At 40.2% G+C, this 71,389-nt stretch overlaps 10 protein-coding genes and 1 pseudogene across 10 annotated transcripts in view; 6 read left to right on the top strand and 5 right to left on the bottom strand.

Annotated features, from left to right (window-relative positions):
* Nucleotides 1-260, top strand: part of LOC136244057 (uncharacterized) — a 5,178-nt gene extending 4,918 nt beyond the window's left edge. Inside the window, exon 4 of the mRNA XM_066035580.1 lies at nt 197-260. Within this exon, the coding sequence (XP_065891652.1) occupies nt 197-260 (64 nt within the window). The remainder of the gene's footprint in view (nt 1-196) is intronic.
* Nucleotides 261-443: 183 nt separating this feature from the next.
* LOC136244058 (uncharacterized) lies at nt 444-2,290 on the bottom strand (annotated as a pseudogene).
* An 8,089-nt stretch (nt 2,291-10,379) lies between these two features.
* Nucleotides 10,380-11,489, top strand: LOC136244059 (uncharacterized). Its single transcript, XM_066035581.1, has one exon. The coding sequence runs from the start codon at nt 10,380-10,382 to the stop codon at nt 11,487-11,489; it is 1,110 nt and encodes a 369-aa protein (XP_065891653.1).
* Nucleotides 11,449-12,867, bottom strand: LOC136244570 (uncharacterized). Its single transcript, XM_066036135.1, has 5 exons — nt 12,520-12,867; nt 12,315-12,471; nt 12,121-12,270; nt 11,971-12,075; nt 11,449-11,923 (listed from the first exon to the last, which is right to left on the bottom strand). The coding sequence occupies exons 1-5, from the start codon at nt 12,730-12,732 to the stop codon at nt 11,553-11,555; spliced, it is 996 nt and encodes a 331-aa protein (XP_065892207.1). The 5' UTR covers nt 12,733-12,867; the 3' UTR covers nt 11,449-11,552.
* A 6,059-nt stretch (nt 12,868-18,926) lies between these two features.
* On the top strand, nt 18,927-20,885 carry LOC136244060 (52 kDa repressor of the inhibitor of the protein kinase-like). Its single transcript, XM_066035582.1, has one exon. It carries the CDS (start codon nt 18,927-18,929, stop codon nt 20,883-20,885), a length of 1,959 nt encoding a protein of 652 aa, XP_065891654.1.
* A 6,307-nt stretch (nt 20,886-27,192) lies between these two features.
* On the bottom strand, nt 27,193-32,667 carry LOC136244061 (uncharacterized). The gene has a single exon (XM_066035583.1). The coding sequence runs from the start codon at nt 32,665-32,667 to the stop codon at nt 27,193-27,195; it is 5,475 nt and encodes a 1,824-aa protein (XP_065891655.1).
* A 655-nt stretch (nt 32,668-33,322) lies between these two features.
* Nucleotides 33,323-34,300, top strand: LOC136244063 (uncharacterized). Its single transcript, XM_066035584.1, has one exon. It carries the CDS (start codon nt 33,323-33,325, stop codon nt 34,298-34,300), a length of 978 nt encoding a protein of 325 aa, XP_065891656.1.
* A 4,534-nt stretch (nt 34,301-38,834) lies between these two features.
* LOC136244064 (uncharacterized) lies at nt 38,835-39,395 on the top strand. The gene has a single exon (XM_066035585.1). The coding sequence runs from the start codon at nt 38,835-38,837 to the stop codon at nt 39,393-39,395; it is 561 nt and encodes a 186-aa protein (XP_065891657.1).
* Nucleotides 39,396-49,151: 9,756 nt separating this feature from the next.
* Nucleotides 49,152-49,991, top strand: LOC136244065 (uncharacterized). The gene has a single exon (XM_066035586.1). The coding sequence runs from the start codon at nt 49,152-49,154 to the stop codon at nt 49,989-49,991; it is 840 nt and encodes a 279-aa protein (XP_065891658.1).
* A 942-nt stretch (nt 49,992-50,933) lies between these two features.
* On the bottom strand, nt 50,934-53,251 carry LOC136244066 (piggyBac transposable element-derived protein 4-like). Its single transcript, XM_066035587.1, has 4 exons — nt 52,909-53,251; nt 52,607-52,849; nt 52,127-52,559; nt 50,934-51,006 (listed from the first exon to the last, which is right to left on the bottom strand). The coding sequence occupies exons 1-4, from the start codon at nt 53,249-53,251 to the stop codon at nt 50,934-50,936; spliced, it is 1,092 nt and encodes a 363-aa protein (XP_065891659.1).
* Nucleotides 53,252-60,922: 7,671 nt separating this feature from the next.
* On the bottom strand, nt 60,923-63,345 carry LOC136244067 (uncharacterized). The gene is made up of 2 exons (XM_066035588.1): nt 62,520-63,345; nt 60,923-62,427 (listed from the first exon to the last, which is right to left on the bottom strand). Exons 1-2 carry the CDS (start codon nt 63,343-63,345, stop codon nt 60,923-60,925), a joined length of 2,331 nt encoding a protein of 776 aa, XP_065891660.1.
* Nucleotides 63,346-71,389: the final 8,044 nt, after the last annotated feature.

The following is a 71,389-nucleotide window of genomic DNA, read 5'->3' on the forward strand; positions in this document are numbered from 1 at the left end:
AATGTTTGACTATCAATGTTGTTGTCATAACTAGCTTTGTATTTGTTCAATCATTACCAAACTTGGACTGATACTAGAACACACATGTGTGGCTTCACTGCCGGAAGTTGAAGCCATACTTTGACACAGATTTTGTGCAATGATGTATTTACCACAAAAGTCAATTATTTACATAACTCACTTTTTCTCCTTATAGGTGTACCCTCCAAGTTTGCTTTTCTGGTGCAATGGAGAAGACATCAAAGCACAACTTTTGGTAAAACGGATTTTTAAAATATGTTATGGTTGACCAGTTATATCAGTTTTTCATAATTTACAAATGTAACTTTTCTATGTACACACATTGCAGGATGCTTGTCAAACTTAGGATATCAGTACAACACATAAAACATAAAAAAATGGTAAGACAGTTTTTGGAAATTCACTTTAATTATCAAGATACACTAACTATTGTCTTCGTGTACTTTTCGATGGGACTTGTATTTCTTGATTATTTTCTCTAACTCTGGACCTGCAATTAATCCCTCTCTATAAGCTGCCATATAGTCCCTCATCTTTCTAAAGTACTTTCTGATGAAATCCAGTGGTACACTGTTGAGGGCAGGGTTAATTGTAGTTTCTAAACCATTAAACGAATAATCACAATGTGCTCTTGTATACTTCTTGCTTTCCGCCCAAACTCTCTCAATGGGATTTAATTCACAATGGAATTTAGGAATAAAAAAGCCTTCATAATCATGCCGTAACAGTAGTTTTTCTAATTTAGTTTTTTCATATTTAAAATCATGCATTTCCTGCAATACTTATTTCCTGCAATACTTTACGCATGTCGTCTGCCTTCATACTGGTAGTGTCATACTTTCTGTCTTTCAAAACAAGCTTCATTCCCTTTGGAGTACCATCCGACAGTACCATTGTATAGGAAACACCCATATAATTTGTATCATGCATGACAGGCTGTTTCCCACCTGGTTTAACATTCATTCTGCTTGCAACCAATGCATTGTCTGAAAAAGCAGTATGGCCAGAACTTTGATCAAAAAACCAATACACATTATATTCCTCTGGAGAATATTTAACTTTAGCTATTTTAATGGCATCCCGAACTTGAATCAAAAATTTATCGCTATTCCAATAGCCTTCATAATCAGAACCAAATCTCAATAATACCCTGGCTTCCTGTTTCAAATCAGGATACCTAATTTTTCCCTGAGCAAATTCTTCGGTCAGCCTTAAATATCCATTATGTTCTTCAATAAAGTCACTAACCATTATTCCCCGTCCCTGGCCTTTTGGTTTTATGACAATTTTGTTTTTTTCACCCCACATCCATCCTTGATCATCATTTGAATGAAATATGCTTTCATCATGGAAAATTAATACCAACTTCTTTTTATCAGAAGGCTGGGCAGGTGGTTCATCGATACACGGTGGTGGTAGTGCATGTGTGGAAGCCCATACCAGATGTTTCTTAAGGTAAATTTTCCTGTAGTCTACAACATCTTGTCGTTCGTGGCCATCAATATATATCCCCCTTTTAGAATCGACCTTTTGAAACCCTAAACAATGCAACCACCGAACCGCTGTACGTTGGGATACGCTGGATGGTGTGTTTGGATAGTGCTCAGCAACTTGTGGCAACAAGGTATTATTTAACCAATTGCAGAAGGTTGCTGCAGTCATGTTTGGCTCACCCTTGACATACGAATTAGCTCGTACACACTCTAATGCTAAATCACAATATTCTTCTTCATCTATTGCTTTACCTCCTGGTTGTTTACCCCTGCCATCAACAGTGAATTTACTAGAATCAGCAAGGAATTGTTTTCTCCATCTTCTCACAGTTTTATCTCCACATCCCAAACATAGGGCCACTTCCTTGGCAGCAAATGTTTTTAACAAACCGGTTTTGTTTTCTCCATCTTCTCACAGTTTTATCTCCACATCCCAAACATAGGGCCACTTCCTTGGCAGCAAATGTTTTTAACAAACCAAACCGGTTTCTATAGTTATCATACAGTAGCATTGATAACATCTTAATGTCTTCTAGCTCCAATTCACTTAACCAATCTTTGTAAATAGACGATCTTTCTTCATCTGACAGTTCTCCATAATAATCGTCATCTTCCGCCTCCTCTTCGCTGGATACATCGCTCAAATAATTTGAGAGCTCTGTTGGGGCAGGCAGAGCAAAAGAATCATCCAATGATGTAGAAGAGTCCATTTCCATAGTTGTTTCAATGGATTCATTAAGAGAAGACTCGCGTCTTTGTTGTTTGATATCGCGCATCACTTTTGGCTTGGTTTTCAATGCTTTTGTATGCTTTCTTGACACAGGTGTTCTGTGTTTCAACATTCCCTGTTTGATATTTCTTCTTACACAATGAACAGCGAGATCAATTAATCAATAAGTATACGTAATTAGGCGGACGAGTATACGGCATGCAAAATTATCACCTAGACAACGTAACCATATCAAACGAGCCGCACACAATTTGATTGGCTAGAATATATCACACCATATCTCCGTAACAAACAGCGCCATGAATCTCGTTGTTGGTGTCATAGTGCATCATAGTTGCGTCAGTATGGATCTCGATTATTAGCGAGTTTTAATACAATGTGCGTAAGTTATTTCACCGGAAGTTTTTGGTCATTTCTAATGTCTCGCACTATACTATCCAGTACAACTAGTCAGAGATCATATCTACCATTTTAAACCCAGTCAATAACAGTACACTAGAGAGTGAGTATAGCTGCACATGATTGGAGTACAAGAACAGATGGCCAGATGACTTCTACATGGGGCCAGCTCAGTCCAAATGGCCACAACCATAATTGCCACAAAAGAACAGATGGCCAGATATTAAGTTATGACCCCTACATGGGGCCAGCTCAGTCCAAATGGCACAACCCAGCTATAAACAAAGGATAAAGTCATGTGAAAAGTCATGCCAACAAAAAAGAGGCAGTCATGAAGCCACCAAATAACATAGACTCCTACATATATTGTATACATCCTTTCTCATATGAAATGACTTTTAATTTTGTTTGTTATGGCAGTAGCAATGCTACCCAAACACCACAAACTACATTAAACCTGTATGTATAAGCAAAAGTATGATATCATAATACATGCATGCTTACATGTACATCACCTTATTTTCCCCAGACTGATGATAGCTAGATGTACAGATAAATAAAAGGCTTATGCCAAACTGATGAACTGTCCTGAGAATGTTCCTTGGATGTCATACATAGCTAGCTACTTACAAAACTCAAGTAATGCATGAGCTAGCTGCTATTATGGTATGCAATACAAAACTCAATTATACATGTAGGCTAGTAGTTAGCCTTTACTGCTTGTACTGACAATGTTTCTGCAAGTGGCCTAGGTTTAGGTGTGTATGTACCATCTGGATTCATAATGAATCCATTTGGTGGGGACCTCTGTAAAGACAACCTTACCTTAAGGGGGAACACAATTTTATGTCCATAACGTGAGTCATCGCTGTTATCTTCTTTGCTAAATTGGTCCCCCTTGCTAGGGTCAAAATCGTGTGAATACAAATTCTTGTTATAATCCTTAAACAAAAACTTGAAAACATCAAATCTAAATGGAATTGTAAAATGTCTGTGCTTGGTGCAGTAAGCTTTTGACGACCTATCTAATTCAATACATAATAGAGCTACATACTCCCTAACTATGTCATCCTCAGGACTTGGATGATTGTAAGTCCAGCATGAGTATAATAAAAAAATATAGCCACAGTATATTGTCATAATTATTGCCAGTACCTGGTTCTATGTTTTTTTCTGGTTCCCATGTAGCTTCTTGTAAGAAACAATTTTCCAAAATACCAAGTACTCCATAGATCTCTGTGTGGAGAACATGATATCAAGACACACGATAGTGTGTCGTGCGGCCCAAGAAGCCGGCGCGCCACACCGTGAGTATATTAACAGGAAGAAAGAAAACGCAATTTTCACACCTATGTAGCTCTGTGATCCCTTATCCGATTGGAACCAAATTTGTTAGACGTGCCGCCCAGTTAGGGGAGTCTACATACCAAATTTAAAGAAAATCGCTCCAGCCATTTCCGAGATACGAGCAAACAAAATTTCGTTTTAATTTCTTCGTTTTTTTCTTCTTCATCTTCATTTCGCACACTTCGCCATAAAACACGAATGCATGCTCGGATTGGGCTGAAATTTGGCACATTTAAAGGGCTCATTAAGGCGGATCTCCATACCAACTTTGGTAGGAATCCAATGAACATTCATGGAGTTATTACCGATTATTTGCATAAAATAAGGTCGAAGGTCTGTCACGCCTACAGGGTAAACCCTTTGGAGGAATCAGTTGAAAATTGATATGTAGATGGAGCAGCCATCGTAGGAGTGCCTTTTTGTGGTTTGAAAAGAATCGGGATAAAGACCATGGAGATATGACACAAAACCCAACCTGTGTCAAAATTACGCGATCGATTTTTATGAATAAAAAAACTATTAGTTTTCGTGTCTACCAGGCAAACCGCTTAGAGCAACGCGCTGAAAATCAGTATGTAGCTGGAATAATCATCATAGAAAGTTCTTGCAGTAGTACAGAAGAATCGGATTACAAATCACTGAGTTATCATTCGAAAGGAAACTACGTGCAGCAAATGCGAGATCGAGATACTCTAATAGAACAGTCACCCTAATAAAGCATTCAGCTGCATGTATAATTTACACAGTTATATTACATTGCAAGTTATTCTGTAGGGAATTCAGCTACAAACAAGTCACCCTGTAGTCAGATCAGCTAGAAGAAGGTACCTAATAGAGAGTTCAGCTACAAAGAAGCCATCATGTAGAGAGTTCAGCTCAAATAAATCACCCTGTAGCGAATTCAGCTACAAACAAATTGCCCTGTAGAGAGATCAGCTAAAAGAAGTTACCTTGTAGAGAGTTCAGTTACAAAGAAACAATCATGCAAAGAGTTTAGCTGCAAACAAATCACCCAGTAGAAAGTTCCGCTATGAACAGATCACACTATAGAGAGTTCAGTTAGAAACAAGTCATCCTGTACAGAGATCAGCTAGAAGAAGTCACATTATAGAGAGTTCAGTTACAAAGAAACAATCATGCAAAGAGTTTAGCTGCAAACAAATCACCCAGTAGAAAGTTCCGCTATGAACAGATCACACTGTAGAGAGTTCAGTTAGAAACAAGTCATCCTGTAGAGAGATCAGCTAGAAGAAGTTACCTTGTAGAGAGTTCAGTTACAAAGAAACAATCATGCAAAGAGTTTAGCTGCAAACAAATCACCCAGTAGAAAGTTCCGCTATGAACAGATAACACTGTAGAGAGTTCAGTTAGAAACAAGTCATCTTGTAGATAGATCACCTAGAAGAAGTCACTTTGTAGAGAGTTCAGCTACAAAGAAACAACCATGTAAGAGAGTTCAGATGCAAACAAATCACCTGTAGAGAGTTCAGCTAGGAACAAGTCACCCTGTAGAGAGTTCAGCTAGAAGAATTTACATTGTAGAGGGTTCAGCTACAAAGAAACTACCAAGTAGAGAGTTCAGCTGCAAACAAATCGCCCTGTAGAGAATTCAGCTACAAACAAATCACCCTGTAGAAAGATCAGCTAGACGAAGTTACCTTGTAGAGAGTTCAGCTACAAACAAATCACCCTGTAGAGAGTTCAGCTAGAAACAAGTCACCCTGTAGAGAGATCAGCTAGAAGAAGTTACATTGTAGAGAGTTCAGCTACAAAGAAACTACCATGTAGAGAGTTCAGCAGCAAACAAATCGCCCTGTAGAGAATTCAGCTACAAACAAATCACCCTGTAGAAAGATCAGCTAGACGAAGTTACCTTGTAGAGAGTTCAGCTACAAACAAACCACCCTGTAGAGAGTTCAGCTAGAAACAAGTCACCCTGTAGAGTTCAGCTAGAAGAATTACATTGTAGAGAGTTCAGCTACAAAGAAACTACCATGTAGAGAGTTCAGCTGCAAACAAATTTCCTCGTAGAGAGTTCAGCTACAAACAAATCACCCTGTAGAGAGTTCAGCTAGAAACAAGTCACCCTGTAGAGAGTTCAGTTAGAAACAAATCACCCTGTAGAGAGTTCAGCTAGAAACAAGCCACCCGTAGAGAGTTCAGCTAGAAGAAGTTACATTGTAGAGAGTTCAGCAGTTTAGCTGCAAACAAATCGCCCTGTAGAAAGATCAGCTAGAAGAAATTACCTTGTAGAGAGTTCAGCTACAAACAAATCACCCTGTAGAAAGTTCAGCTACAAACAAGTCATCCGGTAGAGAGATCAGCTAGAAGGATCACCTTGCAGAGAGGTCAGCTACAAAGAAATCACCCTGCTTCATCTTTTTTTCTTCCTGTAGTAAAGAAAAAATGACAGGTTAAAAAGCCCTAAAGCCGGCCATAGGCCGGCTTTGGGGTATACAAATACAAAAAGAAGTGAGATCTAATCCAAAACAGCCAAGCTGTAAAAAACAGAGTGCGGCCCTGAGAAAGGCTATGGTGAAAAAAGATGTGAAATCCAAGGTGGCGGCCAAGAAATGACTGTGATGGTAGGTTAATGGTAAAAATTTTAATAACAACGATTCAGGTGAATTTGGTGCCGCTTGGTCTTGGCACAAAATTCACTTGAATTGTCGTTATTAAAATTTTTACCATTAACCTACCATCACAGCCATTTCTTGGCCGCCACCTTGGATTTCACATCTTTTTTCACCATAGCCTTTCTCAGGGCTGCACTCTGTTTTTTACAGCTTGGCTGTTTTGGATTAGATATATATTACAGCTATAGCTGAGGCTGGTATAGCTGTTCAATTATTTTTTTGATACCAGCTCTTACATTTTTGGTTATTTTGGTTATCAAGTGGTTTACAGGGTATTGGCCATCAGGCATCCACCATGGGTAGCTCCCCGAGTTTGTTGGCTGTCTCGGTGATCTGCCGTTTGACGACACCCTGCATCTGGTCTCTTCGATAGAGATTGAGGCTTGACCCACCGAGATGATTTGCTTCGTGTTGCAGTAGCATGTAAGGTATAGCTACAGTTATTCAACATACTAACGTATAGCTACGCACTCCAACAACACCAAGTATGCATATTAACTATAACTATAAAGTCACGAACGGCTCGATCGTCAAGGCACGGCATGACAATTAAGAGAGCAGCCCGTATTTAACTAATAATAGATTTCATCACTTTCTATAATCATCGAAGATGCCAGGAGACATCATCGATGTAAAACCTTTGGTAAAAAGGCACCAGGATCTCGAGCTCACGCAGCCAGTTGCATGCTTGCAGGTACCCAATAAGCTTTTAGCTCTTTGGAGCAAAAAGTGTGCATTTCGAACTTGTGAAGGATGCAAATTTTTTTTAAACACTCTGCGCTAGCTAACGACCGCATCATGGGCTCTGAAATGGCATTGAAGGTTGGCATTACAATAAGCACTAACTTTTATGCTTTAGGTCCACCTGATACTGATGATCTTTGTTAACTCAAGATAGCACTCTGCAAAGATGCCATATTTATATTGCAGGTAAGCAATCTTTGGAAACAAGTTGTTGTTGTTAATTTGTTGTATTAATCTTGTTTCAGGAGGCTCGATCGGAATATTTACAGGGGTTCCTTCAGTTGTCACTATTTCAATATTAATGGCTTGCAGACCAATCATCATTAAAGGCCTCGTAAAGTCTACAAGCTGTTCCTGAATCTGATGCCTCCGGTTGAGTTTTTTCCTGGGTCCTCAACCTTCATAGTCCTTACCCTCTGTGTAGATATGAATTAACAACAACTATTATTTAACACATGTATTTGTAAATGTTTAATATCATGATACATGCTTGCAGTTATATCCTTACCGTGTAGCTTAAGTGCTATAGCTGTGGTACTCGAAGCGTTTTGTGGCAAGTGGACCATCTCATTTTCAAATACCATTACGTGGGTAGAGCCTTTCTCGAACTTCCTTAGAGGCTTTCCCTTTTTGTGCTTCTTGAAAAGCATTGTTATACTCGACATTTCCTTCTGCAGCCTGGTATCGAGAGACTGCACACCGATCAACATAACCATTGTTGATTGATAATATAAATAATTTATCATATAGATCAAGGCATACCCTGGATTCTACACAGACAATAAAATATTCGTGAGAATATCATTGGATGGTGCAAGATTTACTCACCATTCAATGTATTGTATCTTGTCATTTACAATATTATCAGGAAGAACCAACATCGGCAGCGAGGGTAAGAACTACATGTTAATTGATACTTATTGTGACATTAATTTTATTAGATCTTCACACAGTAGCTATCATTAAAGCAGAGAAAATTACGACAATTTAAAGGCTGGGTTTCAGAATTGCTTTAATGAAATAAATTTTATAGAAAGCCCTGAAATAACAATTGATGGAGTTGATTATGAACTGATTTTCTATTCATGCAGTGACTACCAGGCATGGAATACTGTATTCAATAGACATGTATAACCTTGTGTGTCTCCTAACCTTAGATGCTCCTTACATCAATGGGACTAAAGCAAGCCAATGGGACATTTGCATGCTTGTGGTGCAACATAGACAAAGATAACAGGTAACAATTACATATTTGATGTTTGTTTTTTAACTTTATTAATGTTATGAAGACACAATACTTCTTTCCGAGCCCAACAACGAACCATTGAAGCTTTTTTATTTCAACTGAATCAGAGAAGGAGCAAAAGAAAGGGCAGTGCCACCCTCCCCTCCTACACATCCCACTATCCATTGTCATCCCAGATAAGCTGCACTTGATGGTGCGCATCACAGATGTATTAACCAGAAATTTAATTCTTGGAGCACTAGCATATGATGCCCAGCACAGAGGAGGAACTGGAGAGGCCAATGATCTCAAAGCTAATTGAAAATATTCGAAGCTGTGGGGTCTCCTTCAAAGTATACCCCAAGAAAATGATGAATACGAGTTTACCTCATTGGTACGCAATGATAAAAAAAGCTACGTGAGAAGTAGCAAAAAAATTGGTGGATTGTCAACCCAAAGACTATTCTCAAAAGATGTCAAGGCACTTTAGGAGGTAATTGTGACCGGATTTCACAAAACCAGGCTTCCACACACACAAAATCAAACTTACGATTTTACCAGAAATGGATTGCTGGTCTAATACACTATCATATTTCACACTGTACTTCCTTCAGCACTGACAAGTCTGGTTTCTGTAGCAGCTTTCTTCCGACCCTGTCAAAGCCACGAGTGTGAGATTGGCACCATTAAATGGCCATGGCTTTGTGATAATGGTGTGTAGTGAGCTGGGACTTCACAGAGAGCTCGCCAATAGTGTTCTCAGTCAATTTGGAGTAATTTGAGGGCCATGGAGGGCCATGGAGAGCCCAAACGTGGCCTCTGGATTCCAATCGTCTTCTTACTCCATTTTATACCCGTATATTAAGACCACCGTCCACCCCCACCCTCCCACCCTATTACTACCATCTGTGATATTATTACCCGCTCGAAAAAAGCTGCTCAAAACAGGGCAAATTTTGGGTATCAGAAATGTATACACCCACTCAGTGATAGCTAGTGAACAGATGAACAATTGGTGCAAATTTTGTTTGCACAGCTGTAGGCACTGGGAAGTTATTACACAATGATTCCTTAAAATCGCCATATCTCCTAACAAAGCTTTGTGCGTCGAAGCCTTGTTTTGTCACAATTGTACATTGAGCTGCTTTCACACTATTATTCTATAGGGCTTTGTAAATCTGTTTGACACTATTAAAGGAAGCCATGCATCAGTAAATACAACTAGAATTGAATAGATGGTATGAATTCTACTAGCTATTGGATGTTTAAAGGCCTTTTCACATATAAAGCAGATTAGAAGTGGATTGAGTGTGGTTTGTGGTGAAGCCAGATTCAATGCACATAGAATGGTTTCACATAAAACCTAAAGTAAAGCGATTTAATTTGTTACTGAATTGTCACATGACACAATTATTATGTCACCACTCAGTGATAATTGCACTAGATTGCGCGTGAATAGTGTAGATTAATATGGCGGCACTGCTTATGCTTACCTCTTTAGCGCTATTTATGCTATGGAAAATTATTGATATGCGAAGAAGAAATATTTACAACAAACACAGAAGACAATGCTTGCTGCTCAAGAGGCTCAATGATCGAAAGAAGTGTGTTACAGAAAGAAGAAGACATAGAAGGCCAGTGAATGATCATTCTACTGTTTTGAATGCTTTCTTGTATGTTTTTACTCCTACACGTATAAACTGGTCTAGCTATTTGCAAATTGCAATTGTTTAACATGTACGTAGCTATGTGTAATACATAACTGTATATTTTTAAACTGTAGGATGTACTTGTTTGCTGCACTCTGTAACAAGAGAGTTATTCGTAGTGTGTGGGTTAAACCAAGGAGAACTGGATACTGGGATGCAGCCAAGAGAGGAATATTTGGAGATGAGTGGTGGATTGATAATTTGCGTATGAGCAAGGCAACGTTTATTAAACTCTGCACTGAGTTACAACCATACTTGAAGAAAGATCCGTGTAGAAGTCGTGCACCAATTGCTGTTGATCAGCAAGTAGCAGTAACCATTTGGAGACTGGCAACAAATGTTGAATATCGGACCATCAGTGCTTTATTTGGAATTGGCATTTCCACTGTATGTGAAACTGTACATCGAACATGTCACGCTATCTCTGAAAATTTATTGTCAAGATATATCAAGTTGCCACAAGAAGAGCAATTGAAGGAAATTATAAGAGAATTTGAAACCCTCTGGGGATTTCCTCAAACAGTCGGAGCAATCGATGGGTCACACATACCTATTTTGAAACCCCAAGAGTGTCCTTCAGACTACTACAATCGTAAAGGCTTCTATTCCATAATTGTTCAGGCTGTGGTAGATTCTCAAGGCAGGTTTATTGACGTCAATATTGGATGGCCAGGTAAAGTTCATGATGCTCGTGTACTTGCCAACTCTACAATTTATAAGAAATGTAATGATGGAACATACCTTCCTAACTGGAATAGGCATATTAACGAAGTTGATGTACCTTTGGTAATCCTTGGTGACCCTGCTTACCCACTGTTACCTTGGTTGATGAAACCATTTGCTGATACTGGTAACCTGACTAGGCAACAACAGCAGCAGTATAACTATAGACAAAGCAGAGCAAGAATGGTTGTAGAAAATGCTTTTGGCAGGCTAAAGGGAAGGTGGAGGTGTCTATTGAAACGAATGGATTATTTAAGTGTTGAAAGTGTTACGCATGTTGTAGCATCTTGTTTAGTTTTACACAATGTCTGTGAGATGAATGGTGATCGCTGTCGTCCAGAATGGGTTCATCATGATTCATTAACTCGAGGGGACACAACTTCACCTGCAGATGTCACGAGACATGCAACCCCTTCAGCTAACAACATACGAAATGCACTTAAAGACTATGTAAATCAGTAATTGTAACACACTAGTATTAATATTATCACATGCTAAAGATACAACTTATCACAAATACAATTCTTAATCAGAAGGTGGCTCCATAGTGCTGGTAGTAGCATCATGCTGTGTATCTGCGGCATTTGAGTAGTAGTGGTGGCCATATGGTGGATGAGCACTACTAGAATAGGAGGGAAAACCACCTGATGAATAACCTAGTGGTGGAAAATTCATGGCAGGAGATATGGCTTGTGCCATTTGCGTCATTACAGACTGAAACATAGACATCATCCGATCCTCTCGCTCCTCTTCCCGTTTTAAACGCCTCTCCTCCCGCTGTTCTTCCATTTCCATCCACTTTTTTGTTGCTTCCTCTGCTCTTTGTTCAGCCTTTTCATCAAATTTCATCAGCTTTTCTATAATGTCTGAAGTGTCTTTCCCTTTACGCTTGAGCCCTGTCAGTACAAACAATATGGCTGTATGTATGTACACAATAACATACTTTTTCCCCATGCCTTTTCTGATACTGTGGTAGTACTAGCACTTGCAGAAGCAGTAATGGTAGTGGTAGCATTTGTGTGTAGTGTTGAGGCTGTGGTACTTGTACCTATAAATTACATTTGAAATTACAGCAAGCTAAGTTATATGGTACCCAAATCCTTTGCTCCCTGCTGATCCTGTATTTGTTGATCACATCCTGCCATTTCACTATGTATACTGGAGGATAGCTCAGTAGAAGTGCTCTCTCTTGATGGAGAAGATGTTAACGAATTAACATATCCACTACCATCTTCCACATCTTCTGTTGATATGCTTATAACACACACAAATTTAAACTATTCTAACCATCCAGCAACTCCTTGGCACTTGCTGTAGTAACTCCAGAATTTTCCATAACTACTACAGGCTGTGATGTAGCCCTTGTAGCCAGAATGGCATCAATTTCTTCATAAAAAGGGCAGACAGTTCGTTTGTTACCTGTTTGCCTGTTCTTGTCCTTACCCTACCATGAAACCTTATGGTATAAACCAGAATTCAACACTCATTATACCTTTCTATACTTCTGAGTCAAGTTTTTGACCTTTGTACGGCATTGGTGCCACGTGTAAATGAACCCCTGCTCATTAAGCTTCTCTGCTATGTCTTCATATATAGCTTTATTGCGCGTAACAGAATCCAGTTTCTCTTGTACACTACTTTCTCCCCAAATTGCTATCAATGCACGGGTAGCATTATTAGTCCAGCCTGCAGCTGTTCCGGCCATTGTTCTTGCGCGAAATGTCTATGTTTGTCATGTGTACAGCGGCGTCCGTTGTATGGATGCGCATTCAATCCGCACAAACCACCTTGGTAAGTGGCTTCAGTTGATTGCGAATTGAAACCACATTGTGCTAATTCGCTTCTAATGTGAAACCTCTCAAAGCAGTTCTAATGCGCATTGAAATGTAATGTGAAAAGGCCTTATAATAGTACTGGACAATCTATATAGGGCAGTGATTAGGTAGATGATTTCTTAAAGCTGAAAAAAAAAGTGATGGGTATCAGCCAGGTAACATAACTCCTTATACTCACACCCTCATTAAACATATTCCTGGCTTCATTAGAGAACACAGGTCTATAATGTTGTTTAGTTGTCAAGGTAAGCTGCATGTTGTGGGATGAATAATGGCTTGCACTTGCAATTGATACAGGAGTCGAGAAGTTGAACGATGACACTAAAAAACTATTTTAGAAAAAGTAATAGGCATGAGCCAGCATCAGATATGCTAACTAAAAGTACAATACAAGCGAATTCATTACAGAAGAAAACGAGCATACACGTAAGTCATCATTAAATGTACACTACATAAAACTGTTCTTTGGTAGAAAACAGTGCGGCACAACAAAGAGACAAAGGATGACAATACCAATTAATTAATGAACAGTATGCATGCTCAATTTTATTATTATTAGTGTGTAAGCCACAAGTTTAAATTAAAAGAAAGCATACAATGTTATGTATTTTAATTGTGAAGGGGACATATAGTAGTGTTGTGAACGGATATGGAAAACCGGTTATTAACCGGTATTGTCTAGGTCAAGCCAATTATTGACTAAGAAGCCTTTTAACAGGTTTTGCCCACCCACTTGGTAAACCATAAATTACCCCTGCTGACAAGTGTTAACATCACAACATAACCTCAAAGCATGTGTAAATATGTGTTTGTAATAGCTGTTATTGTAAGGCAGGATGTTGATGGTCACTTTGGTACCACCCTAAGGCTTCCAAAAGGCATGTTTAGTGCCATAATGTCTGCTAATTTACAATCCGACAATAACCGGTCAATATCCAATTATTCACCTTCCAATAACCGGTTTTAGTAAACTCTGCAGGTTCACAGCACTAACATATAGCCATATACCATAGTTGAGAAACATACTTCACAATACACAAAATGTTTACATTCAGCAAGCTAAGAGACAGTAATATTTTCTGGTGGTTAAACAATGTGGATTAGACAAAAAATAACCTTAATTATTTATTAAGGCTTTACAGCACAAGTGCATAAGGCTTGTTGGACACCTAGTCCTACAGCCCATTAAAGATGTGGAAGATAGTATGTTTCATAAGTTACAGACAGGAAAAAGAATCCATCGTTGAGCCTAGACAGTCTTGAAGCTGCAGTTCCAATTTATGAATGGCTAATGCAAGTGCTGTTACATGCAAGGGGATATATGATGCGTACATAATATACATAATATATATAAGTGGAACAAACGTATGTTCGATTGTATAGTTTAGAAATGCATAGTACATACTGCCCCCACCAACCAGAGCTCTGATGTAGCCAGTAAGGAGTGTATGCTAGAAATTTTGGACCCTCATTAATTAAGTCATATGCTATTATGCTAGTCCATTTAAAGGATTGAGTAATGGGTTAAGCAGTAAAGTAGTAATGAGTTAAATAGTTAATGCATCCTGCAGGGATCTTCAATTCACAAAACACACAATTGTGTGGACATGAATCAGAATGATGAAATACACTCACCTCATCCAAGTGAATATTACAAAAGTCCCACTTCATCAGAAACTTGACTCAAAGACATCCTTTTTATTCTGTTTGAAAAATAATAATAAAACATTCATAGGTCTTCTTCTAAACATTAAATGCTATTACCAAATAGGTTGCTTGGAAAAGAATCCATTACATTGCATTCCATTACTATCACACACACACGCACATGCACACACACACGCACTACTACACTACATACACAAACCAAGCAAAGCCTATGATAACATTGCAGAACACAGCTATTGCCACCCAGTGAGCCAGTTCAAAAACCTGCATCCTGTGCAGACAAAACTGTGTGGGCTGCTTCCCAGTTGAAAAATCATGTAAACAGCCGAGTATGCTGGAGCAATGTGAGCAGGGGTTTATCTAGGGAGGCGGGACACAGGCCCCCTGGGTTACAGTACGCATCAAAATAAAGTTAACGTAGCGTAGTGTAATTACGCCGTAATGCATTAGTAAAACAATAGGTTTTGTGCTGTAATTACGCTGTAGTTATGATGTAATTACGAAATGTATATTGTGCGTATTGTAGGCCTGTACGTATAGCTATACTGTACGAGCAGTAATTCAATTAACCATGTTTGATTTTTTGTTACAGGTAGAGTTATACCACATTAGTTCCGTGTCCCCGGCCAGTGACCAGCAAGCAAGCCAGCCAGAGGTCTGGCGAGAGCTCAACCTAGTGCTACTCAGCAAATACTACGTGGCTACCCTATTATATAAATGTTTGTATGTATAAAACATGGCAAGTGAAACTATGAGCTATTCTAAAATGGCCAAGGCAGCACTCGCCACTAGCCTAGCTACATACTAGTGTGCCTCTAAGAAAGAGCTACACGCAATAACTAACCTCAACTACCTTTCCTTTCAAGTTGGTAAACACACAGACTCGCACGCCAGCAAGTGAACGTTGGAGGAGCATAGATAGTAGAGCAATCACAATGTAGCTAGTTGGCATTGTTTAGAACAGATAATTCCAGTATCACGTGTAATTCCTCGAATAATGGTGCTATCGTCCTACGCCTATCAACGGATCCTGGAACATTACTTCGCTGGACACAAGGCTCCTTCTATTGAAAAGAAAATGCGGGGCGACGGCATCCGTGTTACGCGAGTGGGAATATGGAAATTCCTGAAGAAATACCAGTCAACTGGTACGATTGCAAGAAGAGAAGGTGGAGGAAGACCCAGTGTGTTGACCCCAGAGGTTCGTTTAATTGTGGACCAGCAAATGCTAAAGGATGACGAAACAACCGCTTACCAGGTTGGCTTTGTTGATCAAATAATGTTACCTATGATATCCTGTAATTCCAGCTATATAAGATTCTCAAACAAGGGAATAGATATATCTCTTTCTACTATTTTGCGATGCCGGACAACACTGGGATGGATCTACAGAGGCAGTGCATACTGCCAATTGATTCGGCAGGTAAACAAGGAGAAGCGGTTGGAGTGGGTAAGAGAATACCTGGATGAGTGTGATGATGGTTTTGACAATGTCATATGGACTGATGAGTCATCTATACAGTGCGAGGCTCACAAGCGGCACTGCTACCGCAAGAAAGGATGTGCACCGAAAAGGAACCCCAGGTTAGATATGGGTAGTAGTAGTGTAGTACAACTCTTCTTATAACAAGGGGTAGTCACTACCAATAGTCTTGTAGAACCATCTGCAACCGGAATCAAAATTTTTGATCATTTAATTTCACATAAAAAGGGCCTTGATTGCTTGACTGTTTGTATTACAACGTCCAATAACTTCTTGTTTTGTGAACAGGATAGGTTGTAATTACTAAGGTGCTTGATTGCCTCCTTCAATGACTACTTGGTTGCTTGATTCAGCACGAACTAACCTCTTGAATGCTTGATTTCACTTTGATCTCGGTCGCAGATGGTTCTACAGGACTATTGGTAGTGTCCACCCCTTGTGTAATGTCAGAGGAAGTCTAACACACACATTATGTGATGTCAAGGAATTCATGTTAATTGCATATCTTGACTTTTAACCTAACACTTAATCTTGCATGTTATGATGCAGTGGAACCTCTCTTAATGGTCACCTTAGTTGGGTGGTCACCTCAGCATAATGGCCACATGATTGTTGTCCAGCACCCAGTCAGTTTATGCAGAAATAGTGTGCATTAAGCAGTACCTCCATAACATGTAGCTTTTGGAGACCCAAACAGAAAAAAAAAGCCTCTCACAAAGCGGCAAGCAACAGCCATGATGGTGAGTAAACTAGTTACACTACTTTATATAACTTTTTATACCCACAGTTGTTAGCTTTGTCTTTTTTGTTGCATTATTCCAATTAAAGATCATCTCATGATATGTTGAGCTCTTGAACAATTGTTTAGTTACCAAGTAATTGTCTTTCCAGTCTAAAAATAAAAGGCTTTTCCTTCAATGGCTTTGCAGGGTAGTGGTTTGTGGCTCTTAGTACTTGTACATGTAGGTGCACACATGAAAATGATAGCACCCGCCAAATTCAAACAGTTATCCTCCTAAAATAGTTCTTAGTTCTGAGCTCGAGTTCATATTATTCAGGTTTCACTGTACATGCTGTGTTATATTATGTGACCTGCAAAACGAAAACCCGGCTAGTGTGCACAATTCTGTTTTGAGATAAATGCCATTGAAATAAATTGGGTAAAAAAATTGTGTACCACAAAAGCATGTTTCAATCACTTCAGTAAACAGTGAAAATCTCTAATACATCACAGGTTTTGCCCTTTTCATGGAGAGTAAGAATATCGCAGACCGAAACATCCTATTAAGGTCCATGTTTGGGCTGGCATCAGTTTGAAGGGGCCAACCAAAATTGTTATCTTTGAGGGAATTATGGATGCAGAACTCTACATCAAAATCATTCGGAAAGCCTTATTGCCTTTCATTGAGGAAAAATTTCCAGTCTGCCACCGTTTTATGCAGGACAATGATCCGAAGCACACCTCTAAGAAAGCACAGAAATTCTTTGAAGATAACAATGTTGAGTGGTGGAAAACTGCTGCTGAGTCCCCCGACCTCAATCCTAGAGAACCTGTGGCATGAGCTTAAGGAGTTCATTAGAAGGGAAGTGAAGCCACATACTAAGGATGAGCTAATTGAAGGGATTAAGAGGTTTTGGGCTACAGTTGACAGGAGGAAGTGTACCAGGTACTAGAGTATAACTTGTAAATGTGGACTCTTAAAAATGAGCATTTCTGTAAATTTGTGTCTGGTTAACATTTTGTACTTGCTCTACCGTAATTTTATTGCCATCTGCAGGTACATTCGCCACTTGGCGAAGGTGATCCCGAATGTTGTCGAAGTTGGTGGAGAACCCACTGGTTACTAAACCTTTTAATGTAACCCCAACGGCTTTTTTAAAAGCTAATCTTACATCTCTAAAGAATATTCACCTATGACTATAATATATGTCCAGCTTCTAGCACCTCGGAAATTATTGTGAAGATAAAGCAACAAGTAAACCAGCAACAATGACACCATTTTTACAAGTTGAAAAGGTAACAATATACAGTAAACTAAAGTTAATAATAATCAGATTCTTATACAAGTACAATTAACTGAGGAAAAATCAGCAAGCTAAGATAGTTTTAAGTGATCATAAAAGTATTAAGGAGAGGAGGTTTACTGTCCAATGGACTCCCAACAGTCCTTCCAAGCATCCTCCCATTCACTACGTGTCTTGTACAGTTTTGGGACTGCTGCTCTATATACAACTTCTTTCAAGTCAGTCAGTTCCTTTTCAGGGAGCCGGTGATAATATTTTGTTCCCATCATCGTACACGCTGCCATGACATTTTTACCAAAGAAAGACTCTTTGGCAAGGTTTACTGAAAATCTAGTGATATTTTTTACTGTAATGAGACGATCGTATTTTTGTGCAACTTCATTAGTTGGGATTAGCTTGGTTTTATCGATTGCAGGTAAAACACATTTTTGACTGGAAATCTTGATGGAGTTTCCTTCTGATGATTCCCCTCCTACAAAATCATTATTTGGGCTAGGGGAGACAAGGAAACAGTGCAGGCCCGTACGCAGGGGGGGCGTTCGACCGAACCCCCTATTTTGGTGGTCTTAAATTAACTTTGTTTATAAACGCTAAATAAAAACCTTATTCGCTGTACATCACGCTATTCATACGTGGCAACTAGTGAACGGTTCGGAATGTCTTGCCACGATGCCATGCGAGATGCCACGATCGAGGTGGAAGCCATAATCCATCGTGCACGAATATAATTATTATAAATATATCTTTTGGCGTTTAATCAATTAAGAGTTTTAATGACCTGCACGTGGTGGTTGTGATACACGTATTTAAGCGCCTTCATGAAGCGGATTCACAATAATGATTCTGATATAAGAAGCTACTTTCCTACTACAAAGAAATCAGTGGAAAATGAAGGAAATCAAGGTAAGCCATTGTACAGCTAGTACTGCTGGCCAGCTGCATCGTGACTGTATGCAGGCTGCTGATGCTCTGAAGGATTCCATTGTCAATCCAACATCATGTCGAATTGACATTATCAGTGACACTCGGCTTCAAACTCGCATAATTCAGAATAAACATATTCTCCAACAAATTGTCCGTGCTGTCCTTTTTTTGGGAAAGCAACGCTTGGCATTTCGCGGGGACAAAGAAGACATAAACTCATCTAAAAATCCCAGGAATTTTTTGGCGCTATTGAAAGACTACGCGGAGCATGATGAAATACTAAAGGCTCATTTGCAACATCCACAAGCTAGAAATGCAACGTACATATCCCCAAGATCACAAAATGATATCATTGATGTTATAGGGATTGATATAATACAGGCCAACATTATTGAAGAAGTTAAAAAAGCTGAATTTTATTCTGTGCTTGCTGATGAAGTGTCTTCTCACAATACAGAACACCTACCAATTTGTGTTAGGTTTGTTGATGGCAATTTTGAAATCAGGGAGGATTTTATAGGTTATGCGAAATTAGAGAAGGTTAGAGCACAAGATATTGCAAATGCGATCAAAGGAATGCTGTTGGGGGCTGGACTTTCACTGAATGAACTGCGAGGTCAAGGTTATGATGGAGCATCAACTATGGCCGGAGAACGATCAGGTGTTCAAAAAAAAATCCGAGAAATTCAGAGCAAAGCTTTATATACTCATTGTGCTGGTCATTCACTGAATCTTGCAATCATAAATTCTTGCTCTGTTTCGCCAATACAAAACTGCATTAGCCAAGTAAAGGGAATTACAATATGGATCAAGTCTTCTCCCAAGCGAGAAGAGCTCTTGAAAACAGTATATCATAAAGGAATTCAGTGTGGGGCTGTTCAGTCACGTTTTCCACTGCTGAATGTCTGTATAACTCGCTGGGTAGAGAATATTGATGGCTGGGAGAGATTTGCTTTAAGTCACCCTTTCTTGCTTCACATGTGCGAGGTCATTATATACGGTGATGACAATTTTGAATTGTTTAATGACAATTGGGCTGCTGATGATAAAAGAAATGCCATGGCTTACCTTAAGATCTTGGAATCATTTGAATTTATTTTTTGCTTGGTAGCATTGCAACGTTCCCTTTACTACTTGAAAGAAGTAGCAGTAAAGCTTCAAGGGAAAAATCAAGATATTGTATCTGGAGTTGCACACGTTGAAGAAGCATCCAGAAACCTAAACTCTTTGAGGGAAAAAGCAGATGAGTATACTCATAGAATATTCGAGCACAGTAGCAGAATTGCAGCAAAATCAAACATTGCCATAACTATGCCACGAGTAAGCCAAAGACAAAGTCACCGAGCAAATACACAGTTTACTTCCATAGAGGATTACTTCAAAAAAGTAGTGATCATTCCCTTCCTCGATCATCTAATCAGTAATCTGTCATATAGGTTTGACGCACATATGAATCAGGCAGCTGGAATTCAGAGATTGATTCCTACCAATATTACAGAAGAGTTAGCCACCTGCAATATCAGAGAAGCTGTGAATTTTTATAAGGATGACTTGCAAAATCCTGATGTTATAGATGAAGAGTTACATCGCTGGAAATTGAAATGGCTTGCTATTGCAGACAGACCTCAAACTCTTTCAAGTACACTAAAAGAATCTGGCAGCTTTCCAAACATATTTACCTTGCTAAAACTTTTTGCAACGTTGCCATTAACATCGTGTTCATGTGAACGTTCTGCCTCTGCTCTCCACAGATTAAACAACTACATGCGATGCTCTCAAACTGAACAAAGATTGACTTCACTGGCATTGATACATAGCAATTACGATGTCAAGATTGATGTAGATACTGTTTGCAAGAAGTTCATAGAGAAACACCCTCGAAGGATTGAACATGTTAACATGTTATTTAGCAATACAGATTAGCAAGAGTGTATCTAGCTATATAGCAAGGTATGTCTTATTATAACTACGTAAGTACTAGCTAGCTAGCTATATGAAGTTTTGTACATTATATTACAGACAGTTGTTATCATCTGCTAAATAGGTACGTATAGTAGTTATAATGTGTGTTATGGCCACTTTGCTTTGGTGTGGTGATATACTTATATTATGTGCCATTGTTTGCAGAAACCTTCATTTAGGCATATTTTTAATGTTAAAATATAACAGGTTTGTCAGCGTCTGGGGGCTGTGCCCCCAGACCCCCACGTCTAGGATCACCTACTAGGTCAAACTAGAACCCCCCTTTTAATTCTCTGCGTACGGGCCTGCAGTGGCATTTATTTCCTCAGTGGATGCTTAGTTTGTTGCTCAAGAAAAAGGAACTGGCTATCATGGAGTCCAATCTACTGCACCACAGGAGGTTGGACGTGCTCGTGTGAGCTGTACATTTTCATGGAAAAAAATCTTTGTTTAGAGACAATTTTTTAAAAACTATAAAAAAAATTTGTTGATTGGTACTTGCGCATTTTCTGTGAACAAGTGATGGGTACTGATGAAAGCCGGAATGAAACAGAACCACGGCGAAGTTTAAAAATCGTTTTAAACAGATTGTGCACTGTTTCCAACTTTACACAATAACTAGAATTGTGCTAGAATTAGTTTGCTTCTGATATAGTGCGGTTGTTGAAGGTTTTAACCTGGAAAAAAATAGTACCAAGCTGCAATTGGTACCATTAGAAGCAGAATTTTTTGCAGATTAACATATCCAAAATCCTCTAAAATCCTCTTCGGGGAAAATTTTTTACGTGCGTTTGAAATTTTTGTCCAAATTAGTCAAAAATGTTATAAAGGCACTGATACTTAAGATTAAATTTTATTATGCACCTTATTTATTGTGTTTACTACTGCTTCCACAACACCATTTTAGGTAGCACAATATATATATAATAATTCAAGAATTACACATAATAATTGAGTTCATAGTTAGTATACAGAGTTATTGTAGTAAATTTTCTGAATCGGTGTTAGTATGCTCTTCTTCTGTCTCTAGAATTATTTCAACAGCATTATTACATCCTTCTCCTCGGCAGTCTCCACATGCCGCTACACATTTTAGTCCATTTTTATGGCAGGAGCACAAGTTAGTTCCACATGGATTTCTCGATGTGAGCTTACATTTACATCGAACAAACTTCAGCAAATTTTCTGGCGCTGCCTCCAAATCTGTCATTATTGGTGTAAAATTTGAACCATTGAGTTTCCAACCCCACTACCTAGGATCCAAAATGTCAATTGATAGCTTCATCCATATTATAACTTGCAAGTGAACCCGTAAACTGTGATGGAATGCTGCACGTTCTGTGGGTGGAAGCTTTTGAGGATCAAGCAATGATTTGCTTGATGATACCATCTCCATAAATTGATAGCAAATAATCTAATACCCACCTGGCCTATCCATTGTGCTGTTGCATTAGTATCGCTCATTGTGAGGGATATCTACCGTACTTCTTCTGACTCCTTCACCTTCTTCAACAGGGAAGCTTTACCATGGCCATAGGTTGCAGATGTTGTGTCACAGCCACTCCATGCATGCACAAACAGAAGGTTTGAAGTTATTAGTTTTCCAGCTTTGAAAACTAAATCACGTACCTTCCATACCTGTGTCTTTTTCTTCTTTGCTTCGGAAGAGAAATAAACATCTGCCATGCCTTCTGTCCAGTGGTACATCAAAAGAACAAGAACATCTGTGTCATCTGCCACAACATTAACTTCCTTTCCCTGAGCAGCATAACTTAAAGCTTTTGTGACTATCAGTGTGTCAGCATCTCCTCTACTGGTATGAACAATCTGCCCATCAGATTCCAAATATTGGTGGAGCAATGAGATGAACTGACATTTATTGCCTTCATTTGATAAAAACATCTGTTGGTTGGGGTGTGCTTCCATAAACTCTCTTACTTGAATATCAGCACATGCTTTCCCAAGTCTTCTCTGGTGCTCATGATCTTTTATGGAAGGACCCTGCTTATATCCATCAAAAACGACACAACTATGTCCATAGTGTTCTTGCACGTAGTAAACATATATTCCCGCAATATCTTTGTATGTTGCCTTTTTTGGCCATTTAATCCTATGAATAAGAGCTCCACCATCCAGTACATGAAAAGATTGCGAATTTTGCTCCAAGGTTGGCACATTGCTTGTCAAAACTTTTGCTAATTGTGACTTAGCAGTTTTGCGCATAGCGTAATCTTTAAATAAAGATGTTGGAATCGGTGTAAGTTCGTATTCAAAGTATGGGGTCATGTCCTCTTCTCTTTGTACAATAGCTATTAACCTGGAAAACAGCAGGGTTGGGTTTATGTGCACTCTCTGTTTATCAACCTGAACTCCTGGACATAGATGGTCTAAAGATTTAATCTGTTCACTTCTTTTAATCGACGCTTCTAAGACATTGACATTATCAAGACACTTCTGAAGTTTCATGCCAACCTCCTCGGTTCTGTCACAGTTGATTCCATCACCATCAGTAGCAGTTAAACCAGATGATAAAGAACGAAGCCTGTGTTCATTTAAATGAAATGGTTCGTGTTGATCAAACCATCTTTGAACTGCACTAACATCTTCAAAATCACGGCTACTCCTTGAATTTCCTAATTCAATGTGCTGCTCACTTGTTGTGTGCTGTAAATCTGTGATAGCAGTCATGGCATTATGGATTTCAGCACACTTGTGCATGCCGTAAATCCATTGCAGACGTACAGCTTCTGTCATTCCTCTCCCTCTTGTAAGACCTCCACGGCTCTTTATGGACCTCATTATTACTTGTTCAATGGCTAAGTCTGTCCATAGTCCTGCCCAGTATCTACTGCTTCTTCGAACGACATGAAATCCATGGTTAATGAAGCACTGATATAGCCACGGATGGTCATTTGGCAACTGCAGCATTAGTTGTAAATACAGCCGAGAACTTTTGGCATAGTTAATGTGGCCAGTTGCAGCAAAAAGATTGATCATATTTCCAACTGCAATGAGGTGCAAATTCCAATCTCTTGTTCTTTCAGCTCTGATAAAAAGCTTCAAAGTTTCCACGTACTCAATATACTGCAGCCATAGCTTAGCTGTTGGTGATTCCTTGGAGAGCAATGCTTTGTACTTGAGCAAACTGCTTTCTAACTTCATCAATTCCTGTGATTCAGCAATACTAGATACTGACAAAAGCTTGTCTTTAATCCCTTCATACAAGCTGCAAATCTTGTCTACCTCAGTGACATCAAGCTTGTCTATATCATTACCAGTCTCTAGTTCTTCATCATTAATGTCTGTACAGCCAGTTTCAAGCAAGCAAGAGGTTGGTACACCAATGCAGGGGGAAACATTTTGATTATCAACAGACACAGACAGACCTTGCTCAGTGACATTCTCTCCCTCTGCAGGTGTTTCATGATGACTACTGGTGGTCAAATCTAAATTGGGTATGTTTGGCCAAATTCGTAACATCAATTTATTTACTAAAGCTGCCTCAACTAAGAAATGCCTACGCAGTGCCCTAGAAATAGCTTTCCCAGATATTTTCCAGTGCTTCCTCTAATCCAGATCCTTTCATCATTGAGCCAATACTACCTAAGAAGCTCATCATAACGTGAAAGCCACCAAGCCTACACACAACATTCAATGACTTTGCCTTGACAATTTCTACAGCTTTAATCCACAAAGGTTGGTCAAAAGTAATACATGGAGTTGGTATGTTCAGTTCCCTTGCTTGTCTTTGGATATACAGCTAGGTAGAGAAAATACAGGTTTCATCAGATGGATTCAAATCTATTATTGGAAGATAAAGTATTTCAGATTTTGAAACTGAGTTTTGGCTATCACAGAAAATGTGCTGCATAAAACCTGACCAATTTGGTCTTGGTTTGGCGTGGCTAAATACCCATCCAGAATGCCAAAGTAGATTTGAACACAGCATTGAAGGCAAAGTGTAAGGATACTGCAGTTGAACAATGGGCTTATAAAATACTGAAGCTAGGCCTTTATTCGGAGGGCTTATGTATGGAAATATTGGCACTCCTTTATCTTTAATCAAGCCATTTACCCTCATACGTTTTTGCCTTGTGATTACCCGTGCTTTTAAGGTAAGTGTGTCTTATCTTCAGGTGTCGAAACAGCAATAATTCCCATTCCATGGAAAGTCCCTTCCCCATCTAGTGTTGCTACGTTATGATCAACATTGTCTGCCACCCACTGAGTAAAAGTGCCTGGAAGATACTCAGTCAATGTGTTCTCAAGACTTTCACTTTGAATAACCGACTGCTTGTATCTGATCACTTCATCATAGCTTACTGAGAAGCCCAATCGTGACAATTCATTGATAAGCCACTTTGATCCAAATACGTGGTCCATCTCAACACCCAAACCAAACAGTGTTGGAGTGATCACCGACTTTGGTGGAGCTGCCTGCACAATACACTGGCCAATGCTGTTCTGTTTCAATTCAGATGTAACAATAGCTTTTAACAGTGTTTGTAGGTATTGGGGTACCCATTTCCTACTTTGTTCTGTGTTTGCAATATCTTCAGTTGTTGGATAATGTTCAGAAGTATATTCTCTGTCTCTAATTTCAGCATGTATGATTTTGGCTGCAGTAACTACTATACGCTCTGCTTCATCTTCTACATTCGCTTTCCTTTCTGAGTGCCATCTTTCATTTATAATGTACTTTGCCATGTTTCTAAAACAGACAACGTTTTCACGTCCTTCAACTTCAGCAAAGAATATAAACTCTTTATAATGTTCCTGTAGCTTTTGTTTTAGCCTTTTGATAGAGTAAACTTCAGATTCATCAGCAAAATCTACCATTATGCTGTGTAATTCTGATAGTGTGTATGATTCAGAATCAGCTTCAGATTCAAGCCACTGACATAACACATTAAACCAATGCAGCATTCCTTGATCTTCTGGCCTACCTTGAACCTTTCTATCTGGTATTGCTTTGTCTGGATCTTTGCTTAGCATAAACCGTGATAAACAATTTGAGTGATATACTGCTTCTGCTGCGACTAAATCAATACACCCATGAAGACGATTTTGAACTTCAGAACCCCAATTATCCCCTCGCCTATTGCATTGCTCTAGGATGTTGTTACGCATGGGAAGTGTTGTTACCCTTTTAACCTGTGCTCTGTTTGGATGGCGAGTGTCAAATTCAGCACATTTCCCACAGAACATGCATTCCTCTTTCCAGTTGAAGTAAGGCAAGCTAGACCTTAATTTTTTGGGGCATGGCAACTCATTGTTACCTGATTCTCTATGCATCATTCTTTTAAGGTCAGTATAGTCCCTGCGACACTTTTGATGAACTAGAACAGTTCCAATAGGTGTCATGTTAATGCGTTCAGTTAAATAGGTAGTGAGTTCAGACCACTCATGCCTTTTACTATACTCAGTGAGGGTCAAAACATAAATTGCATATCACACAGCAGTCTTCTTGAAACTCAGGAACACATTCTGAGCTGTCTTGCTCCACACTCATTTTTATCCAATCTACAGATTAAACTAATCATATTGCTGCTATATGTTTTGGCTGTAATAACTTACAAAACTGTCATTCAGTCAAATAAACACAGAGTGATTTCCAAGTTACCAAATAAAAGCCCACCACATCACCAAGGAAACACTGTAAATTCGGTGTAGTTGTAGACTTTTTCAGGTGCCGCCAACATAGTTGACAAACATTTCAGGTGATGGACATTATGTTTGCTACAAATGAAGGATGAATCTGATACTTTACCCTCTATTATTTATAAATGAATAACTTTTTTTCCCCAAACGATTTGAGAGAGGATTTTAAGTATGTTGTTCTATAATAAATTCTGAATCTTTTGATACCAAATTTGTCTTGGTACCATTTTTTTCCGGGTATGGCATATTATTTACTTATAACAACCGCACTAATATAGGCATGCTAAAAGTAATTTGCTCGACGACTCTATTTAATGCCCACTGCAAAAATGCATCTTAGCTGAACAACGATCATTTACACCGGTTTTCAAGTCCGTTGTCCTATTCAAATTGTAGGGAAGGGGAGAATGACGCTTCACGTTGATGTGATGTACAGGAGCAGGAGGAGTTGACGGACTACTAACACTATACCAGCACGTGTTGACTCTTCTATTATTCACGTGACCCAAAACTCAACCCCACAAGCGAAAACACAAAACAATTATACAATACATGCCTAGGCCTAATACAATGCTAATAATAATAGTATTATATGGGTTGTAGTTAGTCAATCATCGACATCCTCCGGGGCCACGGTTAACTGATTAGTCCAACTCTTAATTCGTACGCGAGCCCTTGCAGCAGCATCTCTGGTTGGTCTCTGGTGAACAGGCTCAGAACTAACATCGTGATCATTGTCCCTATCAGTATCTCTGTTGTCATCACATGTTGTAGGCTCACATGGGGAACTCAACTCAAGAGGGTACAACTTGGCAATTGGTCGGTTTGTTCTCCCTGTGCTTGTCCTTATTTTGGCTGCTCGAGCATATCCATCAAGGCCTTCCATCAATTCTTCGATCACAGCCAAACGCCATTGTAGTCTGGGTATATCATCATGCACCAGAACGACGTCCCCCACTTTCACTGATTGTTTAGAAGTACCTGTAGCCTTGTATGCCTCTCGGAGGGAAGTTAAATATTCTCTCTGCCATCTCCTCTGAAAATGATTCAACAATAGTGTTTGTCTGTTGACCTTGTCACGCAGTGATGTACTGGATAAAAAGGTAGGGTCATGTTGTTCCTCTTCTACGGCTGGGTAAGGTAACATAGTCATGCGTCGTCCATAGAGCAGGTGCGATGGTGTCAATGGCTCAGGGTCAGTCACATCTGCTGATAGATAGGTCAGGGGGCGATCATTTAGTACTGCTTCAACTTCAACTATTAAGGTTTGTAGTACCTCCAATGTAATAAATGACTTTCCCAAGACTTTCCTCAATACCGTCTTCGTAATACCAATCAACCTTTCCCAAAACCCCCCGTACCAAGGGGCACGTTTGGGGATAAACTTCCATCTCACGCCCTTGGCATTCAGGGATTCTCCTAGCTTATCTGAGGTAAAAATCTGTTCCAACTCCTTACTCGCAGACACATATGTAGACGCATTATCGGATATCATCACTTGGGGCAGTGACTTACGTGACACAAATCGGCGGAATGCTCTCAGAAAGGTTTCAACACTCAGATCACAAACTACTTCTAAATGGACTGCCCTAGACAGACCGCACGTAAATAAACAGATATATACCTTCTCTTCAGTTCCATTGTTCTTCACGTGCAGGGCTCCGGTGAAATCTACACCCGTAACATCAAACGGCTTACCCTCCTTAACTCTATCAAGTGGCAATGGCGGTGGTTCTGGTACCATGTAGGGTTTTCCTGATACCTTACGGCAGGAGACACACTTTCTGATTAGTTGCCTTACTAACTGTCGAGCCGAGGGGATCCAGTATCCTTGTCTTATAGACGTAACTGTTCCAGTTACACCTGCATGAAGTTGCTCCTTATGAACAGCCAACACTATCAGCTTTGTCAAGGGATGATGTTTAGGTAGTAGGATAGGAAACTTGGTGTCAGAATCTACATGCGCGTTATGGATCCTCCCGCCACAACGTAAATAATCAGAGCTGTCCATGAACAAACGTAGTTGTCTCACGAGAGGTAATCTCTTTCCACGTTTAGCCCTAATGTTCAAAATTTCCTTGTGGAAGGTGGTGTGCTGACAACTGTGGATCCAGAGAGTAAGTGCCTTGTTAGTTTCATCCACGGACAGTGGACCAATATGTCGCTTGGTGGGATTCCTAGTATTATGGACAAATCTGTAAACATGAGCTGACACTCTTAATACTTTCATCAGTGAACTATACTTTGTAAGTTCAATAAGGTTGTGAATACCTGGGGTTACTGTGTTAGGTAGGTCAGTAGCACTGGTATTTGTCTCCATGACATCGTCATCCACTTGTAGGTGTAGGATCTCACTATGATTCCAAGCAGGCCAACGAGTTTCATCTGTGAGCCACGGTGGGCCTTGTTGCCACAAACACGATGAGTTTAGCTGAGCAGCACTCAATCCCCTTGTTAGTAAATCTGCCGGGTTGTCATTGGTTGGGCAGTAGAGCCAAGGAATATCTGGGAATGTCTTATTAATCTCTTGAACTCGGTTTGAAATGAACTGTTTTAAGCGTTTCTTACTGTACAACCAATGAAGCACAATTTGGCTGTCACTCCACAGCTTAACTGCGTATTTCTGAAGTAGGTGAGGAAGAGATGAAACAACGAATTGAGCCAGTCTTGATGCGACAACAGCAGCCATCAATTCAAGTCGCGGAAGTGTGTGTGGCTTGAGCGGTACCACACGTGATCTGGCCAATACAAAGCAGGTGTGCTCACCAGTTCTAAGAAATGCAATGGCACCATAGGCCTTCATACTGGCATCTGCAAACACATGTAATTCTACTGGCTGGGAGTATGTTGGTCCAAAGTAAAATCTAGGTATTGTAATCTTACTGGTATCTTGTAGATCCTCAGCTATCTTCCACCATCTGTTTGTGTGTTCTGGGAACAATGGGTCATCCCAAGCGATACCTGATCTCCATAGATCCTGCATTAAAATCTTTGCTTGAATTGTGACCGGTGACAAAATTCCTAAAGGATCATATACCTTTGATGAAAGTTGGAGTACTAAACGTTTAGTGACAGGTAGTGGTACTTCTGTGTTGGATAGAAACTGTTTAGGGGTGAAGCTAATGGTGTCAGTAGCTGTGTTCCACAACAATCCTAATAGGTTTACAGTAACATCACAATCAGCTGTTCCCTCAGCCACTGTAACAGCTTGCAGTTGTGAGCTGTTAGATGCCCATGATCTCAAATTGAATTGGGCTTGTGTCATTATGAATCGGGCTTCTCTGTAATACTTAATAGCTTCTGCTTCGGTACTACATCCACTAATGACGTTATCCACGTAGAGATTCTGCTTCATGTCCTGAGCTACTGGGCTATCCCAAGAATTCAGATGATGATGTAGTGTGGCCATAAGCATAAATGGGGAGCTGGTAGAGCCAAACAAGACAGTTTTAAATCGATAAATTTCAAGGTCACTTTCTGGATCAGATGGTGATGATAACCAGAAGAATCTGGTGTTGTCACGGTCGGACTCATCCAGCCTAACATGTAAAAAGGCCTTCTCTAAATCTGTAGAAATTCCAATGGCATGGGAACGGAAGCGTAGGAGGATAGAGCACATGTCTGTTGTGAAGGATGGACCAGTTAGCAAGCAATCATTAAGACTGGGGTGTCTAGCCTGACGGTAGCTACAATTGTACACGATTCTGATCGGTGTTGTCGAGGAAGCTTTACTAACCGGGTGATGTGGTATATAGTGGACATCCTTGGTAAGGTCTGGTGCAGTTACCTTCTCGATGAAACCTCTTTGTTCTTGTTCCATAATAATTTTCCCATATAGGTGCAGCAGTTCAGGAGTGTGGCTGAGTTTGCGAGCTAAAGAGCGGGTCTTGTTTTTGCAAACTGCATAGTTTGAAGGGAGGGGTGGATATTCTTGTTTCCAAGGAAACTTCACACGGTATGCACCATCCTCTTCTCGCCTGATGCAAGATTGTTGGTATCTCTCCAGAAATTCGTTCTCTACTTCTGCTGTCTCAGGCTGTGTGACATTAGCAGATTCCATCATCCAAAAGGTCGGAGCATTGTTACAGTCAGTAGCTGGTGTGGAAACATGAAACATACTGGCGTTAGTAGTAGGAGCTGGTGGAACAACAAGTGGTCCAGACAGAAGGTAACCTAGTTTGGACTGCATTGCAGTAGGTCCATTACCTCGCACAATGTGGTCACCCACGAACTGCCAGTAATAATCAGCACCAATCAATAATGAGATGTAAAAGTTACTGGATGTTGACACTGGGTTGGCTAGCTGAAGTCCCTGTAAGTGTTCTATGTTTATCAAGTGAGTATGATACCTGTTCTGTAGGGGTGCCGCAATGACTGGGACCAGTAGAACTGATATTGGAATAGATTCACCTGTCAGTGTCTCAACGTTGACTGTAGCATTGTCCAACTGTTTGGTCAGGGTTGGTTCTCCTCCAAAGGTAGAGATATTGATGTGTTCAGTTTGTTGAGGAGATATCATTAGCTTCTTGGCTAGTTGGTTAGACATGAAGGATCTCTGGGCCCCTTCATCGAACAGAATGTGTGCTTCCACTCGGATGCCATTCACACTAACTTGAGCAACTGCAGTTTTCAATAAGCACATAGAATTTGTACGTGTGGCGGGCTCTGGGGGAATAATGGCAGCATTCATTGCAGTGGATGATGGTGTAGTGGTTTCTGTTGTCTGAGATTGTACTGTTGACTGAGGTTGTACTGTTGTTTGGGGTTGAACAGAAGTGTGAGGTTGCACTCTCTCTGTTGTGATAGATGCCTGTGTAGTGACTGGAGTGGTATTAGACTCAGATGGCTTGGTAAATGCGCCGCATAAGCTAGTATGGTGCTTCTGTCTGCACAATTTGCATCTCCACTTTGAAGGACACTGTGAAGCCCTATGGTGCCCCAAACAATTAAAGCAGTGTTTCCCCTTCTTAACTAATTCAAAGCGTTTTTGGGGATCCTTAACAACATCACAGCGACCACAAAAATGTGGACCCTTACAAAATACACAGGTGTTCTTACTAGTACCTGAATTAGCAGGTTGGGATTGACGTCCACTTGCACCGGTATGTAGAGTGGTAGCCATTGTAGACTGGTAGGGTTCCATTGTCTTGCACTTGTTGGACAATGATCCACATTCTAAAATAGTGATTTCCTTCCAAATGGCATCTCTTAACTCTGCGATGGTCCATGCCCCAACGCCGTGTTCTCGAACAAGGTTCTTATGTACATCACTTGGTAGCTTTCCCAGAATGATAGGCACTAGCATTGATTCATACGAGTCTTCTGTTTTGCCAAGTGCAGTCAATCCTCTTATGTGGGCTTCTATTGTGTCGTAGAACAACTGCAGACTGGACAAGGACGAGGTGGGACAGTTGGTTTGTGACAGAGCTTGCATGTGTGCCTGTTCGATCTTATGAGACTGACCATATCTCTGTGTAAGAAGGGCTATGGCATGGTCATAGTTAGCATCAGTGAGTTGTAGTCCAGCTATGGCCCTCAGTGCATCACCCTGCAACTGCGCTCTCAAGTAGTTGAACTTCTGCACTTTGCTTAGGGAAGGAGAGTTGTGTACGGCTGCATCAAACGAGTCTTTGAAGACTTGCCACATCAAGGTATCCCCCGAAAAGTGGGGTAAGCTTAACTTAGGTAACCGGCTTACCGGTTCTCTGGTTACTGGTGGTGGCAACGTGGGTACAAACTCTGGAGCTGTTACACTGAGAGTGCGTGCAGGTTCTCTAGTTTTCTCAAGGCGGTGTTTAATCAGACTCATATACTCAATGATGGTGTCCTGTATTTCTTCTGCTTCAAGAATCTCAGTTTCTAATTCCTCTGATGTCTGTATTGATGAGGCGATCTGCCCGTTCAGCTGTTGTAATGTATCCTTCTTCTGGGTTAACTGTTCTAAATTGCTGGTGAGTTTGGCGACTTGAGTGTCCGTCAATGGGGTTTCCGTCTCTAGATTCTCGTCTACTTTCTTAAATATACGAGTAACATGTGCGCGATACGCCGCACGTGATCCCTTTGTACGTTGAGTCTCCTCCATCTCCGTGAATGTTTTCTACAAGGAAAACGACACAAAACAAATGAACACTGTAGGTGAAGCGCTTGCCTTCCGGGGTACCGTTTAAGAAATGCTACGGTACCAAGCGTTTTCGCGAGGGGTTACAAGGTCCGGAAGTAGCTCGTTTGACGAAACGACTCCAGCGTCACAGCACCATGTAGGGAAGGGGAGAATGACGCTTCACGTTGATGTGATGTACAGGAGCAGGAGGAGTTGACGGACTACTAACACTATACCAGCACGTGTTGACTCTTCTATTATTCACGTGACCCAAAACTCAACCCCACAAGCGAAAACACAAAACAATTATACAATACATGCCTAGGCCTAATACAATGCTAATAATAATAGTATTATATGGGTTGTAGTTAGTCAATCATCGACACAAATTCGCGCATGCGTAAACATGGCGCGAGTATTTGAATGACCGTATGTTGCGGGAACTATGATCATGAATGCAATGAAGCCATACAGCTACAAGTAATTTGCTCGACGACTCTATTTAATGCCCACTGCAAAAATGCATCTTAGCTGAACAACGATCATTTACACCGGTTTTCAAGTCCGTTGTCCTATTCAAATTCGCATATGCGTAAACATGGCGCGAGTATTTGAATGACCGTACGTTGCGGGAACTATGATCATGAATGCAACGAAGCCATACAGCTACAACCTGCGATGGAGGATAGTATGGGCTTATTACAGGCCCACCTATCATTTAACCCAGAAGGAAATCAGCGACCAATTTCATGTATCAGAGCAAACTGTGCATCGATACTTACAGTTATTTCGTCAAACTGGGGATGTTGAAATTAGGCATCGAAGGGATGGACCGGAAAAATTATTAGGTAACTTCGAGCAGCTTACTTTGCTGAGGCTGGTGTTGATACAACCTGGTCTATACCTTCATGAGTTACAAGAGATGTTAAACGATGATTACGGAGTAGTTATTAGCATACCTACAATCTGCAGAGCCCTTAAACAAATGGGCTGCACAAGACAGTCAATGCATCACGTTGCTCTACAGCAATCCAACTATCTAAGGGCTAAATTCATGGCTGAAGTTTCTTGCTATGACCCATCAATGCTAGTATGGCTTGATGAAACTGGTTGTGACAACCGAAATGCTTTAAGACAGAAAGCATACAGCATTAGAGGGATGCCCTTGAACAACCACCAACTTCTAATTAGAGGTGTACGATATTCAGCAATACCACTTATATCCTTAGATGGCATTCATGATGTACACATTACAGAGGGCACTATTAATGGGGACAGATTTGCTGATTTTGTTCGAAATTGTTTAGTGCCGATTTTAAATCCCTTTAATCGCATTAACACAAGGTCAGTTGTGTTGATGGACAATGCAAGTATCCATCATATAGATGAGGTTACTGATTTGGTTGAAGCTCAAGCAAATGCAAGATTATGTTTTCTACCACCATATTCACCTGATCTTATGCCAGCAGAGGAAGTGTTTAGCAAAGTAAAAACAATAATAAAAGAAGATACCCGCCTCTATCAGATGACTCCAAGGTTAGTGATAACTATGGCATTCACCCTGATATCACAAGAAGATTGTCGTGGATTCATTTCACACTGTGGCTACATTTAAAGACATGTGATGATTTAAGTGACGCTGTTTAAATAGTTTATGTACTGTACTGTTAACTGTTACCTAGTTTTTTAACACTTGTAATATAGCCACACGTTCATCTAGAAACTCATCGTCAGATATTATCCCTGAATCTTTAAGATTCTTCAATTCAGCTAGCTGTTTGTAGCACTTTGACCTTCCATCGATTAATCTACTTGGACTAGCAGACTTTTCCTTTACTTGGGTTGGCACAGCTTGATGTGGAGTAGTAATGGCACTTGCTAATTGTAGAATACAGTCAAGTTACAGTACTCTGTGTGATGTATGATACTGTACTTAAGCGTGCAATAAATGTGTAGTGCTGCATATCAAGTCAGTTCATGTGTTTCTTGTTACTGTTATCTAGGTGCTGTCACTCTGCTGTGGAATACTAGATGAAGCTGAAGCTATCAATGCGGAAAATTTGGCTAGCTCACATGGAGGTGTCTTGATGTATCTTTGGTAAGCGTCACTCTGCCATCTGCCTAACATCTTGATGTATGCGTCAGGTATATTTGCTTTGGCTGCGGTGGTTGCTGCTCCAATGCGGAAGCTGTGGGAATTGTACCAATTGCAATTAACTTACAATTCGGACAGGACTGAGTTTAATGCTGTGCAGAAAATTTGTCTGGTAAGGCCTTAGCCATTCTCTGTGAGGAATAGAGGTCCTGGTTGTGTTCCTCTTCGTGCCAGGTATGGGAGGATACCTAGTATGGGACATACATTTGTGTTGGTTGCGCCTAAGTAAATTTGTACGCCTTGCCGAAAAGGGTCAGTCTTTGATTGTTTGACATGGATTCTCAGAACATTGGGATTATCTCTGTGATCTATGGAGATATCCTGGAGTGACAGGTGTAGAGATGGGTCATAGCCATTGTGGCTTGGGATGGTAAACTCGCTAACACGCAAGAATCCAAAAAAGGCCAAACAACAAGCAGCCCAAAGCATGATATTTCTGTACAAGTGGGGTTGGTTAGAGAGTATGTTTTTTATGCTTTGCATTAATTGGAGAGTGATTGGCAGTCGGACCCTCGGTGAAGAAGTAGATGCTTGAGCCTTTCTTATGCCACGTAAGACTAGCTGAAGTCGAGGAGTGAGCTGCTCACTGAACCGTTCATGTAGGCCTGCAACAACGTGCATATGACGGATGGCTGCCAGATACACTTTAATAGTGGTGTGGGACATGTTAGCAGTAGCCAGATAGGAAGCAAACAGGATCAGTGTTGTTTCTGATGACAGTATCGGGGAAATTCTAGATGCTGTGCAGAATTGAATGTACTTGTTCTTTCCAGCTGAGTATGTTGTGATAGTTGATGGAGCCAGTCCTTGAATAAGGAATTGGTTGGCCTTGCAGTAGAGATCAGTTAAATGTGCAGCATCTGGTAAGGGCATGAGGTGGTGGAACCCATCTACAAAGGATGATGACAGTAGACCATAAAGGTAGCAGCCTGGTAACAATACATGGGGAAATTGTGTACAGATGCGTGGTGAGGTGAAATGTAAGTGCGAACTTGAAGCAAGCATGCCCGTGTAAACAATTAATAAATAAAGAAGAGGTGCGATATGTGTACCTAAGAGAAAGCTTAGTGTGACAATATACATTATGGGGTATGCGTGTGAGTGTGCATGCAAAAGTGCATATTATGCACCTCATAATTAGTCTCGTGAAGATACATACTTACACTTGATTGTATGACATGAGAACAAATACACGGATATGAAATGCCATAGGAAATATCAATGTTAGTATATAACTTAACGTGTTTGCGGCTATTGTAATGGTTCACAAGGTGTAGATAAGATGTGGAATGACTATCTGGAAAACTGGATGACTTGTTTGAAGTATCGGAGGAAATGAGACGATATACATTCGTGACACAAATGTTCTGCCAGGCTTGACAACTTTCGTGGCATGCTGTAAAAGACCAACAAGTGATAGGATGGCCCTTTTGTTGGCATCTCTCTTTTTGAGCCATGCTTTAATCTCGTTACGAATGTTCTGCAGCTTGGTAGGTGGAAGTCGGGCCTCCATGTTTTGGGTGTCTAGGGCAATTCCTAAGAATGTAAGTGTCTCTGCAGGTCCCTCTATTTTTCCATTGCTAAGGGGATACCAAGGTGTGAGCATACTTCGAGAATAACTTGGAGGTTGTTAAAGCATGCAGGTGATTTGGGTGGAGATATAATGAGAAAATCATCCAGATAGTGGAGAAGAGGACTCACGCCCTTTTGCTCAAGAATCCAAGATAAAAGGTCAGCAAGGATATTGAAAAGTTTTGGTGCAGACCTTAGGCCAAATGGAAGGCAAGTATCAATGAAGACCTGTGCATTCCAATTCATAGCTAGGAGGTGACGATCTGCTGGATGGACGGGTAAGAGGCGAAATGCATTCTTAACATCGACTTTGGCAAGCAGTGTGCCCCTTCCCAATTTCATAATTTCTGCAATAGCTGAATCCACAGTGATATAGGAAAGGGAGCAGAGTGGCTTTGGAATTCCATCATTCACACTGTGGCCCGATGGATGGGATAGATCCACTATAAGGCGCCATTTACCGGTTGGTGCTTTTTGGGAATCACTCCGAAGCAGTTGATATGTATTTCTGGCACTAATTCCTTGAGGAAAGGCCCTGTGACTCGTTTAAGAGCCAGCTCTTCCTCCAAATAATGATCAACTACTTCAGGGTGTTGTAGAGCACAAACTAAGTTCCGTTTGGCAGATTTCAGAGAGCTTTGAGGGTTGTGATAGCCTATACGGAAACCCTGCGAGATTCCGGCAAGGAAGAAATTTACTAGGGACTGATCTGGGTGTGTTGCTAAGAGGTTGCTCCAGTTTTTGACAATAAGGGGTGATGTAATGGCTATTGCCTCTGCAGGAACCTTCACAATATCTGATGATTTTTCCACCTGTAAGAGCCATTGGTTAATCCATGGACGTTCATCCAGATCCAGTGCATCAGCTAGATAGGATGGGGAGGGGAGGGGTAAGTATTGTGTAATATGCAATAAGGGGGGGGCATGCAGTACAGTTGCATAGCATGATAAACAAACATACAGATTAGTGTGACTCATTTGTTCAAACAGTATTGGTAACTAGTCATTACAACATCAAATTAGGACTATAGTTACAATCAAGTAATGATAACAGTCAGCTTCAGTTCACAGTTGTCCCCTTGGTTGGTTGATGAGGGGTTCGCGTTGAAACCTTTTACCTTTATTTGGGCAGAACATTGCCTTGTGGCGTTTATCAACAATTCTGGGGTTGAAGGCACATCTATAGCACGTGTGCTCGTATTTACAATGAGGATGTGGGCAGTCAGGGTTGGGGTCATCGTTCCAGTCCAAGCAAATGCGTTGCTGTGATGGAGGGGTACGTCTGGGTTGGTTGCTTGCATACCTCTGAGTGCTGTATTGGGGTCTTGGCTGTGACTGCGATGGAGGTAGTGCCTGGGTCATGTTTTGGTCAGGGAAAGCATCATGCCATAGATTGAGATCAATCGTTGACCAGTCTGTTGAAGAGGTTGCAGAAGCCTTCAAGCGGAACTGGCGATCATAAACTGCCCAGCAACCTGGCTGACGATTGTATGAGGCTTGGATAATCTGCTGTTGGTAGCCCAGAAGATCTGCTATGCGATGCGGTTTTGTGCGAGACATCACTGCCATGTACACTCCAAAGGACTGAACCCACTCCATAATGCTTAGCTCTCTGTGGTGCTTTGGTTTTCGGCTGTCACCATGGTCTTCACCAGCATTGTATTCAGCAGATGTTAATGTATCAGGTAGTAGGTCTGACATTTCTATGAAGAGTCCATCCTGAATTCTGTTGAGCAACTTGGTAGGGATGGGTGGGAGTCCAGCGCTAACCATGATGGGTGGATTCATGTTACTGCCTGATCGGATGAGTGATCTTGAAGTAGAGGTTGCGCCTGCCTGACGAGAGGTTTGGATTACTTCCTGAATCTCTGGTATGTGCCAGATCTGACTGCTACTTGGGAGATGGCCGAGAGCTATTAGATGAGGAAGGGGACCAGGTTAAGAAGGGGGGGTAACAGATTGAAGTAAATGCATAGGCGTGATGATACATGCACAAAGAGAACATAGCTCGCTGACTAGTATACATGTAGGGGTGGGGGTATAATGTGAAGGTGTTGCTGCATATGGGTGAATGCATGATGGCAATACTAGTGAATGGTAAGCCCAACAACTGAATGGCATGTAATGTATGACCAATTTCATGTATCAGAGCAAACTGTGCATCGATACTTACAGTTATTTCGTCAAACTGGGGCCATCCCGGAAAAGTTATTAGGTAACTTCGAGCAGCTTACTTTGCTGAGGCTGGTGTTGACACAACCTGGTCTCTATACCTTCATGAGTTACAAGAGATGTTAAATGATGATTACGGAGTAGTTATTAGCATACCTACAATCTGCAGAGCCCTTAAACAAATGGGCTGCACAAGACAGTCAATGCATCACGTTGCTCTACAGCAATCCAACTATCTAAGGGCTAAATTCATGGCTGAAGTTTCTTGCTATGACCCATCAATGCTAGTATGGCTTGATGAAACTGGTTGTGACAACCGAAATGCTTTAAGACAGAAAGCATACAGCATTAGAGGGATGCCCTTGAACAACCACCAACTTCTAATTAGAGGTGTACGATATTCAGCAATACCACTTATATCCTTAGATGGCATTCATGATGTACACATTACAGAGGGCACTATTAATGGGGACAGATTTGCTGATTTTGTTCGAAATTGTTTTGTGCCGATTTTAAATCCCTTTAATCGCATTAACACAAGGTCAGTTGTGTTGATGGACAATGCAAGTATCCATCATATAGATGAGGTTACTGATTTGGTTGAAGCTCAAGCAAATGCAAGATTATGTTTTCTACCACCATATTCACTTGATCTTATGCCAGCAGAGGAAGTGTTTAGCAAAGTAAAAACAATAATAAAAGAAGATACCCGCCTCTATCAGATGACTCCAAGGTTAGTGATAACTATGGCATTCACCCTGATATCACAAGAAGATTGTCGTGGATTCATTTCACACTGTGGCTACATTTAAAAACATGTGATGATTTAAGTGACGCTGTTTAAATAGTTTATGTACTGTACTGTTAACTGTTACCTAGTTTTTTTAACACTTGTAATATAGCCACACGTTCATCTAGAAACTCATCGTCAGATATTATCCCTGAATCTTTAAGATTCTTCAATTCAGCTAGCTGTTTGTAGCACTTTGACCTTCCATCGATTAATCTACTTGGACTAGCAGACTTTTCCTTTACTTGGGTTGGCACAGCTTGATGTGGAGTAGTAATGGCACTTGCTAATTGTTGCACTGCCTCAACCATAGCGTCTTTTACAACTGTAGATGATCCTTTCTTACTTGGCATCTCACTGCCACAGCGCTTGAACATAGAAGTTGTAGGAGGATCTGTTGTACTTTTGTGGATGCCACCATTGATCATTTCGCTCCACACACGGTATTGCTTAGGTGTAAACTTTTCTCCATGCTGCCTTTTCAGATTCTCCACACACTGTTGCACTTGTTCTGCAACATCTTTCTTTGACTGTGTGGTACCACTGTCTGACGCTTTTCGCTTTACACCAGCACTAGTCTGAGTAGTGCCACCTGGCTTCAATCCATCACACCACAAAACAATGTTTTGTCGTCTGTTTGCCCCGGCCCAGATTTCACTCACGTCTTCTTTGTTTCTTAAGCTGATTAAGTTACTTCCACTCACATAACCAACATCAAAATCTTGGGCAATGATATCGCCCTTCAATTGTGTTCTAATTAATTCAGCCAAGCGGGAAACACACGAAACTTGGGTGGTGTTAATATTCCTTATAGTAAACATCTTATTCTCACCCTTCCTTTCTTTACTCATGGCTTTCAGAAGCACCTTTGGAATCACAATTGCCGTTGATGTTTGAATTGGCTGAGACTGAGAGCTCGAGGCCAGCGGTGTAACAGTAACACCTCTGTAGCCAACTGTTACTGGCCCGTTAATCTGAATTGGGGTAGATACCTTCACGTTGTGCTTCGCGGCCATTTTTACTGGGCTCGATTTTTAGTCAAATGAAGCGCATGTGCGAATTTGAATAGGTCAACGGACCTGAAAACCGGTGTAGCTAATCTATTTTTTTGTAACCACTGTTAATATAACATACTGCAGTTTGCTAACTCTCCTAAATCGCTGCCAATAATGGTAGAATTATAGTCGCTTCAGAAAACCAGCGACAATTGTACTACCAAGGCCTGAATACCACTACAACATGAAAATACTACAGTAGTTTACCTTTTAGAATGGTAAGGAAGTACTTTTACATCAGGATTAAACTAAACTAGATGGATTTTTACAGAGATGCCAACCTCTGAACAATTTTAGGAGTGAGACCTCAAACACTACCAGCAATGTGGACTAGATTCAAGTGCAGCTCCAGGATTTTTGGTAGTGAAGACCAAAAAAAAAAAAAAAAAGGTCGTCGCATGTTCTAAGTACAAAATTAAGCACAGGTCTGCCCAATTTTAAGCACAGGGCTAATTACAAAGCAGATCAGGCGTGAGAAATGCGTGAGAACTAAGCTGAAAGAGTGAGAAACAGAGGGTTAGGCGTGAGAGCGTGAGATTACTAGCCAAAGAGTGAGACTCACGCCTAATGCGTGAGAGTTGGCATGTCTGCTTTTATTTACACACACACCTTGCCACGTGGTGGGCATTGAATAGAACTTTCGAGCGAACGATTACTAGCATGCCTATAAACAGAACAAACTAAATCTAGCACAATTCTAGTTATTGTATGACAGTTGGAAACAGTGCATAATCTGTTCAAAATGATTTTAAACTTGGCGCGCACCCTGATTGATTCCGTTCCATTCCATTCCAGGTTTCATCAATACCCACAAGTGATTGATCCATACATAATACAGTATAAATAGGTATTCCCATATAAACTACACAATAGGTTGTCTAAGTTTTATAGGGCAGCTTGAGCAATTTCATCAGTTTATAGACAAAACTGAATTAAGTAATATTTTAGTAAAATTATAAGAGTGGCTCACTGCTCTAATATATTAGACTATCCTGATTTTACTGCAAATGTTTATTAATAATTACAGAGGAATGCAGTAAGGAAAAATAATGGTATCATGTATATAGCACAGGGGTCATTCCATGCCAAATCAACATGAAATTGACATGACCTCTTCTGATTTTTATATAAGTTGGTACATACAAAGACTCAATTGAGAAACTACTCCACACCAAACTTCAGACCATTTGACTAATTACCTTAGTAGATATGACCACTCAAAGTTTGAGAAAAATACTTGATCTGATTTACAGGTAACCATAAAAACCATCATAATTTGTGTTTGGCTTGACCTATGAACTTGTAGTTTGCTTTACGAGAAAGGATATTAAATTCTCTTTGCAATGATATATATGGTTTGCTATTTACTTCAAAAGTAATGTCTAACCACAAAAAAGTACTTTTTTCTTTGATCTTAATTTCCAAAGAAAAGGTAGTTTTAATTAACTTCATATTTTGGATACAAACTACTTACATGCATACCTTTCACTACTGTAAGTTTCAAGTTGGGACAACAATCAGAAAGTACAATACAGTGCCAAATTCTTATGTGGAGCAATATAGCATGCAATATTGAAATTTGTGTAGATCATAATTTTCCTAGTAGTTATTTGTACAAGTTTTGTACTTCATCCTGATATGTATATAACAGCACTAATACCATACCTGTTTCACTGCCCTTACAAAAGTCTCAATAGTAGCAGTGAAATTTATCCCGTATTTCACTGGTAGCAGTGAAAGAGTTGTAATTGCAATTTCATTGGCTAGGATTTATGTTAACAATTAGTGTTGACACGTGTTTAGTACATAGTGACAAATTGCGGACATGGCAATGCTAATGCACAGCATGTGTATATGCAGTGAGTATGGTATTAACTGGGAATAGCATGGGTATAGCAGTGAAATTTGGGATAAATACCACTCTTGTTGTATTGGAAATGGTAAATTTCCAATACAACACTGGTGGTATTTATCCCAAATTTCACTGCTACCCATGCTATTACTAGTACAAACAGAGCAAACCAAGAAGGGACAAATTGGCTAATAAAAGTTTTGCAAAAAACTATAGGAAAATTACGTAAACAGTTCCAGGTATACATAATTATTTTCGTTACAATCTTTATGGGTACATTGGCAACTGATAACACAGAACTTGTCATTTAACAAAAGAATTCTGATGTAAACACATTACTGTTCTACATAACCAAAAAATTCAATTTTCATAAAACTAATTAATTAAAACTATACTCTTTTATTTTGCTTTTATGCAAAGCATCAAAAAGTTTACTTACTTTTTGCACAGACTACACATGCCTTACAAGTCCCTTTTGTGATTAAGACTGAAAGTACTTCAGTGGAAGTATGAAGACTTTATTTATTTGCTGTCATAGCGATGTAAGCAATAGATGATGTAAGCAATAGTCTGTCACATATAAAACAGATAGGAAATGCTCTATAGCTATCAATTATTCCTTACAATTTTTTTGAAGCATGGCACAAAAGCAGTGGGCTAATAGTTGTTGTAATTCTTTTAACAATCAAAGGCACAAGAAAACTAGCTTAAGACCTTGGATGGGTGCAAAAATTCTTACTCTCACTCTTGAAGAGAAGATATGTAGTAACTGTACAAAAAACTGTCAGAAAATGGAAATAACTCAGTATGAATCAAGCGACGATGATTTTCAACATCAGGATCTGGAGAGCGTTAACAAAGGCTTAGCTTTAATTGGAGAATCACCAGTTGTAAAAAATAAGTTACTACCAGGTGCACAGTATCCGAAGAGAAAGCTAGATAAAATCAAAAGTGATTTTCATGAATCTATACTTGGAGGTAAGGTTAAGATGACAATGACGAACGTGAAGCTGAAGATGAAATTCCATGAAACAGAAGAGAAAAGTATAAAGGTACAAATTTTGACTTTACTTCCAATGAGCTGGAGCATCAAAAGAATAGAAAACGATCCAATTACATGGTTCGTAAAGCAAAAAGCTTAGTTAAATCAGGAGGCATTTTATCCACACCTAACCCAATTCAAGGCCATGGCTCAAATGATGACAAAAAATTTTTTCTTTTAGATTTCCTAAAAGTAATCATTTTTGAATTGAAATCCTCTGGTCACCAACTTTAATCGAGACACAATCTTTCTTGCTGGGTATCATTCGACTGATATCATCAGACTCGTAAAAAGTTTGAACTAGAGGTTTACCAGCAATTTAAAGATCAAATTTTCACTGAAAAGGTTAAATTTGCTGAATTGTGTCCTAAGAATTGTGTTTTAACTGGAGGTAGTGGGACACATGCTGTATGTCTGCTCCATCCATCAAAACACAAAATTGAGGTTGATTGCTGGTAAATTGGCAGAGCTCACTGCTAAATTGGAAATTCACTTACAGCATTATGCTCACTGTGTTACACTTGTCATAAATATTATGTAATACACCACAGCCTGTTTGTCATTTAAAAACTTGTGAATATTGACCAGGAATCTTAAACCTCAAAGATTACTTAAATGAAATATTTGATGATAACTTTATTGATACTATCCAGTACAAGCAGTGGGTGTCTGTAGACAGGTCAACATTGGAGATGATCACTAAACCTGCAGATGACTTTGTAGACTCATTTTGTGACCAGATTAAACTTTTGATACCTCATTCATTCATTGCCAAACAACAGTCCCTTTATCAGACAGATACCATGTTAAACCTGATGCCTGGTCATTTTCTAGTAATATGCGACTTTTCAGAGAACCATTCCTTTGTATTGCAAGATGCAGACAAGCATTTCATTGGAATAATTCACAAGCAACATTGCACCCATTTGTGGCATACTACAAAGAATCAGGAGAGTTGCAACACATCAGCTTTGTTATTATCTGATTGCTTGTATCATGACACTATTACTGTACATTTATTCCAGAAGCATTTAGTGTAATTCCTTCAAGAAAAGTTTTGAAAGTAGACAAGATAATTTATTTTTCAGATGGATCAGCTGCCCAGTACAAAAACAGAAAAAAATTCTTGAATCTCTGTTATCACAAATCAGATTTTGGAGTACACGCTGAATGGCATTTCTATGCTACATCACATGGAAAAGGACCAAATTATGGAATTGGTGGCATCGTAAAATGACTAGCTGCTAAAGCAAGTTTACAGAAACCATATAATTCTCAAATAATGACTCCATGTCAACTCTTTGAATGGGGAGCTGAAAATTTAACAAGCTTGCATTTTAAATACAGTACAACAATCAACTACAGTGAAGAATACTTAGAGGAAAGGTTAAAAGTAAGTAGAACTATTCCTGGTATACAAAAACTCCACTGCTTTATCCCATTAAGCAATTCTACCGTTCTAACGAAGAAATTTTCAAATTCATGTGTTGGTAAAGAGGAAAAGGTTACCCTTGTGAGTAAGGATGAAATTCCAGTTGATAAAATTACAGGATTTGTCACAGCTGTGTATGAAAAGAAATGGTGGTTGGGTTGTGTTCTCCAAGTACATCAGGATGACAGAAAAGTTAGCATCAATATATTAATCCCTAATGATCCATCACCATCATACAAGTATCCAGCCAGAGAAACAGATAGCTATTTTAGTTTCTATTGATGATATTCTCACAAAAATTGACCCAAGAACCAGTTATGGATGAATTTATACTATCTCAAAAGAACAAACTAAAGCAGCCACAGAGCAATTCAAGTACATGTTAAAAACTACAAGTTAAATTACCATATTTCTTCAGATATTAAAATTATAATAGTAATTTATCATATTGCTACTACATAACACTTAAAATGTATCTTAAAAACAATGTTGTCAGTGATGTCCCAATTTGAAACTTACAGTAGTGAAAGGTATACATGTAAAGAGTTTGTATCCAAAAAATGAAGTTAATTAAAACTACCTTTTCTTTGGAAATTAAGATCAAAGAAAAAGTCCTTTTTTTGTGGTTAGACTTTACCTTTGAAGTAAATAGCAAAACATATATATCATTGCGAAGAGAATTTAATGTCCTTTCTCATAAAGTAAACCACAAGTTCATAGGTCAAGCCAAACACAAGTTATGATGGTTTTTATGGTTACCTGTAAATCAGATCAAGTATTTTCCTCAAACTTTGAGCGGTCATATCTCCAAAGGTAATTAGTCAAATGGTCTGAAATTTGGTGTGGAGTAGTTTCTCGATTGAGTCTTTGTGTGTACCAAATTATATAAAAATCAGAAGAGGTCATGTCAATTTCATGTTGATTTGGCATGGAATGACCCACAGCACAAATACACAATACAGCATTAAAAACAGTGAAAGTGCAAAATGTTTCTCTACAATGAATCCAGTCATTAAACACGGGTGTTTATAATACTGTGAATTAACACCTACACAGTAGTGGAGAAAGAAAGGGGACACTAAATAGGGGACAAAGGTTAATTCATGTTAACTACATTGTAGAAAAGGATTAAAGTCTTTGGTCCCAAATGCCACACAGTAGCTTTGGCTCCTTACAACGAACCAGGCGCTCGCCCACAGCTGGCCAAATGCTGGCAATGGTTGCATGCCTGGTTTACTGAAATCGTTTTCAGAAAAATGTGTGTGTTTGTATGTATATATGTATGCATGTATGTACTTATGTTTGTATGTACTGTATGTATGTATGTATATATGGACTGCATAAAGTGTGCATAGCAAATACATTGCTGTTTACTGTAACAATGTGTTACATGAAAATTATTTTCATCAATTTTGTCAGAAAAAAAAGTTTAGAAAAAATATATTAAGCACAGTCCAAATATGTTGCAACCTCCTGTTACCCCTAATTTTGCATATTGACTATCAAAGCTTACATGAAATTCAAAGCTTACATGAAATTGCAGACAAACTATGTAATTAACCGAGTAATCAAAAGTAGTGTGTTGCAGACCTCTTCTGCAAGCATGATACGTAGCTAGTGAAAAGGTACAGCTTGGGCCTAAGCAATGTAAGTAATGTAGAATAGTGAAGTAATCAGGCCCATAATATTACCCACATTAAGTTATGCTTGGCTGAATAAGGCATCAGGTAGTAAGTTAATCAGTAGAAATTCATAGACAATTTTTAAAATTCTGTAGAAATACTGTAGACACTTGTTGGAAGTGTTTGGGATTGCTATGAATTATTTTGGTTTGACTATGGAACCACTACTGCGAAGACCCAAACCTCCACGATCCCTATACCAGAAGACTTTTGGAGGCCACTACTACAGAATCATAAACTATTTTATGCAAGGTAATTGAAGATTTATGATCACTCTTGATCACAATTTAAATGTCTAGTGACATCAAGAGTACATGATATTTATGGGAGAGTATCTAACTTGAATGCATTCACCAAAAACACCCTGTGTAAAGTAACAGCTCAGCCTTTTTGTGAGAACAAAGGCTTTGCCCTCATCAACACAACTCAACACCAATCAACATTCTCTATTACCAGTGAAGGTGAGAGGTGAACTTTGGTGAACTTTACACAGCGTATTTGTACAAGCCATACTGAGTGTTAGATACTCTCCCCATATAAATATTATGTACTCTAGGTTACATGTTAAAAATAAAAATTTAAAATGCCTTGGTCTTTGTGAAGAAAAGTTAAAGGGTGTCATAGAATGAGCTATTATTAATGATGTAATGGGTGTACATTATATAGAAGCACTTTGTATAAATGTTGAACTTATTCATTATAATTCAGTCACCCAAATAACGAGACAGAGATAGCGTCTTCACTGGATACCTCGTCACGAACCAGATACAACATAGTGGTGCCAAAACCTGGGAAGCTGATTAGTAGATTTTATCCAGTGTAAAACACACTCTGAGTCACTAAATACCATCCTCTTAGCTATCGGAAATTTCAGCTCTTTGGTAACAAACACAATTGCTCTAACCCCTATCATGACAGCCAAAAGTTCCAATCTAGGCAATGATACTTGTCCCTGTTCCCCATTGGAATGCTTCTTTACACCCAGCGGAGCAAGCCTAAGCTTTGAAAAAATTAAATTAGTCTTTACTGACTTCTTGCTAACAATTCTTAAATAAACAGTAGCAGCATAAGCCTTTGCAGAAGCATCACAATACACTATTAATTGATAACTCACGTTTTCATCAGACTGTCCAATGTATCTTGGAATTTGCAAAGTACATAACTTCTGCAACACCCTTTCACCACTAGCCAACAATGCATTACTTACAACTGACGTCTACAGTTTCATTCTTGTTTGGCGTCATCACGTCGTTGTTGACCTCGTCCGTATGACCTCCCATCCAGGTAAGCAGATGCTAGGCGAAGTCGTCCCGGGTTCTAGCACCACTCGGTGTAAAGAAGCATTCCAATGGGGAACAGGGACAAGTATCATTGCCTAGATTGGAACTTTTGGCTGTCATGATAGGGGTTAGAGCAATTGTGTTTGTTTTACCAAAGAGCTGAAATTACCGATAGCTAAGAGGATGGTATTTAGTGACTCAGAGTGTGTTTTACACTGGACCAAATCTACTAATCAGCTTCCCGTGTTTGTACAAAATAGAATAAGTGAAATTCGAAAGGAGCAAGATCTTGTATTTGCTTATGTTCCATGTTGTCAGAACCCTGCAGATTTTGCTACAAGAGGTTTAAGTGTCACTGAGATTGAAAGTTGCAGTTTGTGATGGTATGGGCCAGATTGGTTGCAATTGTGGGAAGATAATTGGCCCACCTGGAATTTTCCAAATATTACACCTGACAGATTGAAATATTATTTGTATCAGGCTAAAGTGGTTGGATCTCTAGTAATGTATGAAGCTACTAATCTTGTGTTGTTGAACAAGGCTGTGTATCACCTTTTTTGAAATTGATGAAACTAAATATTCATCATTGTGCAAGTTGCTCCGCATCACAGTTTTATGTCTGAAGTTTGTTAAGATAAAGGTGTTTAACAGGTGTTCACAATCGCTACAGGAGAGAGTTTTACAGAAGTGTACTATTTTGAAGAGGGTGATTGCTGAGTTAAAAGATCAATCACTTTATTTCAGCGAGATTAGAGCAGCTACCTTATTGTGGCTTTATGTGATTCAACGTAGACAATTTAGTGATGTATTTACTGCTATTAGGAGAGGGGACAGGAATTGTTTACAAATACAACTTGGACTGAAAATTGATGAATTTGGTGTTTTGAGGTGCCAAGGACGTTTTCAGAATGCAGATATTCCGGAGGGAGCTAGATGTCCCAAATTGCTGCCACGCCAGGAGCACCTTACGCGACTTGATCCTGTATGTTCATGAGAGATTAATTCATGCTGGTGTATCTCACACATTGGCTTCATTGTGTCAGGGATATTGGATCATTAAAGGAAGAATGGAAGTTAAGTTAGTGTTGTCTCGTTGTCTAGTGTGCCGTCGGCACGAAGGACCTTCATTTAGTCTACCTAGAATGGGTGGCTCAGTCTATGCCATTTCAATTTGTGGGTCTTGACTATTTAGGACCTATCTCAGTAAAGGAAGGAAAGGAAGTGATTAAGAGTTGGGTTTGTCTATTTACTTGTTTGTCAGTCCGTGCCATACATTTAGAATGGGTAAAGGATTTAACCCCCAGCAGTTTCTAGCTAGTTTGAGAAGATTTGTAGCAGACGGGGGAAACCTCAATCAGTGATCTCCGATAATGCCCCACAATTTAAGGTGGTAAAGACAGCCATAGACTTACAGTGGAGAAAGTTATGGTAGATGATGAATGAAGTAAAACATTATATAACTGAAAGAGGAGTGAAGTGGCAATTTACTACGGCCCTGGCCCCATGGCAAGGTGGATTCTATGAAAGGTTGGTAGGGTTGGTTAAAAGGTCACTGAGGAAAGCAATGGGTCAAAGACGTTTTACAATTGATCAGCTAATCACAATTCTTACTGAGGTGGAGGCAATAGTGAATATGCGTCCACTTACGTATGTTTATGATGAGATTTACTCAGATTTTACCCTTACTCCTGCACACTTTCTGATGTCCCGCTTTCAGCCTCTGTTATTGTCAACAGCAGACTCAGATGACGAAGAAGATGAGTATTGTAATATCAAAGATTCAGCAACATCTTTACTTGACACATGGAGAAAGGGCCAACAACAATTGAATTCATTTTGGCAGATTTGGAGAAATGAATATTCTTCTATGTATCATCGCAAAGAAAAGAATCAGATAAATGCAGCTCCCCACATAGGGCAAGTTGTCATCATCAAAGACGAGAAGGTCCCCAGAAGATACTGGAAACTTGGTAAAATTGATAGGTTGTTTTACAGTAATGATGGAGAGATCCGCACAGCAGAAATTCATTTATCTGGAAACAGAATTATTCAACGTTCTATTAAATTATTGTATCCCTTGGAATTAACTGATCAATCTAAGAAGGGTGTTACTGAAATTACTCCAAAGTCTCAACATGCTGGATGTGCTGAGCCTACAAATAACAGAATAAATAACAGAAGGGTACCAATGTGGCAAGCAGCTACTATTGCAAGACAGATGATTCACCAATCTTTGGAGAAAAACACTGCAACTGTTTTATTCAATGTAAAATAAATTATATTTTATTTATTTCCAGAGTGTCATAGAATGAGCTATTATTAATGATGTAATGGGTGTACATTATATAGAAGCACTTTGTATAAATGTTGAACTTATTCATTATAATTCAGTCACCCAAATAACGAGACAGAAATAGTGTCTTCACTGGATACCTCGTCGCGAACCAGATACGACAAAGGGTGCAAGCTTTGATATCAACTTCAAAACGGACGCGGTAACTAACAGAATTTGCCATAATTTTCATATTGGCTACTTTGATTGCTGGGTGCTTTTCAAACAGTTCTTGATTCGTATGGCTGTGTAACGGGTTGAACATAGCTAACAAAGAAGTGTAATGGATACTTCAGACAATATATAATTGATATAACTGGGGTGCACGGACTGTTTGCATATCAAGGTATGGCTGTATTGAAATTTCCGATTCTTCATAAGTACTCGATACCAAAGTATCGGACATTCTGGTATCGGTATCAATATTTTATTACTTGTATCGCCCACCCCTAATTGATGAATCACAGAATTTTATGTGAGTTTTCACACCTATGAAGCCACTGAGAGACTTTTGTGACCTTTGAAAGCAGACCCTGAACATTGTGGTGAATCAATCGAACACTTTCATAAGCCGGAACATGCCCAATAACTTCCATTACATCATCATCAAACTGCGGTGGTATATCACATTTATTCTTCATATCACAAATCCAATGACAAAACTTCATTGCGTAGTAATTCACTGAACAAGCACACTGGCAAATCCAATTGAAATCCGACAATGATAGGTACCGGAAATATTCACAATGACTAATACCAACACAGCCAATATGATACCATAAATCGCAAGCGTCACACATTACAGCCCTGTGATTCCTGTTCACACTTCGTTTACAAGTTCCACAAGGAAACTGAACAGGGCCCGGATTGATATGTACATCACCACTAAGAAATAGCAATGAACAGATCACTGATGCTGGTCGATGAGAAAACAGCACACAACAAGTACATTGCTGACCTATTGAGTGTAATCCAATGTAGAAGCTTCACAACCAATATCCTGACAAGCGAAAATTACAGTCAGACAATTCCAAAGTAGTAACAGCTCCTAGAGACTACACTCTCAGTGAATAGTCAATCCGAAGCAGCAGTGAAAGAAGGCAGAAGAAGGAACACAAAAGTCTATAAGCCACCATTTTTTGCGATCACGTGATATGCGGTAGGAGCAAGACAGTCAAGTGGATTAGTGTGGGAATCGTCGTCAGAATTATCTTGAGACAAAGGTATAGCAGGTGCTTTCATAATTCATTTGATTTTGCTTAATTTTAATGCCTTCACCGCTGAATTTCTGGGAGCTTATTTAAAAAAATGCATCACTTGCTTAAAACCGTTATAACACAGATAGAAAGGAGATATGCCCTTAGCAACCACACATTAATGAAATCAGTATGGATTAAGGAACACAAATATATACAATTTATAACCACACCTCTAACTGCAAAGCAATTATCACTCTCTTAAATCAGTAAATATTTTACTCACGATATAACAACTTACGCACATACCTGCTACCCTTTCTAACACATTGCTACCATATGAAACTTACTCAAGAAACACCTCCATGTAGCAACGGGTGGAGCAATTAAGTTATCTGCGAGCGGCAGGTGGTTTTCTTCAACCCATCTTATCTTGCTATTGCGCATATAGACATGTGCAAAACGTGGTGTCGTCACTCATCGCTTTAGGCAGTGGAAGGAGAAGCACTCCGTGCATAAGTATATTAGTTTCTTACATAACTAGTGAATATTTGTTTTGTGTGACCATTAGATATTTGAAATATATGCCATAGTAGCCGCTATCAGTAATGGTGCATCATTATTAGAACATGGAGTGTCAGAATTTATTTCACCGTTAGTACCTGTAAGTGGAGAATATAGGAATCAGTACTGTACATTCAGTATAACAACATTGTGTATTACAAAAACTAAATTGAGTAATCTGGAAGGGTATGGTACTTTTGAAAACAATTTCTATCTATTTGAACACATAAATGTACTTTACGAAATGAACATTGTATTCTTGACTCGTGCCTGTTTGGTGTCCCAGTGCTTGATTGAATTGCACTGCATACCACGCACCTAGCCTTGCTCTCCACTTGCACAGGAAGATGTCTCCGATTTGGATCAAGTCTTGGAGAAGTCAAGCTGTCATGCTGAGGCTGGCGACCACTTCGTTGCTGCAAATTGTGAGTTCCTATAAGCTGTTCTGCAATGTCAAGGCGGAATGACAAAAAGTCTCGCTTTTTTCTACCTGTACATGATGGACGGTACAGCAATGGCTCAGCATACCTCTCAAGTATGTATGCATTGACTAAACTACACTCAATTATGTATGAAAATATTATCTTCCACCACTTCTTAGATCTACGTCCAATGTTGTAGCATCCAATCAGTTGGTCTCCCCTGTCCACGCCTCTCATGTATTGCTGGTAGTCTGGTAACAGCGGTGGACAAGGAACGTTAGTTGCTGTACCATCAGGATTCCGTCGGCGTACAGTTGTCCCTGGTAATTCTGCCACATGCATTGTTGAAAGAAAGTGGACATACCGCCTGTCATACCAAGTGGCCGCAAGCAATGGTCCATGGCTAAGGTAGTCATAGTAACCCCTCTCTTGTCATTCTCATTTTGGTTTTTCAATTCTTCTGGAAAGCCTCTCCTTATTGTACGTACGGTCCCACAGCAGTTATTTCCCCATTTATATAGTTCCAAGTAAACCTCTGGGCCAGTGTAGTAATTGTCTGTGAATAAGTGATGTCCTTCTAGTCCTGTCATCAAGTCTAGCAATACTCTTGAGCATAGTCCTACATCAACAGAAGATTCTAGACTCTTCCCAGTATAAATTTGCAATTTGTAAATGTACCCATTAGTGGCATCACTGCTTTGATCCCCCATTTGGCTGGTTTGTTTTTCATGTATTGTTTGAATGTAAGTCGTCCTTTATATGGTATCATTACTTCATCAATTGTTACAGGTTGGTGCAATGTGTACTGGGCTGAAAACTGTGCTGTCACAAGGTCCAAAAATGGTCGGACTTTGAATAGTTTGTCGGTTTTATCATCAAGTTGATTGTCAGCCAAGTGTAGAAATCTCCAAATTTGCTCAAAAGTACAACGGCTCATCACCGAAGACAGACCAGGAGTCACCAGAAATTCACAATCACCACTCCAGTACATCTCTAATCTGGGCAGTCGTAGTATCCCCATGAGTATCAGCAGACCTACAAAAGCCTTCATGTCACTTACTGTAACGTCATTCCACTTCCTGGCATGTTGTTGCCGGGGTAAGCCCAATGATGCATACTTGTTTGTTTCTGTCACCATCAAATCCCAAACCTCATCTGTGAAAAACTTGCAGAACAGTTCAAGTGGAGATGTTGTTTCAGTAAATGGCCCTTTTGCACCTAGTGTCAAATAATATCCATAACAGTATGGGTGAGGTTCGGCTTTCTCCCACTCTCCTAACGGATTAGGCCTTGGTGTCCACGTGATGTTCCTCTACTGAGGGATCCTCTTCTGGAGCGGGAAGTCCCTCTACCTCATGGAAATCCTCTGCCACGAGATGGTCCTCTGCCAAGAGATGGTCCTCTACCACGAGATGATCCTCTACCACGGGAAGTTCCTCTAATGCAAGAAGTACGTGCTGTCCCTCTAGATCTGCCGCGTGTTAGTGCCACCCCTCTGCCTCGTGGCTGCCGTGATATTCCATAGTCACTATCAGATGAGATGTCTGTGTCATGTCCCATGCTTCTGTTTTGACTTTCACTTGATACCTATGTACAAACACATGACAATTTTATTGTGTATGAATTGATTACATCATTTATTAGTATTATTACTTAGTTTGTTATAATTTGACTTGATGCATCCCTTGAATCCCAATTCATTTACACAATTACTACCACATTAGCACGTCTTTTACAGCTACCACTTCTTCACCAATAGAGCTGGCTTCATCACTTCGTAGTGTAGGGCTAGCCGGGTCTACTACCATATCCTCACTTTCATGCTCCCTGCTGAGACTGGTAACCTCCATATTAGAGTGGAACGAGTGGGAACCATCGTCACTGCTACGGGTACCTTCGAACCTTTCTTCGTCAGGTTCTTCACTGTTTGAAGCCAAATTTGATGCAACGCTTTCACCAGCCAAGTCGCTTGAGCAGGAATCATCTCGAACTCCCATCAAACCACGTGCCTCCTCTTCGAGTTCTTCTCGAGGTAGAGTGTATTCACCCAAATATCCATAAATATCATCTCCACTTTCACTGTCACTATCGTCGAAGCTCTCTTCTTCAGCAAAAACACTGGAAAGCACACCACCCGCCGAATACCGAGAAGTAGCCATTATGTCATGTACGCGCACAATGCCAACACTTGCCGCGAAGGACTCTTTTATCCCAGCAACCTAAGGGGTGTGTCTTTGGTAATTTGGGGGAATGTGCGACGGGTTTCATTACAACATCTCAGGTAATAATAATACCTTACAATTCTTACTAGAGTGTTGAATTATAAATACATGCGTCATATGGCGTCTATAGCGGTGAATGGGTTAATCTTTGTTTCTCAGTTATCTGGTGTTCACAAGTTAAGGTTGAATAATGAGAAACTGAACCATACACAACCACAACTTTCTCAATTTCTCTACGTTGCACTCTCAACAAACTCTGGAAGCTGTGAGCCTTCACATTGTAGATGTTGTTTCAGAATGTTATTTTTGGACTCTACATCATTAGTATAGTATGGGGTTGGAGGTGAACCCAAACCAGCCTGTTCCCTTAATGTACCTATCTGTATCATACAGTTACCAACTACTTCTAGACCATGTTCTGAAAACCATTCATAAAATTGTGGTAGAGAATGAAATGGTTTCTCTGGATTGTTCCATCTATTCTGTAAACTCATGAACTTGCTTTTCAACTCTGCATTACTGACCACATCAACCAGACCAACTTGTAGGGATTGTGGGTCTCCAAATAGGTACTCCTTAATTACAACAGCGGAAACATGTAATTGTTAAAGTTTACATTCAATATTTTGACGAAAATGCAAAAACCATTGTAAATGTAAAGCTTTAGTAAAACAGCTGAGAAAGCATTTACAAGGGCTGCTTCACCATCTGTTCCAAAACATTGCAATTGAACAAGTTCTGATTTTTATTTATTTTTATTTTTTATTAAAGCTTTACAGCACAAGTGTTGAAGGTCTGTAGGACACCTGGTCCTACAGCCTGCTCCTACAGCCTGCTCAAAGAAATTAGATACAAGGCATTAGTTACATTCTTTTCTGCTAACCAGGGAAGACACAAAGAAATGATATGCTTGAAAATCTTTTTTTGCATGAACAAATAGTGGACCCATTAGAGTCGGACCCCATCCTTGGCAGTCAACAACACATGACGGTAAGTGGTAACATTTCAGAAATTTATTAACATATGTGACCGAATTTTGGAAAACCATTGATATACGCACAATAGTACTTTTCTAGTAAAACGCGTACCTTCATGTATCAAGCAAATCTTAGTAAAACACACCATGATGCTCAGAGCAAAAGTTATCGAAATGTAAACAGGTACAATTGTTTTTGGTGCATTTTTGTGTGTTCATAACCGTTGTAAGTTCCCCATACTAGTTCTTATCACTTCATGTTAAACTTTATTAGAAACGCCTGGGCCTACTCAACAAATTGGTGGCTATGTCAACTTTGTAGCCCTTAGAATGAAGGAGTTATGGGTCCATTTGTATAGGGCACCCGTAACATGCATTTTTGGCAATATTTTAGCAATTCGGTAATAAAGGGTTAAAAACTATGGGTAAAAAATGCAAGCTCCAGAAAAAAAATTATGCAACTTTTTATCATCTTACTGGTGGGCGAATTAAGCCTCTAATGGATAAATCCTGTGTGTTCGCCTGTTCATAGCGAGTACAAAAACCTTTGTTTCATCTCCCTACACGAACGGATTTCAAAGTTACATACATTAGTTTACGTTGCGGTGATGAAAAATTTTACCGATGATCATTTTTCAGTGAATTTGCCTTCTTTCTCAAACATAGAAGCATGCCTAGGGCAAAAACTATACCTTGGTGAATGCACAAATTCATGGTGAACACAATGAGCCAACATTCAACCCCATACGCCGTTGTATTAGTAAGTTATGACGTTTTATGTAAGTGCCTGTAGATTCTTTTCTTGATAGCTTCTGTACATTTCAATTTATTTGCTCGTCTGGCTGTCTAGTGCTGTATTTCCAACGCTGCTTAACTTATGAAGCTGAAACTTAGCTAGTCCATTCCTCTGTCCCTGTACAAAACAAAGGACGAATAAAATGCATTTTGAAGATTGTGCGGATATCGACGGTTTTCTAAATTAGGTCACATATTATACTACAGATATCATGGTATTTGAAATATATACCAAAAGATATACATATTTAGGAAAGGGTGATACAGTGCGAGGCAAAATAGCCCAGTTGATGAAACGATTATAGATAGCACAGGTATAGTGAAACAGCACCTGTTGAGTAGACATGCTTGATGTATCAGATGTTTTAGATTCTTTAGTGGTGCCATGCCAATTTACTCGCAATTAGTAAAGGAGACAAGAGTTCATCGAAAATCCTTTTCGCTCTGGTGAATGATGCTAGGCCCTTGTCTGTATTAGAGACTTGAAATCGTTGATGGATCAGACATTTCAGACTCTATAGCAGTGCCACATCCATCTACTCGCAATTACTGAAAGAGACAGGAGTTAGTGAAGGAGACAAAGAGTTCATCGAAAATTGTTCAGGTGAATAATTGTTGGTTGATTTAGGCACTTATTATTAGAGACTTGCTTACCGTTTAGATAAGGATTTCATGGAATGTGTGAAGTTGCACCATGCATATAATTATGGTAAGTGTACCCACAAAGTGTGGTATATCAGTTATATACCACAGTGCGGCACTTTTGATCTCAACCACAGGACTGCACATGTACGTAATGTGGTGTATAAGTTGAACCATACATACATATATACTTACCTATCTAAATGCTACCAGCAAAGTAAGTGATGCAGTCCTTGTCCAAAAACTTCCTGTGCATCCAGCATTGTCTGAAGTTACATACAGTGATAATACTACGTTTAACAAAAACCAATAGCTATGATTCAAAAAAGTATTATTTTAATATTACCTACCATCATCTGTCATAATTACTGATACTTCTGAATCTGGACTTTTCATCTTCATCTTTTCTAGGAAGATTTTCACAACATCTTGATCCTCCTTGTCTGTAATACATTATCCAACAGGTTGGCCTGCACAAGTTAAATACACAAGAGTAAGCCGCGATGGAATCACAACTAACCTGCAGCAAAATCATCTGATACTAACAATGTGGTGAGCTTAAATTTGTGGCACTCAGCAAAACTGACTGTCCATTTTTATAGTGCGAAGTCCAACATCCTCCATAATGTCTAGCAATAATATTATTTATCAAAACTACATACATGATAGCAGCCAGTGTATGTTACTACTTTACGTTGAATGTATCAGATATGTTCATGTCTGTATGAATGTCTGTGTGTGCAAGCATGCATACATACAAATGGGCTGAGATAAACTTGACTTCCATTTTACTTGAGCTAAACTTTGTAAGATACATTCGAGAAATGCATATTTTCCCAGTTTTCTGTTGGGCTTTTGATGTGGCTGCTTTTTCTGAGTTTTGTGTGGCTGTTTGGATGCTTTGTAGTTTCCATCTCAGCAACATACATAATAGTAGCATTCCTGTACTAAATCTAATGGCAATAATAGAGCTGAATATGTGAATGTAGTAAAATAAATTACCACTTATACCATCATTTTCACTTAATGACATCACACAGGGCTGATTGTGAAGGATATAGTGTGTATTTGAGGTGGTTTTTTTCTTTCCATGTTGCAAGTTCTTGATCGGTCTCAAACTCATGATGTTGCATCCCCACATATGTAGCAACTTTATGGCAAGCGTACAGTCTTAGTGTTAACTAGTTACACCAATAGCAGAGTTTATCACTTATTATCAGCTTTTCTTATGGCAGACTTAAATATCAATACAAAAACTAGCCTATTTATATTAACCAAAGATTACATCAACTACAATTACATCAATACCAAAGAAATGTTCTAATGTCACACAGACTAAAGTTATCATTTATTACATCTCCCCCCTCTTAGCTGTGGCGTCCTCATCACGTTTTCTTAGCCTTCCTCGCCATACTCCACCAGTAGCTTTCCCACGGGACACTGTCCGGCCCAAAGGCACCCTCTGCTCCTCCCATGTCATCCCACCGCGACTACTTGTCCTTGTGGATGTAATCCTCTTCCGTAAAGTATTCTGTGGCAACTGCTTATGAGATGAGGTTGGCTGCTGGTTCTGTCTTCGGGTTTCCTTCTTAGGCCAAAAGTCATCAGCTACTTCAGCAGGGCACTTCCTCAATCGGTCCAATGCCACCAGAATGGGTTCACTTTGAGGTCTGTCAACTGGTTGGATCTTAGCATCATTGGTTGTCACTTCCAATATTCGGTAAGGACCATGAAATGGTCTGGCAAATTTGTGTGCCTTCCCTGACTTGGCTGCTGGCTTGTAGAGGAATACTCGATCACCTTCCTTAAACACTATTTTGCTCTTCCTGTCATACACTGTCTTTTGTCTCTTCTGGGACCATTTGATGGAATCTCTAGCATTATTCCAGGCTTGTGATAGGTTATTTACCAAATTATGACCATATTCTCCAAGGTTAAGTTCCTTGCGATCCACTGGGGGTGACAATGCTGTCTCAGTAGGGAGTCTTGGGTCACGTCCATACAATAAGAAAAATGGTGACTCCCTAGTAGACTCCTGGGCTGCAGCTCTGTATGCAAACAATACATACGGTAAATGATCATCCCAGTCTGCACCATCCCTTGTAACCGTCTTAGCCAACATGTCCGTCAAAGTCCGGTTAAACCTTTCAACTAACCCATCCGTTTGAGGGTGATATGCTGTGGTATTAAGTCGGTGAATTCCCATCAGGCTACACACTTCCTGTAACAGTCCTGACAAAAAGTTTGCACCTCTATCTGACAACAGTTCAGCAGGAACACCATGACGACTAATGACATGTTCAACTAGCAGCTGTGCCACTGTATGTGCAGTTTGGTCCTTCACAGCAAACACTTCTGGCCACTTCGTCAAGTAATCTACAAACACAACTGCATACTTGTTCCCACGCTTAGAGGTAGGAAACTGAATAATGTCCACTCCAACTCTATCAAATGCTCCACCTACTGGAATAGGCGTCAACGGTGATTTTACAGCACGTCCTGGATTCCGTGATGCACAAGTAGTACAGGCTTTATTCCAAATAGCAATGTCCTTCCTCATGCCAGGCCACCAATAGTGTCTACTGAGCTCACTATGAATCTTTGCTTCACGGAGATGACCCCAAAAACTCCACTGTGAATTTCATTAAAAATCTTCTGTCTACAACTGGCAGGAGCAACTACTCTAAGTGTCTTATCCTTAGCTATATAGTATAAAACTCCCTCCTTGAGAGTAAAACTATCTTGAGACAACACGATCTCCTTTGCTTCCTTATCCTCACTTGGCAATTCCCTCTTCTCCAGATAAATAATAATCTGTTTTACCTTTGGGTCTGCTCTCTGTAATTCATGTATGGTGGTAGTTTCACAATCCTGTACTTGGGGAAGAGCTGCCACAATACCAAAAGAAACATCATCACACTCCTTAGACTTACCAGGAAGGGGATACCTTGATAAAGCATCCGCACTAACATTGTGCTTCCCTGCCCGGTGGATTATCTCTAAATCTAGCTCTTGAATTGCCATGCCCCCACCTAGCCAACTTCCCTGAAGGATGTGGTGTGTTTAAAAGAGCCTTCAAAGCTTCATGATCAGTAAAGACCCGGCAATGATACCCGTATATGTAATGGCGGAAATGCTTCAATGCCTACACACTTCAAGTGCTTCCAGTTCTGAAACACCATAATTCTTCTCATGAGGTTGCAGTGTACGACTGGCGTAAGCTATTGGTCTCACTCTAGAGTCATCTTGTTGCTGGGCCAAGACAGCTCCTAAACCTTTAATGGACGCATCAGTTTCCAATAGAAACTCTCGATCAAAGTTTGGAAAAACTAGTACTGTGGTTCCTGTCAGAAGCTCTTTAATCTTTTCAAAAGTACTCTGGCACTGTGCAGTCCAACAAAAATCAACACCTTTACGAGTAAGAGTAAACAAAGGTCCAGCCACTCTGGAGAAATTAGGAATAAATCTCCTATAATATGAAGCTAAACCCAAAAATGATCTCAACGATTTCAAATCAGTAGGGGTGGGAAACTGTTACACCGCTTCCACCTTTGCTGGGTCAGCAGCAACCCCATCCTCAGAGATGGTGTGTCCCAAGTACTCTACTGTCTGTCTCACTAATTTACACTTCTGTGGCTTCAGTGTTAACTTGGCTGTTCTGAGTCGAGAAAAGACTTCCTGTAAATTCATCAGATGCTCTGTGAATGTCCTGCCCATCACAAGAATGTCATCGAGGTGAACCATGCAGCATTCACGAGTCAGCCCATTCAGTACCACTTCCATTAGCCTCTGAAACGTAGCTGGTGCATTGCACAAACCAAATGGCATGGAGTTAAATTCATATAATCCGGAAGAGGTAATAAATGCTGTCTTCTCTCTAGACTCTGAATCCATACGTACCTGCCAATATCCAGATGCCAGATCAAGCGTAGAGAAGTAATGGTTCTGTGCTAGCAAATCCAAAGTGTCATCAATCCTTGGTAGAGGAAACACGTCAAGTTTGGTCACAGTGTTTAGCTTCCTGTAATCCACACAAAACCGCATTGAGCCATCCTTCTTACCTAGCCCATGAACTCTTTGAAGGTTCCACAATTCCTTGTTCCAACATACCTTGTACTAACTCTACAACTTTGTTACGGAGCGAGAAGGGCATCCACCTTGGTGGTTGATGAATTGGTGCATGATCACCCGTATCAATGGTATGTGTCACTAAATCAGTTGATCCAAGTTCAGATGGATCTAATGCAAATACATCAGCATTCTCCATCAGCAATTGTTGTAAATCACTCAGTTCATCCTCACTCAACTTGGCTTCGCTTAGTTGTAAATGATCCAACAATCTAGTGGACCTGTCAATTGGGGAATCTCCAGCACTTACACAACTAACAGTATTCTGACCACTTGACTGAATATCACACTCACTCTGCTCACTGTGTTCAGAAATGTCCAGGTCCGGGTGGTTCCCTACCAACTTCGCTGATGACAGTATTGCTTCAAGAGGTTCCACTTTTCCAATCACTGCTCCTCCCTTCTCAATGTAAAGTGGCTGCGAACTGGTATTTGTTACAATTAATGTAATAATACCAGTTCGCAGCCACTTTACATTTAATGTAATATTAGATCCTTCATTGGACCCTACAACTGCTTCCTCAAATGACAGTTCTTCAGCAATCTGCTTTCCTTCCCCTGGCTTGAACATTGAGAGTGAAAGATTCTGAATTCCAGTCACATGTGCCCTCACTAATTTCTGGTGCCTGGCTGGGACTCTGGTAGCCTGTAGCAAACAAACAACATGTGTTAAATTGTCACTTACTTCAACAGATTCTTTTACTAGGTCTTCTTCCATCATCTCGTTAGGCTTAACCTCAACTCCATCTAGTGTACTTGTCTTCACAGTACCTTGTAAAAGGTCAATCACAGTTCCATCATCCCTCTGGTGAATCAAAGTAATTCCAAGTGAAGCTAGCAAGTCAGTTCCTAATAGTAGGTCTACAGGCGCATCTTTCTGTACTTGCACCACTGCGGTCACAACAGCATTGGATAAGGATAATTTCACTTCCATTTGACCGATAATGTTCGAAGGCTCTCCTCCATAATTCTTTAGCAAAATAGAGGTTGGTTCTAACCTCGACAGAGCATAACTCTTCCACTGGTTGAGGTCATCAAATTTAGGCCGGTCTTGTTTTAGTATTTCTAGAGCAAACTTCAGTGACATTGTACTGGCAGGAGAACCAGTGTCAAGCAATGCTTGAGTTGGGAGTCCATTAACACTAATAGACATCTGGACTATTGGCCCTAGTGATCCTTTCTGCCCTGTAGTGATCCCATGCATAGTATCTGTCACCTCACTAATTGCTGCTTCCTTCACAGCCTCATTCAGTTCTTGTCGCAGTTTCACAATACGTTGCTGAACATCTGATGACCCTTCAGTTGGCACCACTGCATTCATTCTCTTAGTGACTATGCCTGCTTTTAGGTCTTGTGTTGCTGATGCTGGAGTCTCGGCTTCTTGGATGAAACCCTGTATGGACACTCGCTCTTGTAGTGCCCTGCCATTCCACACTGAAAACATTTAACTCTGCTACTACTTGTTGCTAGTATTTCCTTACTGACTGTCCTATGGCTTCTGGTTTGATCACCAGTTCTATTATTACCTTGGTAGCTTCTGGTGTAAGGCTTCTTGTAGTTATCATTTCCACCACTCCCAGCTATATTGAGTTCACGACTCTTGGCTTCCTCTAACCTTGTCCTGGTGAGTTGCTGCTCAAAGTTGCCTTCCAGTCCAGCTACTTTCTGTTTCAGCTCCGGCAATAACCCTGAAACAAACTGATATGCCAGCACAGACTTACCCATGGCCTGTGCTGCAGAACTTCCCCTTTGTGCTTGGGAATATGCTTTCTGGTAAAGACGTCGTAGATCCTGGGCATACTCATCTACAGTTTCACCCCTCTTCTGTTTCCTCTCATGGAAAAGACCACTCTGAATTGCCTCAATCTGAACCGGCATAAATCTCTTGGATAGCTCTTCCACCAGCAGACCATAATTTGTTTGTTGTTCTGTAGAACAAGATCTATAAAATGCTAAAGCAGGTCCCCTCAGCCGAGTAGTTAGGTTGACTAGTTTAGCCTGTGCATTCCACCTAGCTAGAGTGGCTACCATCTCAAACTGTTCCAGCCAGTCCACAAACGTCTCACCATCATCTTCTTTACTATCACCAGCAAACTTTGTCAGTGGTGGTAGTTGCTGTGTAGCCAGTGCATAGCCTTCTGATGCTTGAATGGTGGCTCCTGTTCCTACTGGCTGCCCTGTACTGGTACTTGTAGTAGAACAAGTTACATAAACACTATCAGTGCTACTTACTACACCTTGTGTACTTACACTTTGGGCCATCATCCCATTTGTATTCATAGTTCCCACTGGACAACTCTGATTACTCTGGCTACATCCTGCACTAGATCTAGCACTCATAACACTGTTCATTGTTGGTAGAGTCCCCTGTCACTGGTAGTAGACAACGAAAATGACTGTTGGCCGGTAAATACTGGTCCCCATGGAGGGGGTGACATTCCAGTATTAGTTGTTGGTCCATGTGGTAAACCAGTAGCTACTTGGGGCTGTTGTAGTAGTAGTGGTGTGATGGTTGTGTCACCCGTACTCCAGGTAGTGGCATATCCACTTGATACAGAACTAGATGTTGTCCACACTAGTGTAGGATCCCATAGTGGAGTTGCCATGGAAACCATTAAGCCTTGCGTACTACTACTACTACTACTACTACTACTACTACTACTGTTTTTAAGGGTAGTGACATTCCCAGACCATGGGGATGACAAAACAACATCTGTGCTAGCCCTACTAGAAGAAAAGAAACTCTTAGAAGTGGAAGAGGTCAAGGTAGATTCTGGCAAAACAGACATGTGTGTACCACTCCTTGATAAAGTTGTCCCTGGCAGTGTTGGGCAAGTTACTTTGTAAAAGTAACTAGTTACATATTACATATTACTTGCAACTGAACCATTTAGTTACAGTTACATATTACCCATAAAATAAAGTAACTGTAATAATATTACATATTATATTACTTTGTGCCCACAGCCTTAAGCTGTCACGTGTGAAACTACCACCTTATCACGTGACATGATTGCATTGTTGGACAATATGCAAATTTTGGTTATAAGTAAGAAGCTGGTGAATAAGCTTCATTCAGTAGGCCTCGTTACTTCATTGTGGCTAGGCGTTACTCAGAGAGGATAACAAACGAGATTAGTAACTTCGTTACTTGTAGTAATAATATTACTTAATATTAGATTCGTTACAGTAACTATATTACTTAGGTAACTCGTTACATTTGTAAGCAAAGTAGCTTGTGTTATATTACCTGTTTTTATAGCGTATTTCGTTATATTACTTTGTTACCACAAAAGTAATAATATTACGTAACGCGTTACATATGTAACGCGTTACTCCCAACACTGGTCCCTGGACTACTCACCAAATGGCTTCCTACAGTCTTATCGCCCCAGCTGTTCCCAGAAGAAACCCCAGAAGTCACAGATAGTCTAGTCTCCAAAGATGTGGAAGGGGTTCTGGCTCCTTCAGACCTCTGTTCTCTGACACCGTCCTCCATAAAACTTGATCGTTCTGGCAGCTTGGTAACTGCCGTTTTTGAGTGATGCCCAGGTTTACTGGCTCCTTTCTCTTTTTCAGGGTAGCTACCTCATCCAATAGTCTCTCTTCCCGTAGTTCCCACTTTTTCCGCTCAATGTCCACTGCTTCATAGCACTGCAATTTAGCCTCAGTCTCAGCATACTTCAGTTTTATTTGACTTTCCTGAAGCTGTTGCATCAACAATTCAGTCTGTATCTGTTGGTCTGCCAACTCTGCTTGGAGCTCAACTAACTTTGATTCAAGCTGTTCTTTCTCCTCATGTAATGAGTGTACTGTCTCCAATGCTTCACTATAAGTTGCCTTGATAGTCTCTAAAGTCTGGTGTAACTCTTTTATTCTGCCTCACCATCAATCCATTTTGCACCTTCTGGATTGACTTCTTTCAGCTTGACATTCTGTGCCTGTAGCCTGTTTACCTCCCACTGCAAACCATCCAGCTTTGTTCGCAAAGTCTCCATACTCAGTAGTACCAATACTCAGTCTGTTCCGCTGTTTCTCTTCCTGTTGCTCTCTCTCTCCCCGGACAAGCCCCCAAATGTAGCAACTTTATGGCAAGCATTCAGTCTTAGTGTTAACTAGTTACACCAATAGCAGAGTTTATCGCTTATTATCAGCTTTTCTTATGGCAGACTGAAATATCAATACAAAAACTAGCCTATTTATATTAACCAAAGATTACATCAACTACAATTACATCAATACCAAAGAAATGTTCTAATGTCACACAGACTAAAGTTATCATTTATTACACGCCATACAAGATCAAAGGCTTTAAACATTATGTTGATGTGTTTTTTCGTAAGCTCATATTACGGGGTTGCACTTAATAGTTGAGAATATGGTGTCCAGTGCAGCGTCAGTGAGTGCAGACTTGGAAAGAGGTTAAACAGCCAAACGAAATATCTACTTATGAAAACAAAAAAAAATTGGACCTCTGATTTTTATGAAATTCGGCACAAACATGGACCCCGATGGCTTCTAAACGGCAGTGTATGAAGCTTGTCTAATTACATTAGTCCAAAAACCACCTATCACTGGAAAGTACATTCGTTGGACTACTTAGACAGCAATGAATAACCATTGTAACAACATTCACTCACTTGTTATGACAAGCTGAAGATCGATGTCTGGTTTCCGCTACCTCGTGAACGCATGGTCTGGAAGCCATTTTTATGAATGTCTGACTCGCATTACCTTTGATGCCGTGATTCTCCAATGCGTGGCCAATCTACTAGCATTTATTTCAGCTCGATACAATGAACTGGGACGGAGTTATGATCCATTTTTTGGAGGTAGGTATTGACATGCATGTTTTAATTGCGTGCATGTTGTTTGTTGGCGAGATTTGGCCCCATACATTTGTCGAAGGGTAAATCCCTTGGTATCATATTATTCCTTATTACATCACAAATATAGTGGCACAAATTGCATAGCCGTAGAATTATTAGTTCAACAGCTACAGCGTTTTGTTTGAGGCCATATTGGCGTATGCGTTTTCAGTACATTGTTGCTAAAAATTACTTGCGGGTTTAAAGGTTAATTGAATATTGATGTATTTTACTTAAAGCTATAGATTTGTATAATTGTGCAATTGTTGTAGTGAAGCTTTTGTGCAATGTAACACATAGCAATTTCTATGGAACATTCCTGTGATTCTACGATTCTCAATTATAGAATCAAATTAAGAGCTACATATCTAAGTAGTTCATAATGATACAGTTGATGTATGGAGTTTAAGCCAGTTACCTTAGGGCCAAAATTTCTCAGCCTTAATGTGCAGGTAGCTGTTAATACAGTTGCATAAGTGTATAGGCAATTGCAATTTAAAATTGGCCCTTATGGAGTAGTGGCATTTCTATACAGGTAGCCATTAAGACAGGTCACGGGTTCCACTCTATTCCATAAATTTTTGACAAGTAAGACGATGCATAGTGATTTTAGAAGTGTGCATTTTTCCAGCAAAGGCTAGGTACAAACATATAAAGATGGCCGTTAAGTGGTCATCGAGATACTCTAATAGAACAGTCACTCTAATAGAGCATTCAGCTAATTTATTTACTCCATTATAGAATTCTATTACATTACAAGTTATTTTGTAGGGAGTTCAGCTGCAAACAGTTAATCTTATAGACAATTCAGCAAGAAGCAAGTCACCCTATAGAGAGTTCAGCTACAAATATATTGCTGTAGTGATTCAACATTACAAGTCACACTGAAGACAGTTCATCTATAAACAGGTCATGCAACCTGTAGAGAGTTCAGCTACAAACAATTCACTCTGTAGAAGTTCTGCTACAAACAAGTCTTCATGAGTAGTGACCATGTATAACTTACATGCAGCTTTTCCCCAAAATAATTAGCTCTGTACGGAACAGGGTTAGTAAGCCTTGCTGTGGATGTTTGATGAGTATGGTGATATGGTAAATTGACTCTTTGCAAAGATTTTCCAACTCGTACTTCACCAACTCTTACGTTTTTTGAGCTCAGCAAACCTGTCATGGTTTTACGGCCATAAATTGGACCAACCTACAAAACAAAGTTTAATTGTGACTGAATGTAATAACTTCCCAGTGCCTACAGCTGTGCAAACAAAGCTGTGCAAACAAAATTTGCACCAATTATTCATCTGTTTACTAGCTATCACTGAGTGGGTGTATACATTTCTGATAGCCAAAATTTGACCTGCTTTGGGCAGCTTTTTTCGAGCGGGTAATAATATCACAGCTGGTAGTAATAGGGTGGGAGGGCCTGTCCCTTCTTCAATGACTCTGTCTAAAGCATCATCACTTAGCTTGGAAGTCTTTTGAATGCCTTCATTACTACAATACCTTTGTAAAGTACGAGTACTCAATCCCTTTATTCCTGGGAAATTCTTTTGTAGTAGTTCACTCAGTTCTTTGTAGGTTAGTCTTTCTTCCACAAGCTTTACTTGTATAAAAGATTTTAAGCCCAACACATCATCAAGAACAGATATAGTTGACATACTGTATCCTCACACCTTGCAAAACTGAAAAATTGACACCATTAGCATAAAACGCAACCAATTTTTGTAGCTTATGATTAGTACAATAGGTGGAAACATGCAGATACTATGCATGTACTGAAACTATAATTCATAGTAGCTACTTTTTACTCCCAGTCTAGACTATAGCTAAGTATTAAGTTGTAATATGTGAAAGTTACTTGAAATGTGATTTAACTAAGAATCTTATCAGTAAGAAGAATTTGAAAAGTATACCATCAGCAGTATATTATGCAATTGTTTTTAGAGGCATTTGGTATATACAAAGGGGCTAGGTTAGTGTTTTGACAATATTCAGAGGGAAATGTTGCCACCAATAATAAATTTGGCTAACGCTAAAATTCGCCTAAATTTTCCTCAAATGAAGTTTAATATATTAAACGTAGTTAATGTCAGAAGCAGGCAGCGCAATCTCCCAAATTATAAGAATCAGCAATAGAAAAGGGGGGCTCTAATTAGAGCAGCGCATGCGCAGTACCTCGTGCCCAACACGCTTCCAATCAGTTACACCTGTGGCGTCAAATCTTCAAGATGAGTACTCGCAGCTCCCGCAAGAAGAAAGGAGGACCGTCGTCCCTAAGAACATCAACCACCGTCAACATCGGCAGCAAGTGAGGAGCGTCGTCACGGACTACGACCGCCACAAAGAACAAACGTTCCAGACAGAACAATGACGACAACGCGGTGCTGACAAGAAGTGACATTCCAACAATCGTAGACGCCGTCAGAGATGCTGCTAGAAGTGAAACCGAGGCGTCAACAGCCACTCACCTCCCATGCTCATCATCAATGACAACCGGGACAGCTCCGACGCCGGCAGGCACAACCTCGTTACCAAGGACAGCTCCGCCTCGTTCTACTTCAACGGACGCTACCAGAAACGCCTACCCTACTGCAGCGGATGAGATGCAGCTTCAGGAACTTGGTAAGCAACAGTTCAACACAATTGTACCGCTATAAACTCTCACATTGTCCCCCCCCCCCCCCCATATACTGTCCTAAATCACATGTTACAATGATTACGGACCTATGCATGTATGTCAGCACTCATGTACACACACATATATAAAGGGAATAGGGGATTGCTATCCCTCATGCTGCTGCTACTATTTGCTTCATACAGTTCTCCCTCCCATCTCTTCCTCCCCAGCTTTAGACACTATCCCCTCCTCCTCTCAGCTGAGTCAGATCCACCAGGATTCAGAATCTACACCTCAGCCACCCAACAATGTCCAACCCAACCAGCCACAATGTTCTGGGGCCAGTCCGATGAATCTTAGAGGCGGAATTCCACCCATACCAGCTAAACTCGTGAAACGCATCCAAGATGGGAGCTTCATCGAGATGTCTGAGCTTTTGCCGGAGCTGCTTCGTAACGCTAGTCTGCCAGAGGAAGTAAGCAAGGCCTCTAGGCCTAGGAACTACTCAGTTGGCAGTATCATTGAATGGGTACGATGCTTCAGTTGCTACATCGCGGTAATATCCCGCTCCCAGCCTGAAAGAGTGGTCGACCTACTGGGATATCAAAATTTAGTGATTACCAGCCATTTGGACTTCCCGGACTTCAAATGGGAAGAATACGATAGAGAGTTCAGGTTGCAAGCTGCAGCATCACCCACCCCGCAATGGTCAGTCATGGATAGCACTCAATGGAACATGGCCAGATGATCGAGTACCCACCTCACCAACTCATACCCATCTCAATGTCCTCCACCACCTCATACACCTATATGTCTAGCATGGAACGAACACCCCTCACCTGGCTGCCCACACCGCAACTGCCGATTTGAACATATCTGTTATCGCTGTGTTAACTCCCCAGGTATTCCCAATAAACGTCACAAAGCCATATTTTGTCCCAACAAAGACACTAAAGACCAACCAGCTCTCAAACGCCAAGGCAACCACTAGTTGCCAAGTAACCTATCTAGAGAAACTTTACTTGTGATTACAATTACATTACCATTAATCAATGTAATTAATATTATAATACTGTTTTTTTTTTCCTTTATCCGTGATTACCACGTATGCAGTACCATGCCACAGAATGTATTAACACTACGTGCTGTCATGTGCAGTCCTTCCTTTCCCTTACAGCTCACTCACTAAACTACTCACAGGACAAGGATACACCCAGCACAGAGCTGCTAACATGTTACACTATGTGGATCTCAAAGTGGCTATCGCACCTCAGTGGAGCTCAAGAAAGCATCTTGGTCCCACCCGAAGCCACCAGAATCAGTACACCACTGGTGCCAGAACGGTGGCGAAGCCACTTAGTCCCTTATCCTGACAAAAAGCTAACATACTTCTTTATTTCTGGAATTACATCCGGTTTTAGATTGGGCTGCAAAACTCCTCTACGGACCCTCAAATCATCTCGTAAGAACCTGGTCTCTGCCTTTGAACATCCCGAAGTCGTTGATGAATACTTAGCAAATGAATTAAAGGAATCTCGTATCGTCGGCTCCTTCAAGAAACACTCTATCCGAAATGCCCACATTAGTAGATTCGGAGTCATTCCCAAGAAGTCCTCAGGAAAGTGGCGGCTGATTGTCGATTTATCTCACCCACCAGGATTCAGTGTTAATGATGCAATACCTAAGGAATTATGTAGTCTTAACTACATCACAATTGACACGGCCATCAAGCACATCCTTATGCTTGGCCCAGGTACTCTCCTGGCAAAACTGGACATCAAAAATGCTTTTCGTCTCTTACCAATCCATCCAGCCGATCGGCACTTCCTAACTATGCGCTGGAACAACCAGCTATATATTGACACTTGTCTGCCATTTGGCCTCCATTCCGTCCCAAAGCTTTTCAACATCCTGGCAGACCTGCTGACATGGCTTTTAGAAAGACAAGGAGTTTCACCAGTCATCCACTACTTGGACGATTTCCTTACCATGGGGCCGGCACTTTCTGGTAAATGCCAGGAAAACCTGGCCGCTATTCAGCATCTTTGTACAGACCTTGGAATCCCCTTAGCCCCAGAAAAACTGGTTGGTCTCCTGCAACACGCTAGCAAGGTTGTAGTGCCTGGGAGAACCTTTACCGCCCGCATGTACTGCAAAGCAGCCAGAGTGAAGAAGCTACATTACTCTACTAAACTCAACAAGGGATTCCATTCAGACGTACATTGGTGGCATACCTTCATTAGTATATGGAACGGTCGCAGCTTCCTACACTTGATAAATCAACAAGCTGTAATGGACCACTTTATTTACACTGACGCTTCAGGGTCATGGGGCTGCGGAGGCTTTTTCAACAACCATTGGTTCCAGTATGCTTGGACAACTGAATGGTCAGAGATAGGAATCATGGCTAAGGAACTTCTTCCAATTGTGATAAGCTGTGTTGTCTGGGGTCCAGTGCTATCTCGCAAGTCCATCGAAGTTCGATGCGACAACACAGGTGCAGTTTCCGCTATCAACAAAGGCTCCTCAAAGGACAAGACCACAATGTACCTCCTGCACTGTCTTTGGTTTTTTGCAGCCCTGTTTCAAATTAAAATTACCGCCACTCATATTCCAGGCATTGAAAACGTGGCAGCAGACATGCTCTCTAGAAACTTCCTACCTCAGTTTTGGTCGGCATACCCACAAGCAGCACAGTTCCCATCATACATACCAACCCCCTTACTGACGCTGCTCTCCCCAAAGCAGCTTGACTGGACCTCACCTACATTTCTATCACTGTTTCAAGATACAGTATCACTCGTTTACAACAAATCCAATTAACCTTAACCCATTTACTGTTACACATAACCATACTATTATACTACCGTGTTCTCATGTACATTACTGACAATTCAAAGTTTGACATAAAATA

Source organism: Dysidea avara, chromosome 14, assembly GCF_963678975.1.
Source record: "Dysidea avara chromosome 14, odDysAvar1.4, whole genome shotgun sequence".
NCBI lineage: Eukaryota > Metazoa > Porifera > Demospongiae > Dictyoceratida > Dysideidae > Dysidea > Dysidea avara.

What these genes read in the sequence shown, in the direction of transcription:
- LOC136244059 (XM_066035581.1), top strand. Translation starts at nt 10,380, where the DNA reads ATGTACTTGTTTGCTGCACTCTGTAACAAGAGAGTTATTCGTAGTGTG.
- LOC136244570 (XM_066036135.1), bottom strand. Translation starts at nt 12,732, where the DNA reads ATGGCCGGAACAGCTGCAGGCTGGACTAATAATGCTACCCGTGCATTG. An exon ending in TGCCAAGGAGTTGCTGGATG is followed by an intron (nt 12,271 to 12,314) that starts GTTAGAATAGTT and finishes GCATATCAACAG; the next exon opens with AAGATGTGGAAGATGGTAGT. An exon ending in GCAGGGAGCAAAGGATTTGG is followed by an intron (nt 12,076 to 12,120) that starts GTACCATATAAC and finishes TGTAATTTATAG; the next exon opens with GTACAAGTACCACAGCCTCA.
- LOC136244060 (XM_066035582.1), top strand. Translation starts at nt 18,927, where the DNA reads ATGAAGGAAATCAAGGTAAGCCATTGTACAGCTAGTACTGCTGGCCAG.
- LOC136244061 (XM_066035583.1), bottom strand. Translation starts at nt 32,667, where the DNA reads ATGGAGGAGACTCAACGTACAAAGGGATCACGTGCGGCGTATCGCGCA.
- LOC136244063 (XM_066035584.1), top strand. Translation starts at nt 33,323, where the DNA reads ATGATCATGAATGCAACGAAGCCATACAGCTACAACCTGCGATGGAGG.
- LOC136244064 (XM_066035585.1), top strand. Translation starts at nt 38,835, where the DNA reads ATGGCTGAAGTTTCTTGCTATGACCCATCAATGCTAGTATGGCTTGAT.
- LOC136244065 (XM_066035586.1), top strand. Translation starts at nt 49,152, where the DNA reads ATGAATGAAGTAAAACATTATATAACTGAAAGAGGAGTGAAGTGGCAA.
- LOC136244066 (XM_066035587.1), bottom strand. Translation starts at nt 53,251, where the DNA reads ATGGGGATACTACGACTGCCCAGATTAGAGATGTACTGGAGTGGTGAT. An exon ending in AGCAGTGATGCCACTAATGG is followed by an intron (nt 52,850 to 52,908) that starts GTACATTTACAA and finishes CTGTTGATGTAG; the next exon opens with GACTATGCTCAAGAGTATTG. An exon ending in CAAGTGGAGAGCAAGGCTAG is followed by an intron (nt 51,007 to 52,126) that starts GTGCGTGGTATG and finishes TACACTCAATAG; the next exon opens with GTCAGCAATGTACTTGTTGT.
- LOC136244067 (XM_066035588.1), bottom strand. Translation starts at nt 63,345, where the DNA reads ATGAACAGTGTTATGAGTGCTAGATCTAGTGCAGGATGTAGCCAGAGT. An exon ending in TTACACCAGAAGCTACCAAG is followed by an intron (nt 62,428 to 62,519) that starts GTAATAATAGAA and finishes AAATGTTTTCAG; the next exon opens with TGTGGAATGGCAGGGCACTA.